The 72,089-nt window shown below is 35.2% G+C and overlaps 5 protein-coding genes and 1 long non-coding RNA gene across 6 annotated transcripts in view; 5 read left to right on the forward strand and 1 right to left on the reverse strand.

Moving 5' to 3' along the window:
• Positions 1 to 7,038: 7,038 nt before the first annotated feature.
• LOC148845627 (putative aquaporin SIP2-1) lies at positions 7,039 to 9,489 on the forward strand. Its single transcript, XM_088955275.1, has 3 exons — positions 7,039 to 7,523; positions 8,815 to 9,075; positions 9,195 to 9,489. Exons 1-3 carry the CDS (start codon positions 7,209 to 7,211, stop codon positions 9,348 to 9,350), a joined length of 732 nt encoding a protein of 243 aa, XP_088811401.1. The 5' UTR covers positions 7,039 to 7,208; the 3' UTR covers positions 9,351 to 9,489.
• A 6,829-nt stretch (positions 9,490 to 16,318) lies between these two features.
• On the reverse strand, positions 16,319 to 20,037 carry LOC148845628 (uncharacterized). Its single transcript, XR_016101724.1, has 6 exons — positions 19,863 to 20,037; positions 19,683 to 19,755; positions 19,469 to 19,578; positions 17,410 to 17,488; positions 17,236 to 17,305; positions 16,319 to 16,620 (listed from the first exon to the last, which is right to left on the reverse strand). It is a non-coding gene; the product is annotated as an uncharacterized LOC148845628 (long non-coding RNA).
• A 3,731-nt stretch (positions 20,038 to 23,768) lies between these two features.
• Positions 23,769 to 29,014, forward strand: LOC148845629 (putative aquaporin SIP2-1). The gene is made up of 3 exons (XM_088952687.1): positions 23,769 to 24,153; positions 28,279 to 28,539; positions 28,666 to 29,014. Exons 1-3 carry the CDS (start codon positions 23,866 to 23,868, stop codon positions 28,816 to 28,818), a joined length of 702 nt encoding a protein of 233 aa, XP_088808813.1. The 5' UTR covers positions 23,769 to 23,865; the 3' UTR covers positions 28,819 to 29,014.
• Positions 29,015 to 39,427: 10,413 nt separating this feature from the next.
• On the forward strand, positions 39,428 to 45,341 carry LOC148845630 (putative aquaporin SIP2-1). The gene is made up of 3 exons (XM_088955384.1): positions 39,428 to 39,840; positions 44,138 to 44,398; positions 44,827 to 45,341. The coding sequence occupies exons 1-3, from the start codon at positions 39,556 to 39,558 to the stop codon at positions 44,995 to 44,997; spliced, it is 717 nt and encodes a 238-aa protein (XP_088811510.1). The 5' UTR covers positions 39,428 to 39,555; the 3' UTR covers positions 44,998 to 45,341.
• A 9,470-nt stretch (positions 45,342 to 54,811) lies between these two features.
• Positions 54,812 to 56,912, forward strand: LOC148845631 (putative aquaporin SIP2-1). Its single transcript, XM_088953506.1, has 3 exons — positions 54,812 to 55,099; positions 56,295 to 56,555; positions 56,662 to 56,912. Exons 1-3 carry the CDS (start codon positions 54,812 to 54,814, stop codon positions 56,830 to 56,832), a joined length of 720 nt encoding a protein of 239 aa, XP_088809632.1. The 3' UTR covers positions 56,833 to 56,912.
• Positions 56,913 to 70,077: 13,165 nt separating this feature from the next.
• The window catches only part of LOC148845632 (putative aquaporin SIP2-1), a 6,237-nt gene continuing 4,225 nt past the window's right edge, over positions 70,078 to 72,089 (forward strand). The window contains exon 1 of the mRNA XM_088954202.1: positions 70,078 to 71,600. Coding sequence (XP_088810328.1) covers positions 71,262 to 71,600 — 339 coding nt within the window. The 5' untranslated portion in view covers positions 70,078 to 71,261. The remainder of the gene's footprint in view (positions 71,601 to 72,089) is intronic.

A 72,089-nucleotide genomic window follows, 5' to 3' on the forward strand; every position in this document is an offset into this window, starting at 1 on the left:
AACCTTTTTATAGAGGTGGGTTGAGAAAGTCTTAATTGGTCTCAACCTTCAACTTGGGGCCCATGTGATTAGAAAATAAGGTTTTCTCCTTATCTATAGACTTAGGGCTCTAATAACCATTTTGAATAGGGTTTACTTAGCCTTGTATTTTTATCCATGTTTTCTTTCTATATTATTCGGGAAGTTTATGGACTTTTTAGTGGGTCCTATTTGAATCCATTGAATTGGGACTTTGATTTGTAAAATTGGGCGTGGCCAAGGCCCATTTAATTTCGACTTGAGTTATTTGTAAGCTTGGGCTTCTATCTTGAACTTGTAAATCCAACCCATTTGTAATGTGGACACGTGGCATACAAATTTATGTGCCTACAAATGCTCCGTTGAGGCTTGTTTGTATGCATATCTTGAATGTGCAAGAAGTGGGCAAGACCCGAAAATGAATAAGAGTGAATTTCAAAGTTAGAAGTTTGAATAATGAAGTTGTTACATGCACTTGCCCTATAAATTTTGCTTGAAACAAGTCTGTACAATCATACTTGTATACATAGTAAAAATGACTTAGCTCTGCTATGTAGCCATCCTACTAATAGTCAATAGGGGACAGATTTCCAATGGGGTCATCCTGCTGCAATGAAGAAAGAAATGTGAGACTCGTTGAAGCTGACTGATATTGCTATGCACACAATAAGAGGTGAAGGTGCAGTTTGTGGAGGTGTTGGGAGTGCAGCGGGAGAAGTTCAAGATCAGTGTCATGGATGGGTATTGAGGCTTGAGAGCCATGTTTTAGGACATGGGGATTTGTGGCATTTGAACGGGAGAAGTGCAAGGGAGTTTTTCCGTTGAGGCATTTTGATCAATGGCATCACCATTACATTGGGGATGTTTGGTATCGATAGCATTTATTTGATGAATTTTTTGTACGATTTTATCTTAAAAATCGAGACAATATTTGCTTAAATGTTTTTTTTTTACAAATTCAACACCATTGGGCACCAAATCTATGACTATTAAAAGTGTAAATGAGAGTGCAGAACTTTTGTTTGATTAAAATACCCTAATTTTTGAATTTAGTCCATCTTGAATTGTATGGACAAAAATGTAATTTGAACAATTGCTTTTCTATTCATTCAAATCCCTCCCATTAAGTATACATTCATTGAATCCTATTTTTGTTTAGAATATCCCTATTTCTGAATTTGGTTTATCCCTAATTTTGAAGGCACAAAATGTAATTTTAATTACTACATTTCTCCTCATTTAATTCCTACATTAAGTCTTATAGTAGGGCATTAACTCCCATTTTTCATTTAATCCTATATTAATTAACTAAATTAAAGAAAAATAAATGTAACAAAGAATAATCATTTTTTTATGATAAAAATAAAATACAAATATAAAACCAACCCAAAAATGGATTATTTTTTTTCTTATATGATAGCTAGTCAACAATGTAATTAACCTTTTGGGTCAAAATGCGTTGACCCTTGATGTCATAGTAAATAATAATAAAATTAAGAAAAGATGAAAACACACAAAAGTATACAAAAATACAAAAAGAAATTGTACAAAAAATTTGGACACATTTCTAATAATAATAATAATAATAAATATCGTGTTTCTAAACTTGTAGTAGTATTGTTATTGCTGCTGTTGTTATGATCATCACCATAAATTGATTTTTTTTTTATAAACATTTCTCAGTAAACCAGAGAAACTTTTATCATTTAAACAACCCAACAAACAACTAATTGGGCATTTTTTATTAAATGCCTACATGATGCTGAACTAGCACCATTGCTCTGAAAAATGCCATCGATAGTTCGATACATACCAAGTACCATCTTAAAAATGCCAAGGATACCATCGTAGAGAAAGGAGAAAAGATTTTTTGCGAGCCACGTTTTAGTTTACAATAATTAGTTTAGTTTTATGAAAATAATATACATATTTGTTTTTTTTTTATTTTTATAAATTTAATTATAAGGGTAAAAGACTTAAAAAATACCCCTGAGGTATGAGAAACACACCCTAATGTTTTTGGATGGACTTAAACATAACTTGTGAAAGTTAGATTTTATTGAATCAATGAAAAGACTATTTTGCCCTTCATAATACTTCAAAATTTCAAAGAAAACCAGTGATAAAACAAAACTAAAAAAAAAAAAAAACCCAAAACCACACTTTCAACTCCATCCACCCCCTCCTACCTCCTCTCTTAGCCAACAGAATGCATATAAATGTAAATTTTAAGTAAATAACTAAACACAACAAAAGAGAGCTTAGAATGCAATGAAATCGAAACCAAATGTAGTCAAAACTTGAAATAAAGAAAAGAGATAAAAAACAAACTATCCCCCCCTCCCTTCCCCCAATTGCTACTTAAATACTGTCATGCATATTACTAACAATTTTCAGCTATATCTCAAGTGAGAGTTCATATTTTGTATGCACAAATTCACAACTCCCCACGACAACATAATAACCAAATATTCCAGTCACACTTAGTGTTCACACAACAGACTTGTTCCCCTCTCTCTCTCTCTCTCTCTCTCTCATTTTTTTTGCTTCGGCATAGTCCACATCCTAAATAGTTATTTTGTAGTCACGCTCTAAAGTTTGTATATCCAAAATGATGTCTTCACTGCTCAGGCTGCATTTAGAAACAATGCAAATGAAGTATAAATGCCAATTCAGGCTAAATTTGCACTTGGGTTCACTTTTGTTTTTGTTTGGCAACATTACATTTATGAATTGACAAATGACAGACCAATGCATATTTACATTGATAATAAGATGTGAAAGTACATCAATAAAAAAAAAAGTAAATTTGTGTTCAAGTGGGCTTTTGATGAAAAAAAAAATGCATATGCTTTATGAAATTCATGTTTGCATCCATTATAGCTAGCTAAAAGTCTGTTTGGTAAGAAGGTAAATTTGTCAATGCAAAACTAATCCAGTTTTATAATTTATATAAACCGTTTTACACTCTACATATTTGCATTCACACTTATTTGCATCGTTTCCAAACGCAAACTTAGGCTCAATTTGAAAAGAATATAAATACAAATATGCACAGTAGAAATATATACAAAATAATACAAAATGCAAAGTTTTGCACTCTACGTATTTATATTTGTTCATTCCAAATGGAGCCTAAATGACAATAAAATTGGGCTTTCTGATCCTTTTTTTTTTATAAATAAGTATTGGACTTTCTAAGTTTATTACCAAACATCTTATACTTTGTTTGGGAAAGCTTTCTTGAACGGGTACTTAAAAGCAACGTTTTTGAACCATCGTTGACCCGGATGGTCAGACTGTTCGGCCTGTAAATCGTCTAAGCAACCGGTTCTGTTTTTTTATAAACAAACCGTTGACCCGGGTGGTCAAACTATTGACCCTTTGACCCGCTCAATGATTTTTGACCATTTATTATTTTTAATTATTTTTTAATTTTACTGTCAGAATGAATTGTTCATTCAAACCTAACGATCGGACCATTAACCCAAAAACCAGTGGTCTGAATGATTTCATTTCTGGATCGTTTTTTAAAACATTGCTTAAAAGTTAAAACAGCTGGTCTTCCTTATTATTCTAGAATTGAATGCTTTTGGATTTGTAACATGTCATTATTATTGATTAGGTGATACCTCCCATCACTCTCTTATACAGTCATTCTCTTCATTCTCTTCTTTCATTTTTAAACAATGTTTCTATATATCTTAATTCTTGGTTTTCTTCTATCCTTTGACAGTGAACTTGATTGATGCTTTTGGAGCAATTTGTTTTCTAAATTAATAATTATAAAACTGCGTTTGCTGCTTTCTCTGATCTTATAAAACTCTGAGAGCCATATCCATCCTGAGGTTCTGAGCTGTAGTGCTGATGGAGGAGGTTAGGCGATGACCCAAATGGGTTAGAGAAGACTCAGATGTAAACTTACGTGTCTATCATATAAGATATAATATACTAGATAATTAGGTATTTGGTAGATGTATTACACTATTTGATATTGAATGGGACAGAGACCCTTTTCTCATAATTAAGCCTTGTTAATTTGGTGCAGATGCCATAATACTCAAGTTGCTAATTTATAATCTACATAAAAAATTAAAAAGCATGTAAGCTTGCAAATCAAGAAGGTTCTGAGCAAATTCCCAGGGAATTGTCGTGTAAACAACCTTGATGGATGCTTCTAATTAGTAATTAATGGTCCCATATGTTAGCTAATTAGTAAACTTGATTTTGTAAATTAAATCAGTGGGAGGAAAGAAAATAGAGTTGTTAGGAAGTATAACTTACCAAATTTTATTATTAAAATAAGGCACTCTCATTGTTAATTTTGATGGCTCTCTAATTGTTAAGGCAAAAAACAAAATATGGACTATCATTTTTCACTTCATCCAATTTCCTCTTGTCCATTCATGTCAACATCCCCTTTCCTTCATTCTCTAGTATTTCTCCAATTTTAATTTATTTGTATTTTTAACAAAATCTCTAAAACATCTCCCATCCTAAAAATTTTCATAAACCATGTCAAATTTATTTACAAAAAAAAAACCTATCTCACATTCCCAATAACACCATCTAACATTTTGTTCTAACTCTCTCTCTCTCCACCTTCCAAATACATGCATTTAGTTTTCCATCAAGAAAGTGTATTAAAAAATATTAATGTTTAAGTTAAAACATAAATATTAAAATAAGATAAATAAAAAAATATAGAAAATTATTAAGAGAAAAGTAACAAATAATAAAATAATATAATTAATAATAGTAAAATAATAATAATAATAATAATTAATTATAAAATATTATTATAATTATAACTAATTATATAATCTTCTAATAATTATTAATTGTTATTCTAATAAGAACTTATAATTTTAAGCACATCTAAATTCTATTGAAAATAATTAAAATTAATATATATTAATAAAATTAATTTTACTAATAAAAATTATTAATTATTATTTTTAAAATAATTACATTAATAAAATTTTAAATATTTATTAATAAAAATTAATAAAACTAAATATTATATAAAGTAATTAATAACAATTACTAAAAATGCATTAATTTACTTGTACTAATAGGAAGCCCATTTAAATTACATTATAAATAAAAACTATTGAAAATTTTGGCCACTCCACTCTCAATAAGGTTCCATCCCGAAAACCTAGCCTACCCTACCCTAGCCTAAGGCCTAATACTTCAAACCTAGCCTACCCTAACCTAAGGCGATCACGACATGCAATATATTGATATATAATGTATAGCATACTTCATATATACATATATATGTTTTATATTATATTATATATTATATATATGAATATTATATATATAATATTCAATGACACATAATACGTATTATATCATATAATTTATTCATATATTATATGTAACGTAATATACAATTTTATATATTAAAAACATTCTATTTAAAAATGTAGGCCTAAAGTTTGAGTGAACCTGGTCTCGTTTAGCATAGACCTGGCCTAGTTGAGGTATAATCCTTATTGTGGGTGCTTAGCCCATGATCACCCTAGTTGAGAGTGTCATAGGGCTCCTGTTTCAATTTTCTCTTAACAAAGTCTATATTTTTATTAATAATGAAAATAGAATAAAAAATTAGAACCAACCTAGAGGAGAAACCGCTTTCTCATCGAAGTGGTAGGTTTAGTGGTTCAACCATTTGAGTTAAATGGGTTAATCCATGATGTCATAATAAAAAATAGACAAAAATATAAAAATTACAGAAAATACTTAAAATTTATAGAAAAATTTTGCAGACGTCTCTAATATTATATGTCCATCATATTAAATAGGAAGTATAATGAACAAGAACTATTTTTATAAATGATGTAAATGAAACACAAAATTTAAAATTAATCCAAAGATTAAATATTTTTTTGTATGGTTGTTAGTAAATAGTTCAATTATCTGAGCCAAATGGAACAACCCCATGATGTGATAATTAAATAAAAAATAAAAAATAGATTAAAATGCAAAAATTATAGAAAAATGTTGAAAGTTTATAGGAAAATTTAGAGACATTTTAATATTATATTCTTTACATTACGAAAAATAAGTGTAAAAAATAATAGATATCTTTATTAATGAAATAATATTATGTATTTCTCAACATTTTTTTAGATTAAAAGAAAATAAATCGATCAATACGCCACACTTCGATTACTTGCCTTTGTTACATGAGTTCTATATTATCCCACCTAAGTTATACCTCCTGGTTTTAATTAATGAGTTCAAATATAGGGGTGCAAGTTGGGTGGGCTGCCTGGGGTTTATCTCAACCCAGGCCCCTAAGAATTGGGCCTACAGCTTGAGCTTAGCCCAAGCCCCTAGGTCAAGCCTCAACTATTCAATCCAAGTCCAGCCCACACTAAAATTTGATGCACTCAGATTAGGCCCGAGCCCATGCAAATGTGCCCATATATGCATATATACTAACCCAGATTTCCTACTTTCTCTACCCACGCCCTATCCACAATACACTGCAGCTGCACATCTCACAATACAAGACAGTGATGTGTGGCTGGAATTCAAAAAGGGTAGAGAATTGTGAATATAATGAGACCAGGTTTAGGGTATTTAAAGGTTAGACCTGAGCCCAACCCCAAAATTTTAAAGCCTGAACATCTGGGGCCAGGCCTAGTCTGAGGACCAAAACTAAAAGCCTGGCCCATGAAAAATTTGGTCGCTTCAATTTTGGGTTGGGTCTGCCCAAGTTGTACCCCTAATTAAATAGGAATTCCACGAGTCACAAAGGGCATGGATTCTAGGGTACGGGCCCACAATTCTTTCGTCTTTCTTTCCTTTTTTTTTTCCTTTTTGTTTGGGTTTGGAAAAGCTGGTCCTCGGGATGACCAACGTTAACTACCTCCATGATTATTTTTGGGTAAGCAAGAATCTGAAAAAATTGCCAAATGCTGAAGCATCTAGCTGTTTTCTATAGAAAAATTAAAGAGTCCGGAATTATAATATATTTACTAATAACATCAACAAGATAAAAGTGAGAGACGGAGACCAGGTCAGATACCAACCTCAACAAAAAATAAGAAAAGAAAAAAGAGAGAAATCAAATAACTAGTCAAAAGTACTCTCCCCTCTTCATTATCTTCTTTTTCTTTCTTCTTCTTCTTCATCTTCTTACTTTACATGGCCATTAACAAACAAAAATTTCAATGACAAGAGACAAATTTACATGCTTAATGGCCAGAGTTCAATTGATATTGTCGGATCTCATCATTTCCTTCATGTGGGTATGGTCATGTGGTCTCACCAAGATCCTTCTGTACAATTATCTGGCGTTTGGGCAACCCATAGGAGAAATCATGGAGGGCTCTCTGTACGTTTTGAGTATATTCTTTTTCTCGTGGCTGGGGAATAATTGCAGTGGTGGATCTTACAATCCTTTCTCAGTTTCAGTCCTGTCTGATGCAATTTCTGGAGACAACGCAAGGTATTGGTTTGCGGTTGGAGTAAGAGTTCCCACCCAGGTTAGCTCTTCTCTATCTTCAGTTAAATCGATTTTAGGTGTTTGAATTGGTTTTGTTTGATTAAAATATGCATTAGCCAGGTTTGTTTCACTTGGGTTTATCTGAATTCCGTGGTTTGTGGACTATTTTCTTGTTTGTATTAAGCAGTTTTGTTAGAAGATGAGTTTTTGCTCTGTTTTGTATTAAGCAGTTCTGTTTTCTGAATCTGGTTTGGTTTGTGGGGTGTAGAATTGATTCGCTTTTACTGATTTTGGTCTTGGATTTCTTGGTTTGTCCTAGAAATTTGTTATAATCAAATATTGTTTTTTTTTTTTTTTTATGGAATTGAATTTGTCAATTGAGAATCAATATGGGATCCGTGACATCTGGTTGGGTTTAGTTTGTTGGTCTGCACTAAAATCGGCTTTTGTTTCTTGTAGTTTGACTCAAGTGTATTTTAAACATCAAATTTTAAGTTTCTTAGTAGTGGGGACCAACGTGATCCACATGATTGGTTAAGTGAAAGTTAAACAATATAAACACATAAGAATATACAATTGTTTTATATTTTTAATTTTTTAAATAATTAATAATTATTTATATTTTATATATATACTACTTTTAATAATTTTTTTTTACAATACAAAAATGATAGTAGTTAATTTCATCTAGGGTGGTCCATCAAATTAATGGAATCGACAAACCCGATCAAGTCAGCTTTCTAGTATTTTCAAACGGCTTTGGTTCGACAATTTCCCAACTCGACCAAGTTGAAACAATTTAGCTTTAGCCATTTGTAAACTGACCAAAATCGAATGACCTAACCATAAATATATTTTTCCTGGTCTTTTTTCAGATTTATGTAGGTTCTATGGAAAGTATATTTTCATTGGGTATTACTTACCCGGCTAAGTGATACCCAACTCCGGGGTGGGTAAGTAATTTTCCCTCATAGAAAAATTATCAACACTTGGATGGGATAAAATTGTCCCTTTTAGTATGGCTTTTTATAGCTAAAATGATCATTGTTTTTTTTATATAAAAAAAGCATGGATAAGTAACTTCCCAAAAAGCAAATGGGGCCTTGAGGGTAAAGCCTCAAAAGTTCATCAAAATAATGAGAAAAAAAAAACATTTGAGGGTAAAGCCTGATTGTTGATGCTCTATGATTTGGGCCAATTCAAAGTTTAACAAATGCTTAATCCAACCCAACCCAAATTGCATAGGGATGCATATTATAAATACTTTAATTTAAATATCCTGTCAATTTAGAGGTGAATGTTTCACTAAATGGATCTTTCCACAATTACAGGCAATAGGATCTACTATTGCAGTTAAATTTATCATTTGGGCCTTTCCTGAAATATGCCATGATGCCATCCTGAATGTTGACATTTTTCGAGGTGCATTGGTTGAAGGAGCTCTCACATACTTGATTGTGGTCATCTCCCTTGAGGCTTCAGAAAACCACAACAACAATTTCTTTCTAGAGACATGGATATCAAGTGTTTGTGAACTAGCTCTTCATATACTAGGTGATGATCTAACTGGTGGATGCATGAACTCTGCCTACGTGAGTACTTTGATCAAACATTAAGTGTGCACTTCCTATATGTTTCTTTCTGCAATTCTACTTGTTAGATTTAACATGCAACTTAGTTCAATTCTGCTTATTATGCTTTGTTTGACCAGGCCATGGGATGGGCTTATGCTCGATCTGATCATATCACAATGAATCATATATTTGTTTATTGGCTTGCCCCAGTCAAGGCAACTTTCTTGGGGGTATGGACTTTTAGGTTGTTCATTCGGCCCAAGGAACTAGACAGGAAGGTCAAAATAGAATGATGAAAATCTATGTATAGGATCCAAGTTCTTTTCTTGGGCCTGCTAAATTTGTAATCACTCTCAAGTCTCAAAATGTGTTGACATTTCATTGTTTTTTTTTCTTTTGAAATGCAACAATAGCACAAAATCATTTCATTCATCTTGGTCTAAATCATCTTATATAATGGTAAATATAAAGTTAGGGCAGCAAGACCATGTACAAGATCTGCTACTACATGTTCGCAAATCGGATTTCCTGCCCACTACTCTCTAGTCTCTACGCACACTCTACTGGCCGTGAAAAAGTGAGTAGGAAATCTAGGTTCGTTGATCTTCTGCATTCAACAATCACTGTGTGAATGCACCACGGTGGTTAAGAGGAGTTCATATCTCCACCCCACAATGCCCCACAACACATCCCCGTCATGTATTGGGCATATCTCTTGATGATAGTACTAGTCATGATGATGTCATCATCGGGAGATGTTCCCAATATGGGGCGGGGATGTTCTATGGGGTGGAGATGTGATCTTGGTTGAGAGGTATCCATTGTGTAAAAATCAAAAGTTTCCACTTCCATGCCTTGAGTGCAGGACTAGTAGTGCTCTTGGGAACAAGTGATTTTCCAAATGATCCCTAACTACATCGGCACCCCATAGAGCACACCCCACAATACATCCCAACCGTGTATTGGAAACATATTCCCATGACAAGTATAGGAGATGTTCCCAATGCACGGTCATGAGATGCCCGTGTGAGGCACCAATCTGAACCCCTGTACCACTACCATCCACGGTGACCTTAATGACACCCACACTTGCGGTTCCCTGTTGTCCATTGTCATTAATCAACCAATCCTCCACCGACACCCCTAAACTTCTTGTAAAATTGGAATCCACCCTCAACTGTAATGCCAATTCAAGCCAAATGGATATTGCACAAAGACACTGAAAAAAATGTGTTCAACAGATTCAAGTTCACCCTCACAAAAAACACGCTTTTGATCCCAAGTCACATGATGTTTACTTAGTTTGACTTGGGTAGGGAGTGCATCATGTACTAGTCTCCAGAAAAATAGCTTCAGACATGGAATTAAGCCCTTAAATTGCCAAGTTTTTTCCAAGTTAGTCTTCCTGCAACTAAGAATGTTGAAGATGAACATGGGTCTTGAGATGCTTAGCTCTTCCAATCCTGACAAAGTCAGTGTATCTTCCATGAAGTGTATATCAGCCATACAAACTTATTTCTCACATGAGCTATTGGCTTCAAAAGAGGAATATTGGTGTAGTCGATAATCCTTTAAGGGGCTAAGTCGATAATAAAATTCCCTCAATTTTTTTGTTTTTTTTTCTCTTATTTTCTATCAAATCAAATATAAGTCCAAATTAACTGAACTTAATTGCCCAGCACTAATATCCCACATCAGCAGTAAAGTGTATATATCTAACAACCACTCAATACATGGCCGGGGAGAACTGAGATCTGCTTATCATAGAGCGCACCTCACATCAACCTCATAGGCACATTCTACTATACTATATATTAGGAAAATCTCCCATGAATAATAAGACATGTGCAGGAGATGTTCCCGATACATGGTGAGATGTGCCTATGAGGTCGGTGTGAGAAGCAAATTCGGTCTCAACCGGGGGCATTATTATTGGTTACACAGCCCCTAACACAGCTATCAAATTCAATTAATATCTATACTCACACACAACCTTGGAGAACTCTAAGAGACTCTTCGTTATATTATTAGCTTATTTTATGAACCAATAGAAACCCAAGGTTTTCGAACTGCCGTTGACCCGGATGGTCAGACTGTTCGATTTAAGAACCGTTCAGGCAACCGGTTCCATTTTATGCAAACCCGATCTTTGGCTAAAAACCATTGAAAAAATCAACAACCCGTTGACCCAAGTGGTCCAACCATCAACCTGTTCAAAGTTGTTTGACCATTTTTTATTTTTTTAATTTATTTGTCAGAACGCACCGTTCATTTGAACCGGATGGTCGGACTACCAACCTGAAAACCGGTGGCCAGAATAATTCCATTTCCAAGTCGTTTTTTAAAACATTGTAGAAACCCATCAAAATTTGTTAATCTGGATGATTTTGTATCAAACCGGGCACTTGAAAAAGAAAGGCTCTAAGAACTATAGCGAGCAATAATAAGTGAGAGTAGAAGAGCCAGAATCATCCGGATAAGGATAACTTGAACCAGTCCAAATAAGCCTTGGTCATTTATCTTTTCTTGGGGTTTCTTTCCTAGCAATAATGAGCATTAAAAAAAATCAATATTCTAATATTAACTTGACTAAAAAGATGAGTTTGTCTTAGAAAAAAAAGACAATGAACTTATAAGCGGGTGGCCAGGAATTTTATATATAAAGATGAGGTGACCTTGTTAGGGTTCCTGGGAGAGTCAACGTAATTACATTAACCACCCCCTTAAGAAAGAGAGAGAGAATGGTAGTGTGGTAATTATATAGATAATTAATATAAAAAAAGACCTATATACCTACTTTCTCATTACTTTCTTCACAGTTTTGCTTCCCTCTAAGCTCTCCTATGCTAGAAGGACAAGTAAGGTCTTAGGCTAATTACAACAGGGAGCTGGGAGTTGAGTCCACTTTCACCAGTAAGTGGGATTATTTGATCCCAAGTGTCTGAATACAACCAAGGTTTTAAAAGGCTAAAGGCGTAGTTAAGGTGTAATGGCATAAAAAGGTGAGGCGTAAGCCTCAAAGCTTAAGAAAAAGATTAATTAAAGTTTGCAAATTCATAAAAATAGCATATAATATACTAAATTAAAATGATAGAAGGTACACATGTCTAAACTAGAAGTTTATAAGCAATAAGCTTTGGTGTTTAAGCATTAAATAAAATAATAACTAATCACCTAACAATAATAAACATTTTATATTTCATGTAAAAAATAATTTAGATAAAAGGAAACAACTTAATTGATATAATCTATGCAAATAAATAATAATAATAATAATAATAATAATAATAATAAAATATGTAAAAAATAATCAAATAAATAATAATAATAATAATAATAATAATAATAATAATAATAATAATAATAATAATAATAATAATAATAATAATAATAATAATAATATTATTATTATTATTATTATTATTATTATTATTATTATTATTATTATTATTATTATTGTTGTTGTTGTTGTTGTTATAAGAAAAAATCAATTTGGAGAAGAATGATAAAAATAACAAACTTGGGACATTACATTTAGAATAATAAGAAAAAAACTGATTTAATTTATCCAAAAGAAACTAAGAACTTGATTAGTCCTTTTTGTATTGAACTATCCTAAAACACTAAGAAAAACTAATAGATTGATTTGCCTTATTAGTTTTTCATTTTTACTTTTTAATTATTTGCCCCATAATTATTGAAGTGCTTTTTTTTTATATGTTTTAAATTATAAATGTACATTTTTTTGTATTAAATCACTAATTATTCATTGATATTTGAGGCTTACGCCTTTTTATGCCTCACGCCTCATTCTGTCAAAGGCTTAAGCCTCACATCAAAGTTTTGAGGCTTAAGCCTTGAGGCAAAATATGTGCACCTCGCCTCAATGCGTACACCTCACACCTTAAGGCTTAAGCCTTTGAAAACAATGAGTACAACCAACTAGAGACCTTACCAACCAGCCAATTGGACTGGGTTGGATTTTAAATGTTACACCGGTTGAATAATAGGATTGGACATGGATCTGACCCCATATGATCTGAAAATAAGATCAGAATTTGATTAATTGCTTATGGAGTTGTCAAGGTTTGTCACCTAGCCTTATTGATTTGCATTGATAATAGATGAGTTGACTAAATATATTCAGGAGGAGATTGTTGGCTGGCCCGGGTAGTCTAACCCAAGAGGGGGGTGAATTGAGTTCTATGATTTCCTATCCAAGAAGTGCCTTTTCAAAAATTAAGTGCCAAATAAATGTTGTGAAGAGCAATAATACTAAGAGCAGTATGTCTAGGATAATAGTGTCTAGAATAAATTCAAAAAACAATAGACAAAATAAAGCACACACAAGTTTTATAAATGTTCGACCAAACCTAGCTACATCCTCTCCTTAGGCACACTACTTGAGAATTTCCACTATACCTGTTGGACTTCTTAGGTGCTAGCAAAACCTTTCCAAACAACTAGATTTCCCATGTGTCAACAAGACCTTTCATTGGATAAATTTATGGGTTATCTCAACCCTACAACATACCTTTGCCTTCTAACCTAGAAAAATTAATGCCTTTGGATAGTTTTCATGAGTCCTATTGAAACCCTTTATAGGATAGTTTTATATGTCCTATTCAAACCATTCATTGTGTTTGATCTTAGAACACACAACTAACAAACCACTAGCTATACAATCCCAAATATGATATGGCAATGTAAGCACAAAGAAATATAATGCCTATCACTAGACTAATATAACGATACAAATAAAACTATCTCAGTATGCAAGAAGATACATTGTATGCTTGGGCTCAAAGGTTTTTCTCTCTTTTCATCTCATGGGAAGCTTAATAGATCCATTCTTTTGTTTTCCTATGTTTATCTCTTGTTTTTCTTGCTAAACCCTTTGAATCTTACATTTATTGCCAATGTTCTTTCTCATTCTCATGAATTTTTATATCTAGAACAATATAACCATTTGTAATTCATTGCAGATTAATAAAAAACTATATTAGAAAGTCAGAGATATTTTCCAAAGGGAAAGAGCCTTTGTAGTTTAAACAGTCAAAAAAGAAATCATGTGATAGAGTTTTCTACACAAGGTAGTGAACTACTAAGCTCTAGTAATTGATTTTTTACCTTCCTAAACACTACTATCACAATAGCCGACTAGTGCCTCATGGGTAATTGACTATTGGACCACACTAGTCTCAACCTATCAAGGGTAGTCGACTATTACTTCATGGGTGATCAACTAATGACAACATCCAACCTTAGAATTCTTAAGTAGATGGATCTTAGGATCTAGGAATTGACACATTGGGCTTCTAAACTTAGAATTTTCAAAAGTAAGTCTAATGTTGAGTTTGGGAAGTGCCTAAGAATCTTTTTCTAAGTTAACCATTGTTCTCTGGAGCTTGATGTCTTTATCTTCTTCTTCTTGTTTATGGTAGCATTTTTTCTTGCTTAGAGAGTGGCCAGTTCATCAAACAATTGACCATTTTGCATTTCAAATCATTAGAAATCTTCACAAGAATTTATCAATGTTTTAACTCAATTGATGAAGTCATTTGGTACAACTGCACACTTGAGCTTAAACTATTAATACTCTCAATGAATTTGTTATCATCATCACACATAGGGTCATCAGATATCTCACAATGTATGTTGTCTAGTGAAACCATTATTTTAATTGATGAAACTAATGAAGTATTAAATGCAAGGTTAAGTTTTTATTTTTGAGAATGTAAGGTATAAAATTTGTCAAACAAAATAGAACAAAGTATACGAGGGGCTCCACACCAAACAACCTATCTTGGCATAACATACTAAAATATCATGCAAAATTGACACCTAGTATTAAATATCCAATAAAACCAACAAAACCAAAAAAAAAACCTAAACAAACCGAAAATAACCCAGGTTGGGAGATCTCGCCCAAACCTAACAGGTCAAAGAAATAACAAATCCAACATAGCTTTAAGACACTAAACTAATGCATTTCTACCCTTGCCACCTCCACCCATTCATAGGGTGCTTCATGACTTTTCTGTATCTTATAAGTTTGACAAGTTTTTCACTTTTCTGTAGCTTGGGAGATAATCTGTCATATTAAACCAATATTACTATTCATAAATTATAGGTCATCCCCTTGAACTAACCAACTTTTCTTTGAACATGCATGGGCTTATCATCTACCCCATTCAAAGCATTTGGTTCATTGGTGGTATCACCTACGCTTGTTGGAACTTCGTGCATCTAAAACTTTACCTTTTTCTTTGTTTGTCACCCTCCAAGAGCCATTCATTGCAAATGGAAGGGAATAGGATAGCTAGTGGCCTAATAGATGATTTTCTACATGATAAACTCATAATGCTTAGAAGTCCCCCATTGAATGGACCGAGACTTCTAAGTTGTATAACAAGGATTTTTTGCTTTACCCTTTAGCCTTGGATCCCTTTTAAGACATTTTCATATTGAGTTAATTGAGACACTTTGACTAATTTGGGCCATAGGCTGCCTAAGGTAAGAAATCAACTCATGCTCTATAACATCCCCACTTATAAAGGTGCAACTTGGCCATGGGCTTATGTCAAATTTTGAATAGGCCTGGCCTTAAGGACTAAGCAAGAAGTAGTGTAAAATGTTAACTCAAGCCAACCCGAGTTACACCCTTACCCATTAACACTAGCTAGGCTTGGGTAGGATCAAGGTGATTTTCAAAAATAAAATTTGATTTTGCATTTTCTTTACTAACAATGCCTTCAACATCCCTCTGCACTACAAGAAAAAAGGTCGAAGCCGGTGGTCCTTTGACTGCTGGCCTTAAGACCGTCGTCTTATGTCTAAGGCAACGGTCATGCATCCGCCCCCTAAAAAGTTGCCGCCTTAGATAAGGACCGCCGACTTAGGTTAAAATGATCGCCGCCTTTGATGTTGCTTTGAGGCGGCGATCTATTAGAGCCGCCGGGTTATCGTTAATAAGGTAGCACTTGTGACTGCCGGCGTAGGTCCTAAAAGACCGCCACTTTAGTTTTTTCTCAAAAATCCTCCCGTGTTTAGGTGGCTGTTCAAACCGCCGTCTTAGATGTTTCTGACCGCCGCCTTAGATTCCGACTTGGATTTTTTTTTTCTTTTTAATGGTCGTTTACCATATTTTTGTTTATACCTTTTGTACCGTATTTTGTATTGTTTTATGAGTCATGCTTAATGAAAATCCAATCCATCAAAACTTAAATTTATATAAAAATGCAATTTGAAACAATATCCATTAATTAGAAGATTAATTATTATATTATCTAAAATTTGTTCAAATACAAAATGCAATTGTTCAAATACAAAAATTAAAAAAAATCAAATTCTCAACTAATGTATTGCATTTCCGAATGCATGTTCATTTTTAAATCGAACAAGCTCTCCCTTTGACTATCTCTACAGAAGCTCCAAGTCTTTCAGTGTCTCTACAGAAATTCTAAGTCTTTCAGTGTCTCTACAGAAACTCTAAGTATTTCAGCTTCTCCGGTTGAAGGTTGCATCCATCTTTGCAATTTTAGAAGACTCAGTTACCAAAACCTAATAAAACAAATTCACCATAAGTTAGGTCAGCTCATAATTAAGATATTGGTACAGGAATTTGAAGAATCCATATTTACTGCTGAGACTACAATATGAAATATAAGAAGCATATGAATAAATGTGTTTAATTAAGATAACCTTGTATCCATCATACCATGATACTTTGTAAATGCACCATGATTTGCACTTCCAGCTACCATTCTATAACACTTGCAGATTGTTCATTTTTTTTTTCCAGAGAATTAATTTTAACATGGGGAATGATCTACTAATCAACAATTCAAATCTACTACAGAACATAAATTCCTCTGCCCCTTCCTCTAAGCACCTGCTCATTTCAGACAAAATAGAACATAAACCAGTTGCTAACATCTCCAAGTGTCCCCTTCTAACTGTCAAAGCTAATAAACTAAATGAATTCTTCACTCAGAATGTTTTAAATAGAAATTAGTGATTGTCCCAGCAAATAATCCAGTGACCATACCCACTCAGATGCATCTTGAACACTTTTTGTTTTATAAATGGACTTGACAGTGTTTCAAGCATGTTTCTATTCATGTACTTCAATTTTGATTACTGGAAAAAGTGTAATGACATATTTAATTAATATACCTGTCAATCCAAGACAAGATATTTTCGGATGACATAATCACCACAGGTATCTCTTTAAAGGTCGAAGATTCTTGCATAGAAAGATTAAGGAAATAAGTAATTACCGTATTCAGTATTTTTCGAATTAATCTGTTGAAATGCTATAAGAATATATATGAATTGAATCTAATTAACCTTGATTTTCTTGAGCAACTCATATCCAGTCATCCCAGGCATACAGTAATCAGTGATTATCATTATTCACCTTCAAACCCTGCAATTAGTATCGGATGAAAAGAATAAATCACTAAAATAATAATTCCAATGAATCATTTATATTGCCTATAGCTTACTAAATTCTCTTACACCCATGCCGACTGCAGACTTTTCTTCCCCATCCAAACCCTGAAATTTTAGAGCACTCCTTCCGCTATCCACAGCAGTAACTAATATTTCAACAATATTTATTTAGATAACAAAAAAAAGTTCAAAATAGAACACTACAAAAACGAGAAGAACAAGATGAGAACCAAATGCAATGAAGAAAGCAATGATTTAATGATAACCCAAAAGAGAACAAGATGAGAACCAAGTGCAACCAAAAAATGGACAAGAAAACAATGCCAAATGCATGATAACCCAAAAGAGAAGAAAGCTACTGAACTTGAACCAAGACAAATAATATTGAAAACTGTAAAGTAGATACATGAGTCCCAATTATATGATAGTTGCACAATGATTTAATGATACAAATTAGTCCCAAATTAGATCTCAGAATGATATTCTAGAACCAACATCTGTAGCAACAAAGTAGCCAAGGCCAAAACTTGGGAAAAGATAATGTGGAGTTACTTGTAAGGTTCTGGTAGCATCAAAGTCACAGAGAAATGGAATGTCAAACTTCGAATCTTCATTAAGTACCTTAAAGCAAAAATGTAGCAATTATTTTAATATTACTAAAGACATATTACAACTTTACGGATCAAGGGCTCTAAAGTAGAAAGGATTGTCTGAATGGCTTGCATCTTCACCACTTTCAATACCACATTGATGTCATAATAAGACATCAAAAAAGAAAAAAAAAAAACAGAGTTAGAAAAATCAACAAATAATTAACAAAATGGCAAGTACAAGCAAAGTGAAAGACAATAACTAAGATTCAAGGTTAAGACTTGGAAAGTGGAAACTAGAAGCAAGCCGGTTATCATTATATGATGGCTGATTGGAAATTGTGTTTCGTTCTTTCCAAGCTCCAAAACAAATTGCTATGTTCTTAAACATAGTCCCTCATGAGTCCCAAAAGATTTAAAACATATAGAGTCTGGTGTGGGACTAGATTTGATTTGTGATTGGGTCAGAGCTGATAGTCCTAATTAATAACTAGATCGGTTCTGGATCTGTCACTACGGATCCTATAGGCTTGTATTTGTCTTGTGATATGCTAGGAGAGGCAAATAGCTTTGTTCTCTGCTACCCAGACTACTAAGGCTTGTATTTCTCATTCAAAATTTTACTACTCATTCTTCCTATTTTGGTAATCTCAGAGTATATTATTCATACTGCAAGTTGAAGATCTTGCACGCTTGTCTTTTCAAATAACTCCTATATATGTTGGGGTTGAAGATCTCTGTCCACTCCTTGCCAAAGCATCTATCAATCTGCTATCTTATCTATAAACCCAAGTTGCATATACAATTCTGTTTCTTTTAAGCTCATTATCTCCCTCATAATGTTTCTATATTGTCAAGGAGTTCTTTCCTCATCCTGCATCTAGCCCACCACCAATTTGGGTTCTCCCTTAATTTACAATTTTGTATAGTTTAAGTCTTTTGCTAGTCTAAACCTTTGTAGCACTATTAAAATCTCTGCCCCTGTTGAATCCCATGGCCTACTGTTTCAAAATGAGGATCCATTCTACTCTGTATATGGACAAAGCATGTATGGACCAATAGTACAATCAATCAAATCAGGAATATCTATGGAAGTTGTCCTGGTTAGATATTCTTTCACACGAGCCTGAACCATCTTCACAGTATAATCAATCAAATGAGGAATATCTATGAAAGTGTTTTAAAAAATGAGGATCATTTTTATGGAGCCGACAAATTTGTTACTCGATAGTTTTGTTACTCAAAAGGTAAATAACATAACACATAGATCGTTACCAAGAAAGCACATGGATTCCATAATAAGATAACATCCCAAGTTTAAAGTATATAGTTGATGAGAGAGAGAGAGAGAGAGAGAGAGAGACCTAGATGTGATTAGAATAGAAGGTACACATGGAGGAGAAGGCACATTATCTCAGTCAACTCAGTCTCGGATTTGAAGTTGAGATCTTCTATGATTAGAAATGGTGGTACCCTATGATCATTTTGCGGTTAGAGAAGTTGGATGAAGACAAAGAAATATTTTATAGAATAGATTAAAGATTCAATGAAGCGAAAATGAAGGAAGATCATACATACCTCTCTGGAAATAAAGGCAGATTGATGGATTTGCAAAATAATGTCGGATCTCTCTTCCGACGAGGGAAGCGACCTAAAATCGAAAAGAAAATAAAATGAGAGTTCAACTTCAATGATTGAATTGAAATGAGAATATATTTGCCTCTCTCATTTCCAGAGACCGAATGCAGAAATTGTTACCTCTATCGCAGAACCGTTCTCTTCTCTATCGAACGCTCGAAGAGAACTTTGGAGAAAATAGTCGAAACCGAATGGAGAATGAAGATTTTTACCTCCCCGCGCGTGTTTGAACGGATAATGAAGATTTTTTCCTCCCGCGCACGTTCGAACAGAGAATGAAGAGTTTTGCCTCCCCGCGCGCGTTTATCCTATACCTGTCTATTAGACTGGTTTAAATTTGGTCTCTTGTAAAATCTGCCGAATATATTCTTATGGACCACCGCCTTAATTTCTAAAATTGAGATATTACTCTAGCGACAGTTTTAAAGAAACTGCCACCTTTGGTTGAATTTCATGTTTTGTCATGATTGGAAAGATGGAGAGATCGTGTTTCAAATAGTAGCTAGAATCGAATTGTCCACCTTGATATATAGTTTGATCTCCTCCCTTCCTTAACCATTCTCTTTTTGTCATTTGACCATGTTGTAAATGCCAATTAACACCTACTATTTGAGGGTTTGTTTGGATCACCGGAATAGGGGTCCATAATTGGAGTCAGAGTAGACCATTCCGATTCCAACCATTTGATTGGGCAGAATCAGAACCCCATTGCCATTCCCAATGGAATGGTATTCCCCCATTTGAGTAAATAGTCATTAATTCCCTAATCCCTCTCCGTCCTTTGGGAATGAGTAGGAGTGTTTACAGGTCGGGTTGGGTCAGTTTATTGGGGTTTTTCCAACCGACCCGACCTGGTCGGGTTACTTGAGGTGGAAACCAAAACCGACCCACTGATAGGCCAAACCGACTTGGTCGGTTTGAGTCGGGTTGGGTCGGTTTGGGTCAGTTTCGGTTTTGCTCCTGTACAAAAGGACACCTAATTGAATTCTAATTGTAATTGCCTAATGGGTTGCCTAATTAGTGTAAAAGATTATAGAAAATTAGAAACTATGATATGTTGCCTACTCTAATTGTAATTGCCTAATGAGCCTTCTAGTTCTAATAGAAGACTAGTTATAGTTAAGTAGGAAACTACTCAAACTAGGAACTACCGAACTAGTAGAAGATTAGTTCGGTTCGGGTTGGGTTGGTTTCGGTTTTCATACAAGAAAACGAACCGACCTGATATATCGGTTTATATATTTTTCCAACCCGAAACCGATCAGTACTGATGAAAACCCAACCGACTCGGGTTGGATCGGTCCGGGTTGGTCGGTTTGGTCTTCTTATGAACAGCCCTAGGAATGAGAATCCATTCCAGCTGATTCCAATTCTCATTTCAACCATACAGGCAAGGGGAATAGACCATTCCAATTCCGATGAATTTCGATTCTGATTTTGACTACAAACCAAATGGATCTTGAATCCCTAACCGACGATTCCCATCAATGTTTTCTATAACTTCTGACCCCTTGCTTCAAAACAAATTTCTACTCCTAAGGTTTAGTCATCAAAATAACAACCTTCCCTTGCTGGTTGGGTACTACAAACTATCAATGCCTAACATCATCTTTAACCATTTTTGGCTCTTTGACATCCAATTTGACCATGAATGTCTTTCCTATCACATCCATTAACATGGTGATTGAGAGAAATGTTAGCAAGCCTATACTAAAATCCGTCCACCATCTAAATCAGTCGGGACCCCGAAACACCCCGATGTATTGGGAAGTTCCCGATACGATACGTATCAGTTAATACGGACTGATACATGTCGATACTTTGAACCTTGCCTAAAAGAATCAAGAAAACTCTATTCCACGTTCTTAGGGTATGTTTAGAAGCCCAAAAAACCATAGCTACCACTTCTCTATCTTCATCAATTGCAAAAATTTTGGGTATATTTGGTACCATTGCCGTTTCCATCTGAATCCCTGCCAATCAGCGCCACCTAGGCGGTTGGGATTGCATTGGGAATTTTTTATTTGATTGAGACTTCTAACTCAAAATATATATATATATATATATATATAGTCTGAAAATAGCAACAAGGGGGTGTTGGAGGAAACGTCAAATTGTGGTTTCCCCCAACAACCATTGCGTCTCACAATGTTTTAATTGATATGGAACTTTCCTGTCATTTGGTGTGGCATGGTGATGAATTGATACAATGCATCACATATCATACAACATTTCAATGTGATTGGTGTTACGTTGGAGAAAAATTAAGGGTCCGTTTGGTTTATAGTTGGAAACGGAATTAAAATCCTTCAGAATCGGAAACAGAATGATCCATTCCCAGAGTCTGTTTGGTTTAGACAGGAATAGGAATGGAAATTAAAATCAATAGGAATGGGATTTCATTCCCAAGGGAGGGGCAGGGAATGACCATTGGGGAATGCCATTCCAGCAGGAATGGGAATGGGATTCCGATTCCACCCAACCAAACAGTTGGAATCAGAATAGCCAATTCCGATTCCGATTCCAGACCCCTATTCCAACAAACCAAATGGACCCTAAATCTAATGAAATTTTCGATTTAAAAATTTCTTGTCAATTAGATTGGCATGACAGTAATTGGAAGTGTGATTGGTGTTACATAAAATTAAAATGTTTACTTTAAACACTTCAACGTGAAATTGGACATACCAAACACATATCTACTATACATTCCTAGTCAACATTGCTATTGAGACTATAAACATTAAGTGTTAACCAAACAAGTTTCTCCTCTAACCATTGAAACTTGCACCACCCACACTATTCAAAACATTTTAGCCTGAAATGGCAATGATAGTATGATACCAAATACAACCTTTGTTGATTGAAGATGAACATTGTCTAAGATCAAGTTATCATCTCCTAAAATGACTTGGATTATAAACTTGAGCTTGGAAGGCACTGACTTCTGAGTTGAGAAGAAAAGTACTCTCCCCCTAATGCGTTGTTGAATTGAAGGTTTTGAGTGGTAGTGCCAAACTTTCTCTGCCCATTCCTCATCATCCTTCAAATCTAGGAGCATATCGTCCAAATCTCTAACAAATTAGCTGTGGAAAGCCTCCCACTTAGTTGACCCACAATTAGGGGTGCAACTCGGGTTGGCCCGAGTTAACAGTTTATACTGTTTTAAGCTCGGGCTTTGGGTTGGGCCCATTGAAATTTTGCCAAAATTCCAACCCTAACTCGGAAAAGTTGCACTCCTACTCACAATCCTCAAGGTTTGGGTGTTCCGTTAACCATACTTACCACACCCTAGGTTTGATAATTCATAATAAGGGAGAGATTGAGGAGGATGTCACCCATAGGATTAGCATAAGATAGGCAAAATGGGAAGGGTTTATCTAGAGTCTTATGTGATAGGTGAATACCACCTAGATTAAAAATAAATTTCTAAAACTAAGGCTATGTTGTATATAGTGTGGGAAATTAATAAACATGTCCAAAAATGAGCATAAGAGAAGTGCGGATTTTTATATGGATGAGTGGAAAATTAGAAAGGATAGGATTAGAAATGAAATCATTTGAAGGAACCTATAAATAACTCGGATAAATGATAAAATAAGAGAAAGTAGATTAAGATGGTCTAATGATGTGCATAAAAAACCACTTACAACACCCTTAAGAAGTAGTCTGTTGCGAGTTAAAAAATGACATGGCCGCCAAGTAGTAACAAATGATTTAAATATTCAAAATTTAATAATAGATATGACATTAAACAATAGAACAAAATGGCAAATAGGGTTCATGTGGTTAACCCTATATATGATCATTTTTTTGGCCAGTCAAACCTTTATAATCACGATATGCACTAACGTATCAGATCTGGCAAATAGGGTTCCGATTAACTTATCAGATCAAACTCCTTTACAAATTAAAGACTTTTTATTAGTAAATTAAGCAAACAACCTCTTAATTTATTGATTTTCCTTGACGTCAATATGAACTATATAGAATTATATTTTCCCAAAAAGATAACAGGAAAGAACTAAGATGCCTGAGGAGTTGTGCTGCTGCTGCTACTGCTATATATATTTGAGTAGCCAAGAGAAGAACAATCTGAACAAGAGGAAGCAAAAACCAACTAATGGCCAAAAATCAAGTCATTTTATCGGATTTCATCATTTCATTCGCGTGGCTATGGTCTGGATCTCTCAACAAATTCTTTGTGTGTAAGTTTCTGGGTTTAGGGTCTAAACCCAGCGGAGAAGTTATCGAGAATATTCTTGATCTCTTGAGCATGTACTGTTTTGCATGGTTGTGTAAGACTTACAGTGGAGAATACAATCCTCTCTCAGAGTCAGTATTATCTGGAGCCATTTCTGGGAACAACACTCGGATTTTATACAGTGTTGGTTCAAGAATTCCTGCCCAGGTTAGTAGCTTCTCGTTCAGATACTTCTTCATAGAGAATAAATTGGATTTTGCTCTTCAAATTTGAACATGTTTTGGGTTCGTTTCAAAATGAATTTATCAGTTGAATTCGTTCTGGTTTTCTGATTGGTATTTGGATTTGGTGCAATGTAAAAGTATATATATATATATATATATATATATATATATATATATATATGTCTAAGAAAGTTCAACTAAGACGAATGGTCTCAAATGAATTCGTTCTGGTTTTAATTGGTTTTTGTATTGATTTGTTGTTCGATCCTTGAAGAAGTTATGATTGGTTTGAATAAAAACATCGATCGGGTTTCTTTTAGTTGGTTGTTATCTGAAGTTCTGAACTCGTTTTGGTTTGTAGAGCGTGGATATCAATCACTTGCTGATTTTGGCTTTTGGTTTTCTTGCTTCTTTTTCATTAATTAATTAATTGGTTGTTGATGAATTGGCCTATATGAGACTTGATATTTCATGTGTGTTCTCTTGTTATCCTTTAAATTGCGCTTCTATTTTCTAAGAAAATAGTGCAATTAATGAATCACACTACACAGTAACACAGAGAAGAAAACAAAATTAATAAATAAATCAAAGAAAAAACTTGAATTCGGACTGGAGTCATTTTTGATGCCCAGATCCTTTATGTATAGGTCTATTCTCTTTATTTTTCATAGATGCCACTGTATTTAGGTGATGTTTGGCTGGCAATGATGCTGATTTCCCAGAAATGGGTGCCACGTTGTACCCACATCAGACATTGAAGAATCAGTGATATTTTCTTTGTTTTGTTGGCAGATTATGCCGATTTCTGGGAAATCAGCAAAAAATCGCTCCCTGAAATCGGCTTGGGCGAGGGGTCATCACATTCATCAGTGATTCCCTGATTTTCAGGTGATTCTAATTTTTGTTGGATGAGGTGGCATCCTATGTGGCAGGGGTGGAAAGGTGTTCTAAAAAATTGGAATGTCAAAACTCAAAGGTGATTTTTCTAAAAAAATTGACTGACATGAAAGAAGTGAAACCAAGTAACCCAAAAAGAGTAATTTTTGGAAAATCACTAATTTCAGTAATCACCATTTTCACAAAATTAGATGTAACCGTGTAAGGAATCATTATCAATGCCAAACATCACCTTATTTCCACTGACTTGAAATTTCAGTCAATTAAAGAAATTATCTGAATCTATATATGCAATGGTTCAAATGAAATTGCATCCTAATCCAAATGGCCAACTTCAAAGACAAAAGTTTAAAAGTTAGGGAAAATATGATGTGAAAAAGATACCGTATTGAAAGAATTTTGATCAATCAAAACCCACTAATGAATTTTGATAAATAACACTTGATTGGCTATAATGTTTATGAATTCTCCTGACGGTCAAAAATCTTTCCATATCATATTCTTTCCGATATCACAATTAAATCTGGCCAAGGCTGGAGGTTGGTCATCAATCACTTGACTAGTAGTTGGGTCAAGTTTGGCTAGATAAGTTTTTCTTATATATTTAATTCATGCTATCAAGGTGGCATATTCTTTTTTTTTTTTCCTGTTTTCAATCTCAGTTTAGACCGGTTTTATAGTAACTAGGGGCTAGGGCGTAGGTGGTATTTATTTTTTTTCCTTTTTATATGAGAACAAAAAAGCATTTGCTGCGAAAGTAGTACAAGACCCTGAATAATAATTGGCTCGAGACCCTTTCTTTCTGCTCCGAACTGATTCAGACCTGTATATAGATTATACAGGTGATAATATATAATGATTTCCTGATTTTTTATACGTAGTTATATTTTATATTTAAAAGGATAAATTTATATATATATTGTCAACATGAAAACCATTAGTATTTTACTTGAGATTTTATATATTAAGGTTTTATATATTATCATTGATAACTTTTTGGCTAATTTATTATCATTGATAATTAAGATACCAAGTATATTCGGGTTTAATTGGGTCAGACTTGATGGACCCGGTTAACAAGTAGTTTGGTTTTGGTACGCCCTATTGTCCCAAATCAGACTCGATCCATTAACAGCCCTATCCAATGATGGTCTTTTTCGGCTTGAATTTAACATATAGGTTCACTCTGGGCAGAATACTAGCCTCTATAGTGGTACCTGAGGATATGCCATATTGAATAGTAAGGATGGCAATTTTCCCTATGTTCGGCAAATACCTGATTCTCCTGACCCGATGGGGTCATTTGGGTCAGGGATGGGGATTGCTTTGGTGGGGTGGGGATGGGGATGGAGATTAGTAGGGATCTATGGCTGGGGTTCTGGTCGGGGATGGGGAATGAGGTTCCCGTCCCACCCCAACCCCGGTTATATATATTATATATTTAACATTTATATTATTTATATATCAATATGTATTTAAAAGATTATTTATATTTTAAAATTTATATTTATTTTAAAATAAAATTATTTTTCAAAAAATACTATTAACTAAAAAATTTTAAACATTTGGGTCCCTGTTGGGGATCAGGAATGGAGAACAACTTTTATCCCTAATGGGGATTAAAGTTAGGGATAGGAATTTATTCCAAAATCAGGGTCGGAGATGGAGAATATGATCGGTGCCTCGTTGCTAGGGGTGGATTCAAGCCAAGCCGAGCCGAATAGTACGAGGCTTGAGCTCGAGCTTGGTTTGAGCTAGAACATTGAGCTCGAGCTCAATTTGAGAAATAAGGTTTTATAAAAATAAGAAATTATATATAAAAATATTTTTATTTGATATTTAAATATTAAGAATTATAATATTTTAATTATATATATTATTTTCTATATATATATATATATATTTGAGCTTGGGTAGCTCGTAAAGAGTTCGACTCGTTGCCACCCCTACCCGTTGCTATTCCTACTTGTTTACAGCATGTTTTCATATTTATATTATAAAGAAGATCCGTTAGTTGGGGGGAAGGGGGCAGTGAATACAGTCGTGAATTGACACAATGCTGTGGTGTGCGCTCTGTAGGGAGCCAGTTAAACTCCTATACCAACAAAAAATAGTTACATTTAGTCAAAATAAACTTAAGGTTATGTTTGATTTGAAGGAAAAGGTAGGGAAAGGAAGGGAAGACAGGAAAACCAATACAAGATTTGTAAAGGTTTCCCTACCTTTTTCTTCCTTTCCCTACATTTTCCTTCAAACTAAATATAACCTAAAAGTAAAACGCATAAAACCCAAAACATGCATGAATATAGTTTATTTTGAACCATAAATAGTCAATAATACCTACTCCAATATGAGGGAAACTTGATCAAAATGAAATAACAGAGATTCAACTTGCTTAGCATTTTTTTTGGGCAAACTATGAATATTTCATTACTTTGAAACTGGATCACTAGAACCATGCATCCTCAAAAAGAGTACACTGCAACCCGATGATCAGACCATTCGGCCTAGAAACTGTTCAGGCAATTGGTTTCATTTTACCCTTAACCTGGTCCTTGGCCAAAAACTATTGATTTGGTCAGTGAGCCATTGACCCAGATAGTCAAACTGTTGGCCCATTTGATTGATTTAGCGGTTTTAATCATTTTTTTATTTTAATATTAATTAATTTTATTTTTTAAGTTAAAACAAACCATCCATTTGAGCCAAACGGTCAACCATCGACCCAAAAACCGATGGCCAGAACTGTTCTAATTCCAAGTTGATTTTTAAAACCTTGCTGCAACCAGGGAGGAATAGGAATATAATGTTTTCTTATTGCCAACAACAGCTAGCTCTATTGAAGAATCTTTTATGAGAGAAAATCTGACACCATCAAAATAAAAATTCTAGCTCAGCTAGTAATTCAGCCACCACAAACCAATTATCCTTTGGAGTAGTATGGTGCTGCTTAGTTAAGGTCAGGATAAGAGTTAATCAGTCACCATCTAAAAGAATCTGTTTTAAGCCCATGTCTGTGTATGTGTAAGAGCTTGTTTGGGAGGATCGAAACTTTGATTGAGCTAAAGAGAGGAAAAAGCGATACACCTAATGAATGACAATCTGTAACCTTTTGTTCATGGTCTGAAGCATTTAAATCATCTCCCTCACTATGGCTTTCTTGTTTAGATGATTAGATTTTGATTTCCTTAACATTTGGACTAACTTTCAGGCACTGGGATCTATTATTGCTGTTAGACTCATCACCGAGTTCCTTCCTGAAATAGGCTATGAACCCCTCCTTAGTGTGGGAATCCTTCAAGGTGCATTAACTGAAGGAGCTCTGACATTCTCTATCATTGTCATCTCACTAGAAGCTGCTCAGAGTCACCCCAATAATTTCTTCTTGAAAACATGGATATGTAGTGTCTCTAAAATTGGTCTACATATACTAGGTTCTAATGTTACTGGTGGATACATGAACCCTGCTTCTGTAAGTACTTGGCCAAGATTTAATTATGTGTACTAACACTGTTTTTTTCCTGATATTCAACAAGTTTCAAGCTAAAATCCACTGATGCAAGGATTGGTTTTGTTATGTTATGCTTGAATTGTGTAGGCCATTGGATGGGCTTATGTTCAAGGGAGTCATATAAATAAGGGGCACATATTTGTGCACTGGCTCGCACCCATTGGGGCGGCTCTTTTGGGTGTCTGGACATTCAGGTTATTTATTCAGCCCAAGGAAAAAGCAGGAGGAAAAACAGCATAGAAAAACCTAATTCAGAATGAAGAGGCAGCCCTGATTTCTTCTCGTAATTCAATTTTAGGTTCCTTTTGTAATCGTCTGAAATTGTACAAATCTCTCTCTCTCTGATGTTTGTGTAAAGTTTTTGGATAAGCCAGTACACATTGGGTAGGTAACTTTGAAATAAGCCCTAGGCTCCGGTCCAATTCTTTAAAACCCATACGGAGTCTTTTGATAGATCTAGGCTCTGATCCAATTCACAGTAGATTCATACGATAATTAGGGGTGCAAGTCGGGTGGATTGGGCTGTGTTTATGGTCAATCTGGGCCTGATTCTAAAATTAATTTAGGCTTAAGGCTCGAGCCCGGACTAAGCTTAATACCCGAGCCTAGCCTGCACTACTTTGATGAATTCGGGTTGGGCTCGGACCCGGGCTGGGCTTGGGTTGGTCAATAAACTCATTCTAAAATTATACTATATATATATATATATATATATATATATATATATATATATATATATATATATATATATATATATATACGTATGTATGTATGTATTTATACAAATATGTATATATGCATGCAAAATATGTATATAAATAGGTAAATATGTATATAAATGTATATATATACAAATATATACAAACATATATGTATATATGTAAATATATATGCATAATTAACACATATATACATGTGTATAATTGGATCAGCTTCTGACTACCTAAAGGCTAGACCCAGGCCCGAACCCAACCCATATAAAATTTCGGGCTGGGCTGATTTGGATTCGGGTTGGGCCCACCTAAGTTGCACCCCTAACGATAATTAGGTTGGACTAGAACTTGGGCGGCCCAACCTGAGATGTTCCACGATTCGGGTTGACTTTGTTTTAGGCTTCGAGCTACACCCCAACCACATTGATTGGGCCTGACTCAAACTTGATTTGGGGCTTGGGTTAAAGTCTCATGTAGCCCACGCCCAACCCAACCCAACCTAGAATCTCAGATTGCTTGAATGATACATGCATTCTTCCTTTGGTTCACATGAATAGGGATCTGAAATTGAAATTGGAATGGTGCATTCCGATTTCAACCATTTGGCTGAACAGATTTGGAATCTGATTTTCATTTTTGATGGAGTGACATTCCCTTATTTTAGGGAATAGCCAATTTTCTCTTCCCTTTCTTGGAAATGAGAATCCATTTCAGCTGACTCTGATTTTGATTCTAATTCTTGTTTGACCCAAACAAGTGGGATAATAGACCATTCTGATTCTGATTCCAATAAATTTTAATTCCAATTCCCATTGTAAATCAAATAGACCCTTAAATATTTACAATATGCATATGATTAACTTAAACTCACATCCATGCACAAACATGCACAAACTAAGGTTTAAAGTATCAAACACTGTATCATATCGTATTTTTGGGTGCTGATACACCTGTTTACTGGTGTTTTCAGGAACCCTTTTTATTAAATAATAATATATATAATTATACTTAAAACTGAAATTTAAAAATAAATAAAAAGCGCATCAATTAGTACCAATACACAAAGTTATATCGATACTTTGATCTATGATATAAACACACATGTATTATGCATTTTATTTATATAATTTTTTAATTATATATATATATATATATATAATTAATTAATTTAACTCTTATATTCAGGTATAAAGCCCAATAAAAGATGAGTGTATATAACATATTAAAAAAATACCTTCAAACCCAACCAATATCCACATGAACCTGGCTCGAGTTCACCCCTATTGATATATAGGATACCAGTCTAGGTATATACATAGCCAATGTTACATGGATATGGACTCTGAAAAAAATTAAAATCCGATGCATATGCAAGAGTCTGGCCTGGCAATACCAAAAAAAACATAAGAATTTGCATCATGGTTTTTAAAAATAAACCGGTGACCGAACAGGTTACGGGTTCAGTTATCGGTTTGAACGGTTTGACTACTCATCTTGAACGGTCGCCTGTTTTGACAAAAAAATAAAAAATTAGAAAATGGTCAAAATTGTTCGAACGGTTAACCGGCCGGTTCAATAGTTTGCTGACCCAAATCAATAGTTTTAGGGAAAAAGTAGTTTTGGAGGAAAATGGAACGGGTCAGGTGACTGATTCCCGATTTTTCCGGTCCGACCGTCTGATCCAGTCCGGTTTTAAAAACAACGACTTACATTATAAACTAGTATAAAGTATTAGAAAATACTCCACAATTCATTGAATTTTAACGTTATATATAACCTTTAGAAATCATGTTCAAAATATTTATGTTCACTTGATAAAGAAACATTGAAAGTGTATAATAAATTATTAACCGTTCATTCAGCAATGACATAGAGAAAAAAATATCATATAAAACTAAAAGAGTCCTCCTATGAACTACACCACTTGAAGATGGTTTGTATCTGATATGGTATGTGTTTGGTATAACTTTTGTTTATTCACTAAATATTTGTATTTGATTTGTTTACAAAATCGAGAAAAGTAATAATGAAATCATTTATTGACAATTAGGCACCACATTAGCAAAACAATGAATAAACGTTTACCCATTGGGGAAAGCGCTCAAGTGAAGCTTCCCCCAACGGTAGGCATGAACATAAATCGATGTCTACCTTTGTAAGTCACTATGCATACGGATCGGCATGATGGGCTAAATGCTGAAGTGGCGCCTATACGGCAGCGTTTATTGAATAAACGCCCATGGTTCCAAACACCACCATGGGCACTCTATTTGTTTAAGAGAGTGCATGCAACGGTGGTTGAAGCCAAACCCATTGACACCCTATGAGCAGTATGAAAGTGTATAGGCCTTTTAATTCGCCTTTTATCATATAAACGATAAATCTAGCTAGGGGTGCAAATGGATCAGATCATGATTCAATCCGATTATATATATATATATATAAAATTTATTTATAAATATGTTATTTATATTGTAATTTTTTATATTAATTATTTTTTTTATAAAAAGCATGCATATATATGATGAAAATAATTGGAAAATATTTTTATATTTTGTTTTTCATTATTTAAACTGTTATATTTCCTTTTCTTTTAATAATTTATTATTTTTAAAAAAATTAAATATGATTGGATCATATTTGGATATCCAACATTTATCGAATTCAAATCCAAATCAGTATGAGTGAGATCTGATCGGATCGGATTTGGATATACCTTGATTTGGATTAATCTGACCATTTTGCATCCATAGATAAATCCATATAGGCATGCACTACATAATGGAGATTTACTCACCAGAAGATAATAAGCTTAAAATATGATTTCGTTACTCTATTGTTTACTTACAGTAAAGGTTTGGTTCATAGCTAGAATGAAAATCGGAATTAGAATCACAATTTTTTTGAAATCAGATTCCCATAATCTATTTGGTTCAGACAAGATTTGGAATGGAAATTGGAATAAGCCACAATGAGATTTCATTCCCCAAGGGAGGGGAGGGAATGACCATTCCCCCATTCCAACCAAACAGTTGGAATTGGAATATCCCATTCCCATTCCAATTTAGAACTCTTGGCTCAAAAATGATGCAGTCAGTCTCGATTGTCTATGTGCGAAAGGGATTTTCCTTGAAGCCACACCTGATGGAGCAACGTCAAAAGTGGTTTACTGGTTACTGTATCTCTCTTTTTCTTCCTACGACTAAACCCTATGAAACCTATCAATGAAGAAATACCCTATTTTTAGTCAAAACGCCTTTGTCAAAGATGTCGACAATGAAATTTAAGGGTGAGCAAACGATTAAATTGATTAAAAATTGAAAATTTAAATGAAAAATTGAATTAAAACCAAAATATTGAAAAACCAAAAATTTTTATGTGATTTTTGGTTATTTCGGTTAAAACCGAATTTCAACACTATGTATATTTTAATATATATTATATATTAAAAAATATATTTTATACATATTATATATGTATTATATGTTATATATATATATATATATATATATATATTATAGACAATAAAGTTCGATTAATTCAGTTTTTTTTAGTTAACCGGATTTTTAAACCTGAAAACCAAAACCAAAACCGGAATTTTACAAAGCTGAAATAACTAAACCAAAATAATCAAAAACTAAAAAAATCAAAACCAAAAATTTTGATTTAATTTTTCGATTTTAACTAAATAATGCTCACCCCTAATTAAATTCATTGTTTGTAAATCTCCAAATACAATCAGAGTTGAGTACATCTTCCATGAAACTGGAACCACTGACCAAGTGTATATATGAGAAATGACTCAATAAGTATTACATGTTAGAAGAGTTAAAAAAAAGAGCAGTTGAGAATTTGAGCCATTCTTCACCTACATTCGCTTATGATCTTTCTTATCCGCGAACGAGGGTGAGTACTTGAGCATAACTGCACAAAGGTTTTAAAAACTGATCAGGAATCGGAGCTGTTCTGTCCACCGGTTACTGGGTTGACGGTTTGACCTTTTAGTTGAAATTGAATAGTTTATCTATTTAATTGAAAAAAATAAAATATTAAAAAAATAGTTAAAATAAAAATGACCTAAAATCGTTAAACGGGTTGAACAGGTTGATGGTTCGATCACCTGGGCCAGAGGGTCATTGACCAAATCAACGGTTTTTGGCCAAGGACCAAGTTGATGGTGAAACGGAATCAGTTGAGTTGCTTGGATGATTCCGGGGCCGACTGTCTAGGTCAACAGCAGTTTAAAAACATTGGGTGAGCATTTTCCTCTATGGCTTTTGAACCGTCATGGATGGTTAGACCATTTGGCCCGGGAATCATTTAGGCAACTAGTTCTATTTCACCCTTAACCTGTTTCTTGACCAAAAACCATTGACTTTGTTAGCAACCCGATGATCTGGGCAGTTGAACTGCCAGCCCGTTTGACCCAAACAATGGTTATTGGCTGTTTTTCTTTTATTTTAACTATTTTTTAATTTTGGATAAATTTCTGAAACCTCCCCTATAGTTTGACAATTACAATTACCTCTCATGAACTTTCTGACGCAATTGCAAGTAGACCCCCTATGTTAGAATCCTCTAACAAGAGGCACCAAAATGTCCAAAATACCCATGCAATTACTGTTGAGGTCGGTTTCTACAAAAGAAAAACAATAATACAAACTTTATAAACAACAATAAAATAAAGAATTTAAAGTTACAACTTTATCTTTGAGCGATTGATATCAAGGGCAAATTTGAAAAATAAATCTAATTCACAAAAGAGATTGGAAGGGTTTGAACTATCAATTCATATGAAAAGAAAATTTTGAAAAATAAACATTTTGGTCAAAAGCAACTGCATGAGTATTTTGAATATTTTCATGCCTCTTCTTAGAGAGTTATAACAAAGAGATCTAATTGCAACTATGTCTGAAAGAATGAAAGATAATGGAAGGTTTCAGCAATTTACCTTTAATTTAACTGACCACTCATTCAAAATCAACGTTGACCCGAAACCTAGAATCTGGTAATCAGTTTATTTTTACCCAAAACCTAGAATCTGGTAAAAAACCGTTGACCCGTTCAATGATTTTTTACCACATTTTTTATTTTTCTAATTTTACTGTCAGAATAGGCTGTCTATTCAAACTGGACGGTCGGACCGTTGACCCAGAAACTGGTGCCTATAACGGTTCAATTTCTAAGTCATTTTTTTAAAATGTTGTTCAAAATAGACAATTGAAATATTGACACAAAAATCGGTGGCCAAAGCTTCTCCGGTACTGAGTCGATTTTTAAAACATTGCTTTTCCAACAATGAATTAATAACATTAAGTGCATCCCCATCAGACACCAGAATACCAGATCAATTTAATTATTTCTATAGGTGCTGAGCTTTCAATTTCGATCGGCAAAGAATTTTATTTTAGGCATCAATAAAGTAAAATACAATTGTTTCGTTGTCAATTGAGGCCCATTTGCAGGAATAGGGGTCTGGAATCAGAATTGAAATGGGCTATTCCGATTTCAACTGTTTGTTTGGACAAAATTGGAATCTCATTCTCATTCTTGCTAAAATGATATTCTCTCATTTGAAAGAATAACCATTCTCTGCCCTTCCCTTGAGAATGAAATTCTATTTTTATATGAATCAAACAAAATATAAAAATGGATTTTTCCAATTCCGACTCCAATTATAAATCAAACGGACCCTGAGTAAAGTATATTAGTGTGATAAGCATTACAAGTCAAGCCATTTAGCTAATTAAAAGAAAATTGGAATACCTCAAACAAAAACAGAACAATCGTATACTGTGAAAACAAAAACAAATCTGCAATTGCCAAGAATCTAGTGTTCCATAGGTTATTGCCATAAAGCATCATTTCATTAGGAAAGCTGGTGAGAGTACTTGGAGTTTTGTAAAATGACCAAATTGCTCCCATCTTCATAAAGGCGTTGACAAATAAGTTCTTTCATTTGATTATAACACAATTAATGTAAATCATGATTAACCATCTTATATAGATGACGACATGGCCTCCATATTCCAAATCACCAAGATTGCAATTATATTTACTGAAGAGGAGCAAGTCGGGTACCCGAATTTGAATTTGAAGAATTCACATATGTATCGGGCCCGGGCTTTCGAGCCATCCAATATTGACAAGTTCTCAATCCAAGCCCACCCAAATTGACCCACGCTCCCTCGGTAGTCCCATTGCCACAAATTATCCCAAAATTTATGGCATACTATCAATCAATTCCTTTGATCATCTCTACAAACGTTATATGGGTTTTGATACTTTTCTCTTCCTTTCCCTACTTTTTTCTTCAAACCAAACATAGTCTTATGTTATGTTTGGTTTGAAGGAAAAAATAGGGAAATGATGGGAAAGAGAGAAATTATAAAGGTTTTTCTTCTTTTCCTTAGTTTTTCCTTCAAATCAAACACAATCTTAATGACAGAACCATATATACCAATGTTTTTAAAATCAACCCAAAGGATGACCCGGTTTTTTCAATGGGTCGTGGGTCACCAGTTCGACTGAGCGGGTCAAATGGTCCAGTCCAGTGATATCATAATTAAAATACTAAAAAATGATATATTATATACACATATGTGTATATATATATATATATATATATATATATAACCTGTATAAATATCTAGAAAATGATATAAAATTATAAATAGCTAAATAAATGTCTGAAATATCTTAAAACTTATAAAAAATGCTTAATATTTACGAAAAATATATATCCAAAAATGCAAAAAAAAAGAGAAAAACTGAAAACATGTAAAAAGAGAAGGGGGGGGGGGCTCGAGTTGGAACTTTTGGGGAATTTTTTTATTTTTAAACCTAAAAAATGGACTAAAAAGTATAGATCGACAGTTGAACCGTTGCCCACTTACCAAATTGCCGGTTTGACAGTTCAACCATCTGGGTCATCCAATTCGTTGACTTGTCAATGGTTTTTTAACAAATTCCAGGTTTTATGAAAACTAGACCCAAAAAATTAAACGAGTAACAGTTCGAACAGTTCAAGCATCCGAGTCAACGGTGGGTTAAAAACCTTGATATATATTTTAAACTTCTAACCCTAATTGTATGGTTAAAGTAAGATGAGACCTACATCGTGGGACAAAATTGAATTACCAGAGAGCTACATATACGAAATAGAGTGAACTTGTAGAGCCAGTGGCAGGTGACAGGAGAAGACCAAGACAGATTTTGATAGACTTTTTACGTGAGAAATGTAATAAATTCGTTATGTACGAGACATTAGGCATGAATATCATTTTGGATGTATTCTTGGCTTCATCATTTAATAACCATGTGTTTTCAAAAGGCAGTTTCAGAACAGCTGAAGTGGTTGAATTGAATGAATTATTTCTTTTTATTTAAGAGGTTGTATAAGTCACTTAATGGCCGAAGCTGAAATTGAATCGATTACTATATGCTTGAATACTCTATTAATTTTTTAATTTTATCTATTAAAAGATGAAGCAATAAGTTATTCAGTTCTGCCCCTATATATGAAAAAGTACGAATAAGCTTAATGCAGATTTTTGAATTTTACTTCAGACCTATAAACATTCAAAATGTCAAATACCCCTATTTTATACTAAGCTTTTGAGTTGATCCAGTGATCTCTATGTATACTAAGCTTGTTTGCCAGGGTTGAAAACCAATTGAACTAAAAATAGTTAGTCTCAAAAAGATCATCCATGGACATAATCACAAAAACACTGAACCATAACTTTTGGGTGTTTTTTGTGTTTACATCCTGTTCTTTCATTTTCTTTTGGGGAAAATTGCTTAAACTTCCCCGTGTTTTCTGATAAATGCTGAAATCTCTTCTATACTTTGACCTTTGCAAAAATCTCTCTTTACTTTTCAAATAAATATGCAAGCACATATTCAAATTATTAGTATATATGGTCATGTTGTAAATGTGCATACATAGTAAACCTTAGTTGTTCTCTATTCAGATTGCCTGAGCATATATAGGGTGGGTTTCTACTAATAATGGAGGTTCAAGTTCAACTACAACTTAACCTTTGTTATTCATTCATTGAAGTGAGTAATGAAACCCATTTAAATTAGAGATGGCAATCTGACTCGGGGCTCCTATTTGCCCTGCCCCAGTCGAGGCAGATTTTTTTACTACTGATCGGGTTCGGGATGGGTTCTGTTTAAAAAACCCGAAACTTTGGTGACCCGGGTCCACCTCACCCGGAGGCTGCCCAAATAGATAATGTTATGATATGTGTATAATATAATGTGAAATTTTAATTTATTTTATTTATAAATATTATAATATGACACCTATAACATTATATAATATTTTATTCACTTGAATGGGGTTGGGGTGGGATGGGGCGGGGCAGGATAAATTTGGGGATCCCTATTTCTCGTGGGGTATGGGTAAGGGTGTCAATGGACCGGTTTTGGATTGGACCCTGTTCAGCCCAAAATCAATTTAGACGGATTGAACGGGCCAATAAAACATTGGATTTGACCAATCTGGTCCAAAATACTTTTTAGATTGGATTAGGTCTGTTCCATCTGTAACAAATTTATATTGGATTGGGTTGGATTAAACCAATATTTGATCCATTGATATAAGATAAGATATATGTGCAAATGGACTGGGTTTGGGTTGAAACCAATCTAAATCATAATGAATTTGAACAGATTGAATGATCCAAATATTGAATTAGACCAGTCCAAATTGTTTCAAAACCTTCATTGGATTGGATTTGATCTGATCCATTTATAATGGACTCAAATTGGACTGGATCGGATTGGACCAAAGTATGGGGCAGAGATGAGGGTAGGCAAAAACTGGCCCCGGCTCACCCTGCGCCATTCCTATAAAGGATAATTTCCTTGAACAAGAATAGGATTTTAAAATCTTAGATATACTATGTTCAATTATTTGTAAAAAAAGGGAAAGTTTAAGTGATTATCCCATTCTTATAGTTCTCCTTTCACAACAAGGTAAGAAATACTATTTCTACCTGCATATAGCCTTTACAATGTCCCCTAACATGACAACTTTCTCAAGAGAAGATAGGTGTTACAGGGTTAGGTTATATGTCTCTTTACATACATAGAATTTTCTACAAATGGTCGATGCATTAAATAAACAATTGGAAATCTTCATCCATTTTCTCTTTTGCATAATTTAATAGGGGTTGTAATCAGGTCGGCCATTGTAGAGCACAAAGGGCAAAACTTTTATATATTTTCTCTTCAAACTTCAGCCTCATAGGTGGTTGGAGGAGGTACTTTTGTTGGATGCAGGATTCTTTTGTTTGGTGATCAAATAGCTTTCTTTTCACACAAAGAGCACAGGATAATCAAACCCAATTGAGTAAAGAGAAAGGGCCCACCATAGAGCAGATCTTATAGATTGTTTGCACCCACATTCAGTAGGATTGGATGATCTCAGCCATACCTTTCCAAAGCAAAGACCAGATTCTATTAGGTTATGTTTGGTTGGATGGAAAAAAAGTAGAGAAATGAAGGAAAAGGGAGAGAAACTTATATATGATTTCTAAAGCTTTCTTTACCTTTCCTTACTTTTTCCTTTAAATCAAACACAGAGTTAATAGACCACCTAACTAGCTTAGACATCTGATGGCTAGATTAAAGTAGTGTTTGGTATGGTTTATTTATCAAATAAATGGTGGTATATCATCACCAAATCAGCATTTGTTCTATTATAGGGTTTCGTATGCTTAATTATAGATAACTTTTTGCTCTTGATTTACGTGCATGTGAAAGTTTCATATAAATGCTTAATTGTTTTGATGAGATGGCACCTAATAGTGCTTAATTGTTAATAAATTATAGCAAAATGTTTATCAACTATTTTTCGGTTTTGAAGACAAATCAAATACTAATAAGCGGAAGCCAAAACTCATCTCATCTTGACAGTGTTTGTGATGATTTCTTAGGCGAGACCTATTGGATAATGGGTCCAGACAGATTATCATAGGGTACCCTCATTGTAACATTTCCCAGTCCTAATATCACATGCATACGACTAAACAATCAACGACGTGGCCCTTGTTGACAACTGGCAAGCTTGCTTATAACCAGTCAATTGGAGCTCTGTCTCCCACTGGTCAACAAGTCTGAAAACCAAAGCAAGAAGGATTAGAAAAAGGCATAAAATGGCAGATTCAACGTCAAGGAACTCTTCTTCTTTGGCTATTTATGCAGCCAAAGAAAGAAAAGTCTTGGTGAGGAAAGACAACAAACATCAACAATGGCCGGAAATCAAGTGATCTTCTCGGATTTTCTCATGTCTTTCATCTGTGTATGGTCAAGAACTCTCAGCAGCCTGTTTGTAAACAATTTTCTAGGGTTTAAGTCGGATCCCAGAGGAGAAATAATCAAGGGCATTCTATACGTGTTGAGGTTGTTCTTTTATGGATGGTTGAGTAAGATATTGAGAGGTGCGTCTTATAATCCTCTCACAGTGTTGTCTCAGGCCATTTCTGGGAAGCACAGTAGGCTCTTGTTCACTCTTGGTGCAAGAATTCCTGCTCAGGTTAGCTGCATGTTTCTATGTTTTTTTATAGATTAATTAAATTCATTGGGTTTCTGTTGATTCTTGCATGGATTTGATATGATTAACTTGTTGAATGAATGAATGATGGTTAACTTGTTGCTCAATTTGAGTCTTGTTTTTATTGGTTTAATTTCTTTCAGTAATTCGTTTTCTGAATTGGGTTTTGTTTGTTGAGTGTGGACATTAATGGCTTATATATGCCAATTCTGGCTTTTGTTTTCTTGGATGATCCCAGCAGATATGGTTGATCATTTATTATTCTCATGTTTTCTCAATAAGCTCTGAACTCTGAAGTTTGGTGTTCCTTAACCCAGAGCTTTTAGCTTCTGGGAGAGAAGAGAAAGCCTTAAGAGGCTGTAAATGATGCACTGTGTATGTTTGTGGCCTTGTGGGTTGCAACATTAAGAGCCTGAGTGTGCAAGATTTACATTCCTATGGCTACCATAGAACTACTGGTAGTGGTACCCAGAAAATGTTTAATTATGTGACGAAGAATTATTGCTCATTATTAAATTTTATTGAACTTGTCAAAATGTCAAAATGGAATACTTTTTTGCTCAAGCCATAAGTCACAAACTAAGAGTATAGAAAGGTCTTTTTAAAGAAAAAAAATGTAATAATAAAATAACTATTCAATTATTCGTAAAAAAATTCCTATTCAAGTTAAAACTTAGGTGCGCTACTTGTTTGGTGCATGCAAATAGGGTACCAGTTTTGAAAATAAAAGAGAAACAAATAGAAGTTGAGTGAAATTTCTTAATTAACAAATAGGGAAAGTTGTCAAGGAAATTAAGGCCCCGTTACTAGGGGTTAGGAATCAGAATTGGAATGGGCTATTCCGGTTCTAACTGTTTAGTTGAGCAGAATCGGAATCCTATTCCCATTCTGGGTGGATTGGCATTTTCCCATTTGAGGGTATGACCATTCCCTGCCCCTCCCTTGGGTCGAATGAAATTCCATTCCTGTTGGTTCCAATTTTCATTCCTATTCCTGTATGAATCAAACAGATTATGGGAATAGACTATCCCGGCTGATTCTAATTCCAAAAGATTTTGATTCGGATTCCAGCAAAGGAGGGAGCATGACTCCCATGGTTCCCCCTAGCTCTGCTCCTAGTTGGTGGCTCAATTCATAGGATCTTTGACTCGTTGGAATAGAGACCGGGGATCAAATCCTGCTACCCCACCAGGGTTGGGGGATTAAGTGAGGGGGATGGGCAACCCCTCCTTGTGTAGCCTCCATGAAGCAAAAAAAAAGATTGCTAAATCAATCCCACCCAAGATCCACTCTTATTAAGGAATTTCAGATAATTCCTTTCACATTTTTCCTCGACTTTCTATTTTTCTCTTATTATTTTCTATCAATCTAAGCATATATAGCTTTAATGATCTTGTCTTAATTGTATTTGTTTATTAACTTAGACCTTGCAAGGATGGAGACAATATATATACCTGATTTACTTTCATCTCATTTGGTTTGCTTCTTACTTTTTTTTAAGTAGTTTTCTTTTTAATTAATCTTCATTTATTTCTATGTCAATGGGAATTACACCCATTCACATGAATAAAGCCCAAATATTAAAATGGAAGAATGACTGTTCAACACACCATAAGAATTCTTAGCCCCATTGTACAATTGGGGTAGATGCCAGATTGGAATTGATGTCAATTCACAGGCGGGTATTGGTGTTTTAGGGTGTGAGTATTTATCATTTTGAATTATATAGAATTCCAATGGAATTTAGAATTCTACAGTTGGCTGTAATGTACTTTTCATTAAATATATCAAACGCACAAGTTTGACAAACTTGTACGCTGTTCCCAGCACTCCAATGCATGTTCAATCAACTAACAACTATGATAAATGGAAAAAAGATATATTTTAATATGGAAGAAAGCAACTCTGAACTGTACACCCCAGGAGGACCATTTGGATTGGCTAGATGTTCAAATCAGTTCTAAGTCCCACTTTGTAATCCAAGTCTTCCCCGACAAATACCAGTCATGAAAATAATAATTATTTTTCTGATGGAGAATTTGATAAGAAAGAAGAGATTATTATTTGGCAGGTAGCAAGGAGTTTACCTCTGCTGTGACTGTCCTTGTGACCTTTCAATAAAATATGAACACGCTAGCATTTGCATGTGACCATTGTCACAGCAAGAAAGAGAAGACAAATAAGTTAAACCCTTAAGCTGTGTTTGATTTGAAAGAAAAGGATAGGGAAACCCATACAAGGTTTGTATAGGTTTTCTTATGGTTTTAAAAATTGAACTGGACTGAATGGTTGGACCAGTTGACCTGGGAATCAGTCAGGTAATCAGTTTTGCTTCACCCTAAACTAAAACTGCTCTTGGGCCAAAAGCTGTTTTTAGCCGAAAGGTCAAACTGTTGATCCATATGTCCGGTCCGGTTTTTAAAACCTTAGGTTTCCTTACCCTCTCTTCTTTCTCCTACCTTTTCTTTCAAACCAAACACAGCATTAGGGATCATTTGGAGAATCTCTATAAAAGACTCAGGTTAAAGGTCATTCACCACAAGATACTATAATTGTACACCAAAAACATCTTCTGTACTTGTATGTTGTCATTCATGGAAGATACTTTTAGATGTATGGCTAAACTGCCTTATGGTAGGGTGTGAGTAGCAGCCCCGGGCTCAAGTAGCTAGCTTTTCTACACGAATTAATCTATTTTTTCCTTGTGGAGGGTTCTTATGACCAATCTAGACTATACATCAAATAGAAAACCATTCGATTGATCACATGTTCAATCCCAATGTCCATGTTTCTATATCTTACTTTGCATTGGTTGTTTTGATCGTGTTGAATACCTCTTGGTTATGGTTGGTTTGAAGGAAAATGTAAGGAAAGAAAGAGAAATATAGGGAACCACAAACATTGTATAGATTTCCCTTCCTTTCCCTACTTTTTCCTTCAAACCAAATACGACCCTAGTGGATGGTTGCAGCATGACAAAGTCTTTTGGGAGAGATTTTTTTTCCATGAATAAAGGGTTGGGAGAGGAATTTAGAGATTTCTCTTGAGCTCTAGACTACTTTTCCATGTGGAAGAAAATCAAATCCATTTGAATTTGGAAAACATTAAGATTAATTACAAGGAAACAAAGTCAAATAAGAAAAAGGAGGGGGAGAAATAACATAACTTGCTCGGTTTTGACCCATTCAAAGACAGAGACAATAAAAATAATTACTTTCTAAGTTTATAGAATGAATGGCACAAAATGACATATTTGAACTAATAGCAGCAAAAAACAATTTATTTAAGGATCAGATAATAGGGACTGATAGTAAGAGATGGCCGTTCTATGGTGGGTCTCTTGGAAGTAGAAGATGCTTTTATTTCTCTTCATATATTCTTTTGAATTGGGATGATAAAGCATGTAGGAAAGATGGATTTTTCCCTTCTTCTTTTACAATTAGTATTGTTTTATCGAGTCAATTTCAAGTAAATAAAGATTAATATGGAATTTTACAAAAGGGAACGAAAAGTATGTTTCTTATTAATCTTATTTCTACATATTTTAATAATTTAATTATATGGGACCCAAATATAACAACTATAGAGTATTAAGTAATATGAACAACCTCTCACAAACCTTAACCCCCTTTACACCTAAAACCCTTCTCTTTAAATTTGTTTTCTCTCGTATAGAACTCTAGAAACAGGTGCAATATATATGGGAATGGGACCCAAATATATAAAAACGGATTGGGTCATGGACCAAAATACCTAACAGACCAAGGATTAGGTCATGGAGCCGGCCTCAACCAGGAATTCAAGGAACGTACGTAACAACTTCATTAAAGAAGAACCAAACTTCATAGACTTAACATCACACTTAATTAATTGTCTAATTAATAGTATTTTGTTTTAAGAAATAATTTACTTGAAGAACAGCTGGTGGTGTTTTTTATTAATAAAATCCTCAATCTCACTAGAGATTATTTAGTTCCCATATAACCATCCAATTCCCCAAGACAAAATAAATAAACAAATATCTAAATAAATAACATGAAACAATTATGGAAAGGCTGCTTTTGATGCAAGAGGAAATACGCTGTATTCTCTTCATAAATGGATATGTGTTTTCTTAAAATTAAGTTACATAGAAATTATACAACAGCTTACACACTAAAGAAGTAAAGATTGATATTTGAAAAAAAAAAAAAACTTCTTCCAAAGATGTTGAATCATTTGGTCTACTAAATTTTGAAATAGTGGATTCGATTTTACTAAGTTTTGGACTTAATTTCAGGTAATGGGAGCTATTATTGCATCAAATCTTATCCTTCAGATTTTTCCTCATATAGGCTATGAACCACTCCTGAAGGTTGACATGATCCGAGGTGTATTAATTGAAGGAATTCTGGCATTCGCAGTTATAGTAATTAGACTTGAAGCTACTCAGAATCACCCTAACAATTTCTTTCTAAGAACATGGATATATAGCATCTGCAGGCTAGCTTTTCACATACTTGGTTCTGGTCTGACCGGTGGATGCATGAACCCTATTTCTGTAAGTAATTTGAAAGAATCTAAGGTTTTTAAAACCGAACTGGATAGGGAATCATTCAGGGGATCGGTTTTTTTTGGTCAAATGTCCAACTGTCCGGTTTGAATGGATGGTCTATATTGACAAAAAAAATAATGATAAATAAATAAATAATGGCCAAAAATCATTGTCTAGGTCAACGATTCAACAATTCGATCAATCGATCAACGATTTGTTAACCAAATCAATGTTTTTTGGCGAAAATACAGTTTTAGGGTGAAACGGAACTGATCGAATGACCGGTTCCCGATTTTTCTGGTCTGACCGTCTGGTCTGATCCAGTTTTGAAAACCATGGAAAGATCAATGGTTATGAGGCAGCATTTTTCCATTTTCTAGATTTCGATATTACAAGTTTCAATATTGTTAATTAATTATATTTTACTTATGCAGGCTATAGGAAGGGCTTATGCTCGAGGAGATCATACAACTAAGGAGCTTATATTTGTTTATTGGCTAGCCCCAATTGAAGCAACTGTTGTAGGGGTGTGGACATTCAGGTTGTTTATTCAGATCAAGGAAAAGAAAGAGGAAAAACTAGATAGAAAAATTAAATCAGAATAAGGAGATTCATTTTCTTGCATTGGAATTTCATTTTTGCCTAACTCATTTATAGGAGTCCAAATCTGTTGTAGCCTTAGTTGTAATCCCTTTAATTGTTGTAGCTCTAAGAACTGAAATTTGTTGTGTCAATGATTGTTGAAGAAACTGGAATGACCTGGGAAGTGTATAATATCCTATCACAATGGGAGGGAAGTTGGATTGGGCCCAACCCAAGCCTAACGGTATAGGGATTTTAGGTAGGGTTAAGGTTAGGGTTGATTAGGGGGGGTAAAGCTGACCAACATTTCTCCATTTTCTTTTCAATAAAGGTGGGTCTCGTGATAAATAAAGTTCCCATTCCTATCTGTCAGGCGAAGTTATCTCAAGATTCTATCACGTAATATTTCTCTTTTGGTTTGTCATATTTCTCTCACTAGAGACTATACATTTAATCATGGTTTTCAAAACCGGACTGGACCTGGCGGTCGGATCAGAAAAATCGGGAACCAGTCCGTCCTGTCTCTCTCAATCCAAGTTTCATCAATTAATTATTTAAGGAGCGTGAATCAAACATTTGAACACATAAGTTTCGAAAATCACTCTTGTCTCTCTCAATCCAATTACAGAAGGTTTCTTTAGCTTCAACTTTGTTGGTTGCAGATTCTTGCCCAATGCTATGTTGTGTCCTGAGAACAGATTTGCCTATAACTCAATAACAAATTCAGTGAAACTGAGTGATGGTAAATAACGTTCTAAAGACAGTGTCTTCAGACATGCCTCAGAGCTTCTTCTCTAAGTTTCAATGACCCCAATTCCCAACAGAGGCGATAGTTGCTACTTTTGAACTTAGCTATCGAAAATGCAAAATGGTGGCATGGTGCGGTTTCTTTTTTATTTGGGTTCCTCTCAAGCTGTTGCAGTTGTGTCATCTTCGGAATTGTTCCAATCGGAGTCAAATAAGGGAGAGAGCAATACCAACTTGGAATCGAAGCCCTTGACTGAATAATCAGAAAATTGGGATTCAATTAAGTTGAGAGAGCGTGAAACAACAATAAAAGCATGAGCACAAGATATATTATTGTTTTGAGCATCATGCATTGCTAGAACTGAAACGGAAAATAGAGATAGAGGTAGAGATGGAGGCAGGAACGGAGGTAAAAACAAAAACAGAAAATGGAGAGGGAAGCAGAGCCAGAGCCGGAGACGAGATGGAAAACTAAGATAGAGACGAAGATGGAGATGGAAACGAAGATAGAGACGAAAAACGGTGACAGAGACAGAACAACAATTTGCTTCCTATCTTCTTGAAAGTTTTCATCTGTTAGGTTTTATTTAAAAAAAATAAAAAATAGTAGAAAACAAATTTAACATTTCGTTCTTTCCATTAACACTTGATAGTGATGTCAATTATCAGAAACAGTAAATGTGGTGCAAGTAAATTGTTAAAATATAAAGATAGAGTTAGGCAATTATCTAAACCACAAAACAATAATGCAAGACAATAATTACAGCCATGTGAGGCTGCAATGCACTGTGGGCAGAGAGAAAGTGAGTAGGAAAACTGGGCTCTGCAAGAATGGAGACAATTTGATGTCTGATTTACTTTCATCTCATTTAGTTTTCTTCTTACATTTTTTTTGTTAAAATAATTTTCTTTTTTATAATCTTCATTTATTTCTATATCATTGGGGTCTACATCCATGAAATAAAAGCCCAAATATTTAGATATATCAAATGTACAAGTTTGACAAATTTGTACGTTATACCCAGCAGTACTATAATGCATGTTCTATCAATTAACAACTATTGTAGGTTGATGCAATTTGATAAATGGAAATAGATATTTTAATATGGAAGAGTAGTTAAACTTGTACATCTGATATAATTATTATTTTAAAGAAGGTTGATGCAATAAAATAAATATTAAGGTTGATGCATTATATACTATCCTTGGAGGACCATTTGGATAGGCTAGATGCTCAATGATTTATTCCCAGTCTCTCTCCGACAAATATTTAGTCATTGAATATAATAAATTTTCTGACGGAGAACTTGCTAAGAAAGAAGAGATTATTATTTGTCAAGTGGCAGGGAGGTTACGTCTGTTCGGTCACAGCACGCACTTGTGAGCTTATTGGTGTTCACGGTTTGGTTAATCAAATCGTGGGTTTCTTTGAAAAATCGGTAATGGAAATTAAATCAAAGCCAATCAGTTAATAAGTTGATCGGTTCGGTTAATTGTCGGTTTGGTTTGTTAATTTTTTGATATTTTAAATTTTACAATATATTATAAAAATATATATAAGTATATTAAAATATTATATTTTAAAGAATAAATTATATATCATATATTATAAATATATAATGCATATTTATTAATTTATAATATATATAATATACATAAATATATATATAATATAGAAATATATATATCAGTCGGTTCTGATTTTCTATATTGATTAGCCAAAACCGAATTTACCAATCTAATTAACCGATTTTTTTATTCGGTTTCAATCAATTCAGTTTTATTTATTCACCCCTATTTTTTCCTTCCTTCCCCTACCTTTTTTTTTGTTTTTTTTTTTAACCAAACACAGCATTAAGGATCATTTGGAGAGTCTCTATAGAAGACTCGGGCTAAAGGTCGCCAACTTCACTCAAGTGAACTCGGCTATGCTATCTGCAACACGTTATGTATGGACACCCTACCACACATGATACTATAATAATTGTACACGAAGAACATCTCTGTACTTATTTGTTGTCATTCATAAAAGATATTCCAGATATACGGTTGTAATGCCTTGCGGTAGGGTGTGGGTAAAGGCCCAAGACTCAACACAATTGAGACAAGTAGCTACCTTGGTTGCAGCATGACAAAGTCTTTTGGGAGGAATTTAGAGATTTCTTTTCAAATTTGAGCTCCAGGCTACATTTCCATGTGGAAGAAAATCAATCCATTTCAATTTTAAAAAAACATTAAAATTGATTACAAGGAAACAGTTAAAGGGAACCCAACGTATATTTCCACATATTTTATAACTACTATTATTTTATGGAGTAAATTTCAAGTAAATAAAGATTAATATGGCATTTTAAAAAATTAAAGGGAACTCAACGTATATTTCTACATATTTTAGTAACGTACTTTCTTTGAGAGAGAGGAATGTGAATAGAGGATTGGGATACCTTGATACCAAGGAAGTAATGAATGTCAGATCTTTGATAGAAAACACAATTGATGCCCATAGCTGAGATGAGATTGGAAATGGCTAAAGGAGAGAACTCATCACGATAATATCAGATAGTCTCATGGCTAGAAAGATGGATAAAAAGAGATGAATCCACAATAGAAGAATGAAATCAAATGTGAATAAGGAAGCTAGTGAGCTTATAATACCAAGCTCGATGAGCTTATTTAAGGCCATACAAGACTTTGTGCAAGATCCAAAACATGACGGGGCTTCTGAAGATCAACAAAACCAGGCATTGAGTCATATAGACCTCCTCCTGGAGGATGGTTTTCAAAATCGGACCGGATCAGACGGTCGGATTGGAAAAATCGGGAACCATTCAGGTGATTGGTTCTGTTTTTCCTAAAAATTGGATTTTCCCTCAAAATCGTTGATTTTGGTCAGTGAACTGCTGAACTGGGTGGTTAACGTTTGAATGGTTTTAACCATTTTTTATTTTTTATTTTTTTTTAATATTTATATTTTTTAGAACGGGCCAAGCGTTCAATTCGAACGATTGTACCGTTCGACCCGATAACCGGACCCCTAACCGGTCCAGTCTCCAAGTCGGTTCTAAAAAGCATGTCCTAGAGTCCTCCATGTAGAAAAGTTGTAGTAACATCCAATTGTCATAAAACCCATCCACGAGAAAGAGCAATACGTAACATCACTCGAAGAATAACAGGTTTCATAACCAAACTAAAGGTGTTTGTGTAATCAACTCCTTCACACTAATACTGTGTTTGGTTTGAAGGAAAGAATAGGGAAAGGAAGGGAAAATTTTAGAAACCTTGTATAGAAAACCTTTACAAACCTTGTATAAATTTTCCTACATTTTCCTTCCTTTCTCTACCTTTTCCTTCAAACCTAACATAACGTAAGCATAGACCTTAGCTATAAGATGAACTTTGAAACACTTCCATTTGGATTATGCTTTATGCGAAAAATCCATTTTCATCCAACTACTTTAGCATGTGGAGGGAAAGAGCAAAGGAGTCGAGTGCCATTGCTTTGAAGTGCATTGATTTCACCTAGCAGAGTCGCATGCTACCAAGAATGATGAGAGAGAGAGAGCCTACTTAACATTTTTTCCGTTCAATTTGATCAAGGGACAGTACATATTTGGTGGTAAGAAAGAGTTTGGATTTTCGGGACCATCCAATGAACGAGTGATCATAGTGTGACTACAGAACTACAAACGACCTGTGACACATGCATTTTTAACACCCTCTAAACTGACATCAGATGCACGTAGAAACAAGTCAAATACTAGATTGGAATAGTAAGAGATAAAATAAAATTTTTAAAGGGTGCAAATCCATTTTGCAACATTGAGGATGGGTCCGTCGTCTCAATTAGAGGTGTAAATCGGATTGTGCCACCCATGGTCCGATACAAATTTGGACCGGTTCAGTACGATCATGCGGGCCGTAATGGGCTTGGGGTTTTAGGTCCACGGGCTGACACGGCATGGCACGATTAAGCGGATAATAATATATACTATATAATATATTAATAAAATAAATATTTTTTAATTTTATTATACTAATTTATTTAACTATTGTATATATAAGCAATTTTATACACAAAATTCATATAAAATTAAAATTTTAAGTTATTTGTTAATTTTTTTAAATAAATAGCTTTAGCCTGATGCACGACCCGACTTAACCCAAGGCTCGGCCCACAAGGTTAAAAATTTCATGATAGAGTATGGGGCCCATGAATTCATGGTCTATCCTTGTTGTCATGGGGGTTGCCTACATTTGGTTAAGTGAAAACCATAGAAATATTGTAAGTGAAAACCATAATGCCTACATGGTCTATCCTTGTAGCAAAATCCTTATTAGATGACCCCAATTGTAAATTCTTCACATCGGGGATATAAATATTGTAATTGTATGTCAAAGATCAACTCACACGTAGAGGGTAAATAACTAAATATTATGAATACAAGGTATAACATTTATACTCCTGTTGTGCAACATTTAATTAATTGAATTTGTGGCTAATTTAGTTTTAGTTTTTCTGTTATTTATTTATATTTGTTTTATTTCTTTGAGGGAATAATTGTTACTTCATTATGCTATTGCCTAATCCCTTCTTCGTAAATCAAGGGGGTGAAATGAAATTTTCAAAATGATGAAAATGGGCAAATTCATTTTTCTTTTTGCCTATTTCTTGTTTATTTTCTAATTTTCTCTTAAACCCCAATCTAGAAAATATATCGTCAAGAACAATTTGATAAAAACTCTACATCAACGTTTTTAAAACCGATCTAGAGAACAAATCAGTCAAGGGTCTAGTTCCTGGTTCAAATGGTCCGATCATTCAAACTGAACAGTCAGCCCGTTCTAATAAAATCAACGGTTTTTTGGAAAAAATTCAATTTTGGAGAAAAACGGAACCAATCACCTAACCGATTCTCGGACCGTTCAGTCCGGTCCAGTTTTGAAAACCATGCTTTGCATCACCCTTTGTTGGAAGTTGTTGTCACTATCTAACTAGCGAAAAGTTGTCTACTATATTGTTGTTAGATAGAGAAGAATCTTTGATGATACCAAAAAAAACATCATTTGCATCCTTTAAAACATCGGCAGAAATTAAAGAAGGTATGGGGATGTTGGGTTCCGTTTACGTTTATCAGATAAATGCTGCCGCCTCAATGCCAGTTCTTTTGGCGCAATAAACATTTATTGGCGCCGGAATCACTATTTGGTGGCAGTGTTTAATAAAAAAACGGCAATAAACGTTTCCCATTTTTCTTCATCGACTTTCGTAAAAATAACCGTTGGAGGAATGGCTGTGCGTTTCATGAAACGCATAGCTGACATGGAGCTTACATGTCGTATGATGTGGCACCCGCAAGTTTTGATCCAGTGCAACCCGGATTTACTGTCCAATGATTTTCTTCTTTTTGTTTCTCCATTCATTGAAACCCTGACCACGAGCAAACTTGACGCCGCCTGAATAGATGATCGGAGGAGTGACACCGGAGCCCGGATGAGCAGTGGACGTCATTCTTTGTCGGCAAGGTAATGGATCTATCGTTTTCTATTCTTTCAATTTTTCCCTCTATTTTTTCCTAAGTTCTCTATCTATCATTTTCTTCTTTGAGCCCGCAGACAGATCTATCATTTTCTATCGTTTTCACCCTTTACTCTTCACCATATATTTCTTCTTTGATTTTGAGCCTGAAAAGATGCTCATTAATTGCATCTATCACACTGCCATCTTGCATTTCCTGATCGTGATACTCATTAATTGCATCTATCACACTGCCATCTTGCATTTCCTGATCGTTGTTAGAGTTGGACTGAGAAGCATATCCGTTTTGGCTATAGTTGATTTCACTTGTTATACTGCCACAACTTTAGATTGTGTTTGTTTTGAATGGTCAAGTCATCGAAAAATCTTAGTGCTTCCTTTTGGCCTTCAATTTTGGGCATAACCTGTGACAGTTGCCGCCCATGCCACCATGTCTTTCTCAGGCAAATCATCAAACAATTCTGCAACTTGTAGATATATACATTTTGTTGCATCAAATAATCAGCAGCCACATTCTAGATATATACATTTTGTTGCATCAATTAAGATCTTACTCAAACTTACCAACCAAAATAGTTTGGCAATGTATTTGCCACCCAGGGTTGACATCAAGGGCTGCAGCATAAGCCTTAAAGAGTGCTAAGAAAGTGAAAAATACAGGGCTTGTACCTCCCCTTTTCATGCACTTGTATAGCAAATGCCGACTCAGTGAAGGGACTGTAGAGCAAAACCGTCTAAAGAAATGGATTCAAGTGCTGGACCTGATCAAAAAGGATATGGGGGGTAAGGGTCCATGGATAAATAAAATTTAGTAAAGCATCCAGATGAGCTTGGCCAAGTAAGAATTGAGTATTTCATATGGAATGGTGTTTTATAAAACTCTGTTAATTTATAATACACTTCCTTATATAAAACTCTGTTAATTTATAATACATTTCCTTATTTTCTTTTAGCAAGAAAAAGGAATTCCTCCTAACCCAATTAACAAAATATTAATGAAATAACAAAATAGAAAAGAGAGAGAGAGAGGAGGAAAAGTCGGTCTTTAAATACAAGCACATGTAATTTGGACCGTTGGATTGACTAATGGATACTAAACACCAAAGTGAAAGTCTCACACTGAAACATCCATATGATTGTTTCTTGAAACGCCCCACCAAACAACATGAAATGAAAAAATGTTTATTGTGTTGAGTTGTAAAGGGGTGTTTCTTGAAACACCTTAACCAAACAACAAAATAAAAGATGTTTAAAGTGGGTGTTTATCAGATAAATGTTCTTCTAATAAAAGCTCATCCAATAAACATAAACGGAACCAAACACATACATTATCGTCATCCTCAGAGAAGAACCTATGTACACATATATGTTATGGCTATTTTAACTATACGAGAACCAATATTTTTAGGAATTATTGGGTTATCAAAGTATAAGTGAAAGGGTAAAATTATTTAAACAAATAATAAAAGGGTCGTTTTGAGATTTAAAAGGTTTTAAACAGCCAAATAAAAATCTTTTCTGAAAGTTCAGTTGGTCTTTGTTGCAAATGAAAATATAGGGGTCGGGGTATTTATCACTGACCCTAATACAGGGGGTCTTTGCAATTTTTCCATTAAAAATATAATAGTTACAAATTATATTTTTAAAGTTATCTTATTCAACATAACCTCAATGTATTAAATATCTATTTGTTTTGGTAAATCAATAAATATTAGAAGTTAAAACTTATTAACATATGTGAATTTGATCATGCCTCCCTTACAGTTGTTGTAGTTTGTTGAAGGTTTTAACGACTGATCTAAAATTGGAGTCACATTGTCAACCAGTTTGTAGGTCAAATGGTTCAATTGTTCAATCCAAATGATTTATCTGTGATGTTTTTACAATTCCAAAAAATAAAAAATAATCAGAATTAAAAGTGACTTAAAAAACCATTGCCCAGATCAAACAACTTAGCGGTTCAAATGTCCATGTAGTGCTTCACTCAGTGATTCAGTGTTTTTTTTTTTGGGCCTAATGCCACTTTAGTCATTGAACTTTAAAATATATCAATACCCAAACTTTCAAAATGTGTCAATTTAATACCTACTATATTAACCAATCATTAAATAGCATTTGAAAAGACACAAATTCCCTTCCAATATCATCTAATTTTCATTATTAAACCATCCAAACGTGGATAAAAAATAAATATTTGGGACTGTTCAGTTTTTGTCATCGTATGGATAGTTGGTAAAGAGAAATAGATGACATTTGAAGAGCATTTGTGTCTTTTCAAATGCCATTTAATGACTGATTAACAGATTGATTGACGGTAGATACCGGGTTGACCCATTTTGAAAGTTCAGACTAAATTATCACGTTTTAAAGTTTGAGGGCTAAACTGGCACTAGACCCAAAGTACATGATATTAATAGAGAATTTTCCTTTTTTTTAATTTCCACACAAGATGCAAAACGGAACTGGATCGATAAATGACCGATTCTCGAGTCAAACAGTTCAACCACCTAATCAATGATGGCTTTATAATCATAGTTGGTGGTATATATCCCCCTATGTTTTTTTTTTTCTTTTTCATCCCCTCCTCTAATTTTTTTTTTTTAATTAAAAAACACAAAAATCCATTTTAACTCGATTGCTACGGCCTAACCCAATCCGAGTAAGACATCCCCTTGGTTAGACCCGTTCATGGGCCAGGCCGGGCTGGCCTCGGGCCAGGCTTTCACTTGTCACTAATGAAAATATACTAGGCCCGAGCCCAAGCCCGGCCCGACAACGGGCCTATAACTTGGACCCAAGCCCGGCTCTGGTAAAAAGCCCAAAACCCGAGCCCAAGCCCGAAGCCCGACCTAATTGAAAAAAAAAACAATTTTCCCTATTCAAATTAGAATTAAAAATTCAGATAATATTTTTTTCTATTTAAATGAACAATTGGACTACAAGATAGTATTTTTCCCTTTCTTTTATATTTTAAAACACAATTTTACATTCTTAAATCAAAAAATTTATTCAAATGGACATAATCACACAACTAATTTTAAGTTTAATATTAGGTCGGGCCGAACTATTTTGACAAAACCCGAACTCAGCTCGAATTTATTGTGGACCGGGCTTTTTAGCCCGAATTTAAACCCGTGGGCCTATAAGCATGTTCAAGCCCGTCTGGGAGTCGGACCGGCCCGTCGGGCCACCCAGCCCATGAACAGGTCTACCCTTGGTAGACGCGTGTGGGGTCATAGACCGAACTGCTGATGCAGTATTCGCAGGCTCGCAGCGGCGCTCGTAACTCTTCTCTCCCTCCATATTTTATGTTAGTCGCGGAGAATCTAAGAGCCATGAACTGTGGAAACAATAAACAATCTCTCTTTGTTTATCGTCTGAACAACAACATCAATACCAACTAGGAAAAGAAAAAGGCACAAAATGTCAGATTCCTCGTCATGGCAAACTCATCCTTCTCACACATATATATATATGTATGCAATGCAACCAAAACAAGAAAAAAATCTCAGTGAGTGAGAGATAAAGAAAGAGAGACAAAACCCAGATCGTTAATGGCCAGAAATAGAGTCTTTTTGTCGGATTTCATCATTGCTCTCACGTCTGTATGGTTAAGAACTCTCAGCATGCTCTTTGTGCACAAGTTTCTAGGGGTAGAATCTGATGAATTCAGAGGAGAAATCATCAAAGGTATTCTATACGTTTCGAGGATGTTCTTTACTGAGTGGTTGGGTATGAGACTGGGAGGTGGGCGTTACAATCCCCTCACAGTTTTATATACTTCCATTTCTGGGAAATCCAGTAGGGCTTTATCGAGCATCAGTGCAAGAATTCCTGCACAGGTTAGCTTTTGATAATTTCTATCGGGCCGGTAAATTTGGTTTCTGTTCTTTCCTATTGAAGTTTCTCTGTTAGAGTTGTTCTTATATTCGGTTCTTTTTGGTATTGGGTTGTCTTTGTTTTATGATTGAAGCAGTTTTGATTGGCTTCAATAATACACCGCTTTTCTTTTAGTTGTTTGTTAATTATGTGAAGTGGGTTTGTTTTGTGGAGTGTGGATATATTATTGGATTATATGGACTCTGGTTTTGGTTTTTTCGGTTAACCTTGGATGTATATATTTTAATTTGATATCACACCGTCCCAATATCATATATATTTATAGGAGATATTTCCAATGCAAGGTTGTAAAGACTGTTCAAACTAACAAAAAACATGATATGGTGTTTTCGAATTTCTGTATCAAAGAACATGTTTTCTGGTTATCATATAATTTCTATTCTATAAAATTTGTTTTTATTTTAAAACCCTTTTATTAATGGTTTAAAAAACATGTATTGTTTATACAAATAAAACTACTTGTTTTTGCTTTGAAATGCAAAAACAAAGTATAAGAATGTATTTTTGTTTTTAATTTTTGCTGAAGTGGTAATTTGAAAGCAAATTGAAACAAGAAGCATTTATTTCATTGGTTCCTTCTGATTATTATTATTATTATTATTATTATTATTATTATTATTATTATTATTATTATTATTATTTTGATTTCATAGACTATACAACATAGGGTAGCCTTTCTTTCTCTCTGTCTCTCTCTGTGATTTCATTTGAAAGGGCTACGCAATAGAGGTAGACCATCCCCCAACCCAGGTGCAGCGGGATTTAATCCCAAGTCTCCATTACGACCAATAGAAGGCATTACCGACCCGTTGGTTAGCACCTTGCAAGGGTAGCCCAACTGAAGCGCCATCGGTTGGGTGTCTAGGTATTCTTAATTAATTCAAAAATACTAGTTCTCAACCATTCATATATGTTTTCAAAGTTAGGCAAAACAAAAAAAAAATTAGGGAAATGATTTATTTTCCTGAAGAACTCCATTTTCCAAAGAAATCATTCGTTTTCCTATATTTTCAGTACAATTGATGCATAAGACCACCTTTTTCCTAACTATTTCTTTTCTTTTGAAGCACACACCATCTGATATCATCTTTGTCATTCCACAAACAATTTGACCCTCAATTTTGCACTTAATTTCAGGTAATTGGATCTGTTACTGGGGCTAGACTTATCACCAAGATTTTTCCTGAAATAGAAAATGAACCTCTCTTGAAAGTTGACATCCTTCGAGGTGCATTAATTGAAGGAGTTCTCACTTATGCAATTGTTGTAATCTCACTTGAAGCTGCCCAGAACCATTCCAGCAATTTCCTTTTAGAAACCTGGACATCTAGCATTTGCAGGTTAGCTCTTCATTTACTAGGTTCTGATCTAACTGGTGGTTGCATGAACCCAGCTTTTGTAAGTATTTGATGAAATATCCATTATTAGTTTCTTCTTTTTCATGTTTCAGTCCATCGAAATGATCTATATTTTTGCTTTTTTTTTTTTTTTTTTACTTGTGCAGGCCATAGGGCAAGCATTTGCTCAACGGGGTTACATAAACAAGGATCATATATTTGTTTACTGGCTTGCCCCAATCGAGGCAACTCTTTTAGGGGTATGGACATTCAAGTCATTTATTCAGACCAAGGACAAGCAAGAAGAAAAACAAATTTGGAAGACTAAATTTGGGTGAAGAGATATTTGTGTCCTCTCTCTCTGGCTAGCAAGCATAATAACAGAGGCTCAAGTCTGAGAGCAGCCACTTTGTGAAAAAAAATGCCTGAGAGTGTAATCCAGTCTCTCTGCTGGGACCAACATTGGGCAGTGGCCCTTTTATTCTAGTTTGGATCCGTTAAGCATTTGATTGTTGAAGGAGATGGAAAGTTACAATCAAATTTGATTAAAATCATAACATTTTTCCAGCTTTGCCCATTATAAAAGAGAATTTTTACTCAATAGATTTTATTGAAACAAAATTTGAAGCGAAGAAATGAATGGTTTCAAAGAACCCAAAAGTATGATTTCATAAAACAAATGCTTGTCTCCACTCAAATGATTCTGTTGTGTAGCGAAGTCATTATGTCATACTAGTATGTGGAAATCATTGTCTTTCTTTCATAAGGATGACAAGTGAGAAACCAGCCTCTTCTACTTCGTGGAATCTAGTGGAACCCTGTGTCATACTAAGAATACATACCAATACAAGGGGATTGTATTGTCATAATTGTTTTACCAAAAAAAAAAAGTATGGTCATAATTCATTCTCATATCATAAAGGTTTTTCATAAAAATTTGAAAAAAAATGAGGCTATATTCAGTTTAATAAAAATTAAAAGAGAATCAATAGTTCTTCAGGAATTTTATATATAAGGTTGAGTTTCATTTAATTCCTTAAGTAAGTTTTTCTCAACTTTCTTTTTCATATTTTTTATCATACAAAACATAGCCTAAATGACCCAACCAATTAAGTCAAAGGAGAATGCAACTCACAAACACTAATCCATAGTATTGTTAATTGTGCAATAACTATAATTTCTAGGAAGTGCGTTTAAAAGGTAAAATTCATTCACTTCACAACCACTCCCAATCATCTTCAATTCTTTGGTTCTATATCCTACAAGAACACAATAGTAAAAAAAAAAGGTCATTGAATAATTTAAATTCTTAGTTAAAATTATTCACAAAAAGAAGATTAATATGCAACTCAAGAACATGCAATATAAAAGGTACTGTTATCTTTCCTTCCTTTCCCTACCTTTTCCTTCAAACCAAACACAGCTTTTTGCCAACTATGGAAACATGGAACCCATCAGCAATAAAAACTTATCCATACCAAATCATATGCTAAAGCACCTGATTTATTTTCACTTCCTATAAGTGATACCTTAGGTGAGTAAATAACTTTCCCACCTAGGGGGAAAGTTTCCAACACGTGAATGGGACAAAAAACCCCTTTTAATAATGGATTTTTGTGTCTACAATAGTCATTTCCTTTTTTTTACTTGGGAAATAAATGAATATGGGTAAATACACTCATTTGGATAAGTGTTTTCCATGAAAAACTTACCTAAGTAATTGCATTTACTAGGATAAGTAACTAGCCAAAAAACAAACGGGGCCTTGGTGTTTTCTTCTACATTTATATGAATATCCACTTTAACCATTATGCATATTTTGCTCATTCATTTTCGATTTCAAAGTTTTTCTAACCAAAGATTTCTCTAAGTGGAGGGGCAGCCATCTTAAAATTTTGTTAATCAACTAACATCAAGGCTATGTTCGTTTTTCATAAAGTGGAGGGGGAAAAGTTTTGTCAATGAAGGGCAAACAAATAAAAAGTAATATCTCAAAATTGCTCCCACAAGATAAGAGTCTCTTCGACATTTTTCTCAAATCTCGGCTCTGCGTTTCTCCTCTCACTTCTAGGCTCTCCATTTCTTCTCCTCCATTCAGATTTTCTCCTCTCACCTCTCGACTCTGCATTTCTTCTCCTCCATTCCGTTTTTCTCCTCTCATACTACAACTCTCCCACCTCTCCTGTCTCCCTTCAACTATCTTTTCTGCTCCCTCTCTCTCTCTCTCTCTCTCTCTCTCTCTCTCTCTCTCTCTCTCTCATCAGTCAGCACCGCTGCTGAGTTCAAAACGGCAACCAGTCGTAGTGATGCCTCTCAAGCCCTAACATAACCCGTCGAAGAGCCAATCTTTCCCTTTCATCACCGCCAAACAGAGGACTTCCTTGAGTCGTCTTCAAGAGACAGGTATTCTTCCATAAAGGCATCAAGGCATCCAGCAGGTTGTATTCCACTCAGACATTTGAGCTTAGTAACTTATAGCAGAAAACAAAAACATGTTTGACGCAGCGTGAGGCGTTCAACAGAGCTCTATCGAACGCCTCATGCTGCATCAGGTGGTATCAGAGCGGGAGTTCACCCAGTCAGATGGCCAATGAAGATAGTAGCAGTCGCAACCAACCCCATGACGAAGATTAGGGGCTACAAGCTGTTTGGAGAGCAATCGAAGAGCAGCGAACAGCCACTCATAACATTGAGCAACAGTTGGCAAATATCACTGGAAAACTACGGACTTTGTTGCGAGATGATGTTCCAAGGAATAGGGATAATGCATTGCATCAAGCCGGAGGAGACGACCACAGTAGGCTAATCATTGATCTTATACTTCAATTACCCAGGAACCCTATTATTGATGATGATAGCGACGATGAACTAGAGTTCGACGTTGCTCCAGTTAATCCCTGTGATGGTAGGACTGGTAGGAATTGGTGATATCATGGCAATTTTAATCGCCGTCGGAATGATGATGAGTTTAAACTAAATGTGGATATCCCTACTTTTAGTGGAGATCTGGATATAGAGGGTCTTCTAGATTGGATCACCGAGGTAGACTATTTCTTTGAGTACATGGAGATCCCAGAAGAGAGAAGGGTGAAACTAGTAGCTTTTTGATTGAAGGGAGGAGCATTTGTCTGGTGGGAACGAATGAGGGAGACTCGGATCAGAGAAGGAAGAGGTCCAGTTTAAACATGGAGATGTATGAAACAATTAATAAGAGGAAGATTTTTGCCTCCTGATTATGAACAATATATGTTTGAATCATATCAAAGATGCGCATAGGGAACGAGGAGTGTGAACGAGTACACCTCAGAATTTCTGAGATTGGCTGAGAGGAACCAACTGTCAGAAAGTGACAATTAACAAGCAGCCCGTTATTTAAGTGGTTTGAAGCCTGCTATTCGAGATAAGATTAGAGTCTAGATGGTTATGAGTGTGCAGGAAGCGAGGAACCTAGCTTTGAAGGCTAAGTTGATGTTTCAAGAGAGGACTCGAGCTGATAATTATCGGCGATAAAGCGGGAATGACAATAGGCCAACAGCGGTTGATAAGGGCAAACCAACTCAAGGGGTGCAACCCTCCAACTCGCCTAATGCAGATAACACCAATAAGGTTGCAACAGGGAGGAAACACTCGAGGTAACACCTCAAACCCTCCTAAAAATATTAATCCGTATGCAAAACCTGTTCTTTTTAAGTGTTTCAAGTGTAATGAGGTTGGGCATAGGTCTAGTGATTATCCTAGGAGAAAGGCAGTTCACATAGTAGAAAGGAAGGAGGAAGAAGTTTGTGATGATGAAGTGTATTGTGTGCCCGATGGAGAGGATGAAGGAGGTAATTATGAACATGAAGAGTACACGTGTGTTGTGAGGAAACTCATGTTATCTCAGAAAAGTAAAGATGACACACAACGACATAGGCCATTTCGCACTAGGTGTACGGTGCAAGGTCAATTATTTGAATTGATTATTGACAGTGGCAGCTAGGAGAATATTATTGGCAGAGATGTGGTAAAAAAAAACTGTAACTAATTCATGAGAAACACTTGAACCCTTACACGATTGGTTGGATCAAAGAAGTTGGGGCGTGCGTGTGGAGGAGCGCTGCAAGGTTCCATTCTCTATTGGTAAGTATACTGATGATGTTTATTGTTGATATTGTGGATATGGATGCTTGCCATATTTTGCTTGGTAGGCCTTGGCAGTTTGATGTAGATGCCAAACACTTGGGTAGGAAGAACACATACCAGCTTGAAAAAGAGGGTGTGCGTTATACACTGTTGCCTATAGCGGAAAAGAACCAAACCAAGGCTTCAAATGTGGAGGAGAGGTATTTTCTTACCATAACACATCGCCACTCTGAGTTTGTAAGGGAGTGTAAAGATACCCGTGAGGTCCACTTATAGTTATAAAAAAGGAGAGTGTGAGTGAGCCACTAGGGGTGAATAAAATTCCAGTGGAAGTGCAGGGATTGCTCATCAATTTTCATGATGTAGTTTCTGACGATTTACCTGATGAGCTACCACCCATGTGAGGCGTTCAACACCACATTGATTTTGTTCCTGGTGCTAGCCTACCTAATCTGCCACACTACAGAATGAGTCCTAAGGAGAATGATATCTTACGGGAGAAGGTAGAAGAGTTGTTGAAAAAGGGGCACATCCAAGTTAGCATGATTCCTTGTGTGGTACCGGCATTATTGACACCGAAAAAAGATGGGAGTTGGAGGATGTGTGTTGACAGTAGAGCAATCAACAAAATCACTATTGGCTACAAGTTTCCCATTCCTAGGCTAGATGACATGCTTGATAAACTTGATGGAGTTGTGGTCTTTACCAAGATGATCTCAGAAGTGGTTATGATCAAATTAGAATCCGCCCTAGAGACAAATGAAAGACAGCTTTCAAGACAAGGGATGGATTGTTTGAGTGGTTAGTCATGCCTTTTGGACTAACTAATGCACCAAGCACTTTCATGAGACTGATGAATCAGGTACTACGTCATTTCATTGGTAAATCTGTTGTGGTATATTTTGATGATATTTTGATTTATAGTAAATCTGTTGATGAGAACATAGGACATATCTGAGGGGTATTGAGTGCGTTGAGAGAAAATAAACTATATGCTAATTTAAAAAAAAAATGCACTTTTATGAGTGATAGTTTATTGTTCTTGTGTTTTGTTGTAAGTAAGGATGGGATTAAAGTGGATGAGGAGAAAGTGCGAGCTATTAGGGAGTGGCCAACCCCAATGAACGTAACCGACGTAAGGTGTTTTCATGGGTTAGCAACTTTCTATAGGCGGTTTATCAAAAACTTTAGTAGTATTGTAGCTCCTATCACTGAATGTTTGAAGAAATGTAAGTTCTAGTGGGGAGAGGAATAAGAGCAATGTTTTGCTCTAATAAAAGAGAAGTTATGTACTGCTCCTATCTTAGCTCTGCCAATCTTTGACAAGTTATTTGAGGTTGAGTGTGATGCTGGTGGAGTGGGCATTGGGGTTGTGTTATCACAAGAAAAGAGACCAATTGTTTTCTTTAATGAGAAACTATGTGAAGCTAGAAAGAAGTGGTCTACTTATGATAAAGAGTTTTATGTTGTTGTGAGGGCATTGAAGACATGGGGACACTATTTGATTGCTAAAGAGTTTTGTCCTTTACACCGACCATCAAGCCCTTAAGTATTTAAGTAAGCAAAAATAGTTTAGGAGTGATCTGCATGCTAGGTGATCTGCTTTTGTTGATAAATTCCCATACAAAATTGTATATAAGGCTGAACAACAGAATATTGTGGCAGATGCTTTGAGCAGGTGTGTGGCTCTGATTAAGACCCTTAGCATTGAGATCGTGGGTTTTGGGTGTTTGAGAGATTTGTACGCCCAAGATGAAGACTTCAAGCAAGTTTGGGAGAAGTGCACGTCCAAGCAACTAGCGGGTGACTTTCACATACATTATGGGTTTCTTATGAAGGAGACCAATTGTGTATTCCTTGCACATCCCTTTGCGAGAAAGTCATTACGGATTTGCATGGGGGCGGCTTAGCAGGACACATTGGGAGGGACAATATGATTAAGGCTGTCAAGGGGCATTACTACTGGCCTAAGCTAAGGAGAGATGGGGCTACTATCGTAAATAGGTGTTATATATGTCAGACAGCTAAGGGACAATCCCTAAATAATGGTTTTTACATGCCTTTACCAGTTCCTACTGCTATTTGGGAAGATTTGTCTATGGATTTCATGTTGGGCTTGCCGAAGACTCCACGAAACATGGCCTCCGTGTTTGTGATTGTTGACCGGTTTTCCAAGATGGCACATTTCCTCCCATGTAAGAAGACCGCGGATGCGACAACAACAACCAAACTATTCTTCAGGGAGATTGTTCGTTTACACAGGGTGCCTAAGACCATTACGTCAGACAGAGATACAAGGTTCCTAAGTCACTTATGGATGACCTTGTGGAGGCTATTTGACTCGTCAGTGAATTTCAATAATACAGCTCATCCGCAGACTGATGAACAGACATAAGTGGTGAATCGAGCTCTCGGTAACCCGATCCATAGTATTTGCAGAGAGAGGCCGAAGTAGTGGGACTTTGTCGTAGCTCAAGCAGAATTTGCCAACAACAATGGAGTTCATAGCTCTACAAGTAGATCGCCATTTTCTATTGTTTATATAAAAGTACCTAACCATGCTTTGGATTTGATGAAGCTACCCAGGGTACCAAGTCTTATTACTACAGCGGAGCAGTTGGTAGGTCAGATTCAGTCAATACAAGAGGAAGTACAATAGAAACTTCACAGGGCCAATGAGAAGTGTAAACTTGCAGCTGACAAACATCGAAGGTACCAGGTGTTTGAAGTCGGTGATAAAGTCATGGTGTTCTTAAGGAATGAGCGATTACCCGTTGGGAAGCATAGTAAGTTAAAGCCTCAGAAGTATGGTCCGTACAAGATTATTAAGAAGATCAATGACAATGCTTACGTAGTGGATTTGCCAAATCACATGGGTATTTCCAAAACGTTTAATATTGCTGATTTTCGTCATTATTTGCCTGAAGTGACACTTGCATACCCTCATCATGACTCAAGGTCGAGTTCTTTCCAAGAGGGGGTGAATGATGGAGTGCCAATGCATAACCACCCGAACCAACCGGCGCCAGCTCCGCCTTAGAGAGGAGTCCCCATGCTAGAGGATTCCTTATGCTACCCGGCGTCAGATGAGGGCATCAAACGGCGGACATCGAAGGCATGCTGAAGACAAGTTCGAGTTACCTAGTTGTCTTACTTTACAAGTTTGCCAATGTTTTGATACGTTATAAATACCTCTGTTTTAAGCTTTAATAACACAAGAATTTCTTTCATCAATTCTCTCTGCTGTTCAGGCTATACGCCTAGTATTTTACGTGAGTCTCGAGTCCATAATCAAACTCGATCGAACGGGTGTTCGTAGAGTCATCTCTGTCGAATGCCTCACGCTGCGTCACTGTTTCTGTCGTGTCTGCCGGTTTTCTCTTGCTTGTATGGTAGGAGAGCCGCTAGCTGTGTGATGGCTGCGGCAGCTCCATCAATTGCTGGGTTCACGGTGTCTGTCAAGTATGGTGTTTCGCTATCGCCAGTTCCAAGCCGCCACTCCCTTGCCTCAGCTCGTTATGTGAGTATGCCTTCTGAATTCTGAATTTATCCACCTTATTTCATTCTTCTTTGAATATGAAAAGGAAAGGAAAAAAAGTTGGTTACATAAATCATAAATTATGTTATCGTGGAAAAGGGGTACCGGATTTGCTCGCTGTCGATGAATGGATGCCGAGGAGACCCAAAAATCCCAATCAGAACTGTTGAGACCAGGACGTTTCCGGTGGTTGGAACACTAGCGATGGCTATGGACAGTCTCAAGTTCAAACTGATTGTTTGTATGCTTGATCGGTACTGTTGTTTATGATACTATTTTTATTGTTTTCCAGATTTTGTTACCAAGACTATGGAGATTATGGTGGGTATGGTACTCCTGGAGTCACTATCTGCCCTCATCAGGGTACTTTTCTTGCAGAGAGCACGAAATGCTATAGATGTATCAGTTGCAGCACCTTCTAAAGGAGCCAAGGGGCAGAAAGGCCTCACAGAGAGCCAACTGGGACTTCTGAGTGCAAAGCCAAAGCCAGATTAATGCAGAGGTATGTTTTTATTGGGTCCGTAGCTATCTGCTTATATACTCTGACCCTATAGTTAGAGGTATCCTATAGTTAGTTCAACTCCATTTTTATTGAGTCCAAGCTTCTTTAGTTAGAGGTATCCTTTTAGTTAGTGAAACCTGAAGTTTCTAGCCTTACCATAATGCAGAAATTTATTTGATTCATTGTTCTGCTTCTGTATGTTTTTATTGATTATTATTTTTTTCTATCAAAATAGGTGATTAAGGGACTTTGAGCATGAAAATTGGTGGGAAACGTCGACCTACATGCATTGTTGGAATGCCATGATCTCTGGACTTGCACTTCATTGTTATGGCCAAGCTGCTCTAGGACTATTCGATGGTATGAAAGACAGACACATAAGGCCTGATGATATCACCTGTGTTGCCCTTCTAAGTGCGTGTAGCCATGCAGGTTTGGTTGAGGAGGTCTATTAGATATTTGAGTCTATGGAGGACTTTGGGGTCCTACCCAAGATGGAACATTATGCGTGTATGGTTGATCTTCTGGGTCGATCTGGTCTCCTTGACCTTGCATACAGTTTCATGAAAGCCATGTCGTTTGAACCTGGTGCAACTGTGTTAGGTGCTTTGCTTAGCTCTTGTCTGGTTCATGGGGATGCTGAATTAGCAGAAACTGTACCAAAGCATATCATCGACAAGGCCGGTTGTCTGAGCGATGGGGAATACATGATGCTGTCTAACATGTTTGCATTGCATGCTAGATATAAAGAAGCAGATAACTGGAGAAGCATGATGAAAGAAGCAGGGATTAGTAAAGTTGCCGGTTGTAGTACTATAGAGGTCAATGGTAGAATGTACAAATTTCTGGCCGGAGACAGAGAAGGTGGTTAAGCCTAGCTTGACGACATCAGGACCTCAAGAATACTTGATTAGAAAAGCTGGGTTGTATGAGTTCGCTTGATAGTTGATACTTGATATCAGCATGTTAGCATCAATCATAAACATGTTTGATCCAGCTTCCAACATCTTTCAGCCCGTCTAATCAGCAAATCAACATCTTCAACAGTTTCTGTTAAAACAAAACAATGGTGACACCAATAAACAAGTTATAGGTTTTGGATATCTGAGGCTAACTGTATTGCGAAACAAAGAGCACTTTCTTCAATGTCATTATTTAGGCTGAAGTATCCATTATACAGTTTACTAAAATAGCATACATGCAGGATATCTGAGGCTAACAGTCCAGTCATTTGTTGCCTTGGCTTTTCTAAATCAGAGCCTTACTAAATGCTTTGATTTTAGATCATCTGATAGCTTTTCCAATTATCTATTCAGTTGTCAATTAATTGTTATTTCTTTTTTCTATTTTCAAGTTTTAACAGTCTTAAATGCCCAAAATAATGGTAGATGGTGTTTATTTCTATTGTTCTAGAGGAAAATTTTGAATTAGGCTCAAATTGGGTTTAAAAGAAGAGGCAGCATGGTTTATTTCCAAAAAAAAAATAGGGGCATTTAAGACTTTGTGACATGGTTTTCAAACCTATGTCCAAAGGGTAAAATTGGAAAAAATTTACCCAGGAAAGTGGGTGTTGCCGAAAAGATTAAGCGTTTACCCAGGTAAATGTGTTGCCGAAAAAAAACATGGCCCAAAAGGAAAGTGTGAAACAATACAGGGGAAGATGTATCCCGTCTTGCGCAAAATCCAAAATAGAAGCACACCTCCTTACCCTCTCAACCCTGCCCAAAAGATTAATCAAAAACATAGCAATGGAAAATAAACAACAAAAGTACACGTTATTGGTCAATTTGCAAAACAGGGATCTTCGTATAGTGTTCTGTATTCGTCAATTTGAAAATCTTGAGTTGAACCCGAAATCTCTTTCAAGTATGTCAATATTGACCAAGAATATCTATTACCCTCATGAAGTGTGTGAGCAAATTTTACTCTCATGGACCATGAAATCAAAACCTAACACTTCATGACGAGGGGATAGTCTTTATCAAACCATGGTTGTTTTCTCTACCACTTCCTTGATGTTCCTTTCTCTTTCGAAATTAATCTGAAATATATCTCCTGCTTGGATATAAGGGTGTAACTCGGGTTGAAGGTCAACCTAGGCCTAATTCTAAAGGTGTAAACCTTGGGCTTGGGCCTGGCCCAAGTTTATCAATCTAAGCCCAATCCGAGCTTAACCTAACACAACTCAGGTTGGGATCGGGGTCGGGCTCTGGTTAATTGGGTGGGATGGTGTAATCATCTTTTATTGAGATTTATGGCCTAACTTAAGAGTATAATTAATTAAAAATATGTACAAATTTCATTTATTAAATGTACATATACATGATTACATGATTAGAAAAAATATATATTTTTACATAACTATAATACACATGTATAAATGTTTTCAGACGGGCTCAGGTTGGATTAGGCTTGGGTTGGGTTGGCCTGAGGCCTCAACCCAAGCCCTATCCAAGTTTAGGTTGGCCCCGAGTTTTCTGACTCAGGCCCAACCCGTGGAAAATTTCGGGTGGGGTCGAGTTGGGCTTAGGTTGGACCCGCCTAAGTTGCACTCCTACCAGGATATATCTGGCATCGTAATCTTGTATATTTTTCTAGAGATTGTTGACAATTTCTGTGACCCCATCACAATTTAACAATTTATTACATATCATTTTGCCATTAAAAAAAAACCTACCCTGCCTCCCTTAACCATCTTGCTTTCACCTTATGCTTGTTTTTCAATCTGCTTATTAGCGATAGCACCACCTTCGAGCTCAAAGAAAACAAGCACTAACAGACCCACTCGAATAACAACACACAACCAAGACAAAGAAAACCGAAGGAGAATAGAGAAACCAGTTAAAGCAAAAGGAAAATGAAAGGTACAAACGAAGAAAACAAAGAGAAACACAAAGGCTCAGTTTAGAAGAAGTACAAATGCAAACATGTATAGTGCAAATGCACTCTACATATTTGCATTTGTACTCCTTCCAAACTGAGCTTAAGGAAATTCAAAATCAAAATCAAATATACGCTTAATTCCATTTAAATGTAAATCTGTTCAATTCAAATTTACAATAAATCATCCGTAAGTAACAGGAGTGATGTAGCACTAGAGAGAGATTACATATATGTTTGGCATCGATGCTGCAGTTGCAGCACCGTTTTCTGCTGATGTGTGGCTTGGAGCACCGCTTTTTCCTTTATTTTTGTTTGGAATCATTGCTACCAGGTAGTAGGACATTTCCTGGAGCAAACAACAACTTTTTATGTTTGATACTATTGCTCCAGGAAACGTTTTTAGCATTGATACGCATTATCTAATGCCACATCACTACCCTGTTGGCAGCAACGGGCTGCAGTCCCATAAAATACCAAATTTGGCGTTGCTCCAAATCATGGCTTCCCGATTTCCAAGGCGTGGCTTGGAGCACCATTTTTTTATGGAAAAACAGTTCCAAACAAGGTATAAAGGAGATGTGGAGGGGTTTTAACAAATTATAATAACCCTTTTAAGGGTTTTCACGATCCAATTATCCCAGATTTGGATGATATGTTTATATAATCAGATCAGGCTCAGATTTTACAATCTTCATCTAATTAATAATTGGATCGGATTTGGTTTTGACTCCATCCTATCTGATTAAAATCTAAATCAGATTATACTATAATATTTATTGATTTTAATACATAAAATTTATATATTTTCTATTTAAAATTATAAAAACATATTCATATTATATATATATATATATATATGAATTTATATCTATAATAAAATCAGCATATTATATTTACATTAATTTATTATATATAAAAGTTGAAAATAATATACTTTTGCGGCCCACGTGTATCACTTTTATTTTTATATGACAAAATTAACATTAACCAACTAATCTCAATTTGATTGAATAGATGGATGGGTTTTAATGAATTATAACAACCCTTTTAAGTGTTTTCACAATCCAATTATCCCAAATTTAGATGAAGTGTTTATATAATCGGATTGGATTCGTATTTTTGCAATCTAGATCCGGTTAATAATTGGATTGGATTCGGATTTGACTCATCCAATCCAATTAAAACCTAAATCTTATTATATTATAATATTTATTGATTTTAATATATAAAATATATATAATTATATTTAAAATTATAAAAAATGTATTTCTAAATTATATATATAATAAATTCAATATGTTTTATTTACATTAATTTATCTATAAAAGTTGAAAATAATATATTTTTATAGTCCATATGTACCATTTTTATTTTTAAATGACAAAATTAACATCCATCAACTAATCTCAATTTGATTGAATAGATGGACATACTTCAAAGTTTTTTGGTTCAAAAAAATGAAGTTGAATAAAGAGCATTATTGTAATTTTGCAAACACCATTTATCTTTTTAATTACAAATGTGGAGGATCTCTTTATGTATCAAAAGTCATTGTTAGTTTAAGAGAAAGTTGAAAAATGGAGGTATTTTAACGAATTATAATAACCCTTTTAAGGGTTTTCACAATCTGATTATCCAAGATTCATATGATGTATTTACATAATTGGATCATATTCAGATTTTGCAATTTGGATTTGACTCCGTCCAATCTGATTAAACTCTAAATTCAATTATATTTAAAATTATTAAAAATACATTATATTATATTATATTATATTATATATGAATTTATATATATATTATAAATTCAGTATGTTATAATTACAATAATTTATTATATAAAAGTGGAAAAGTAATTAACTTTTAATTTTTTGTATTTAAAAAATTAAAGTGAAATCATATTAAATCCAATTCAATTCAAGTCCTTTAGGATTCAAAATCAAATTCAATAAGATTTCGGATCAGATTGGATGCAAATTTTTAATAATTAAAACCAAATATAATCATTTGAGTCCAATCCGTTTTGCAACCCTAATTGTAGTGATACATTGGAAACATCTCACATGTCAAGTTGTGATTATGGAGAGATGTTCCCCGTGTACAATCATAACCGCTCGTTGGAACAGTGTTGGGAGTAGATCAACTCTTTTAATATTAGTGCAAGAATTGCAACAAAGCAAGCACAACTTGCCACCTGTCAAATTGCCCTGTGCCAAAACAACTAAATCAAAGCCCTTGATTTGTTGCCATGGCCCCACCTTGAATTAGATGAAGTGATTTCTTGGTGGGGCCACGTGATTTTCTTTTAGCTTGTAGACAAAAGTTAATTTATATAGTCACATGATATTGATAAAAGTTGGTCTTAATTTATGTGCCTGTCAATCATTAGGGAAGGTTTCATTTTAATATTTTTTCTAATGATTAAGCGTTTATTTAATATTCCGCTAATGTGGTGTCTAATAGTACCTAATTGTTAATAAATCCCAAAGAAAAGGTTTATCAATTACTTTTTTTCGATTTTAAAGACAAATCAATTTCAAACGTTTATTCAATAAACGAAAGCGAAAGCCATGCATAACATATACAAATTGTGCGCAACAACCAAACACCTATTGAATCTGTGAGAATGATGTAATCCAGCTCCTTGGATCGAAACATGGTAAAATGTAATTCACCTTGGTGACCTTTGTTGCTAAGCAGTTTTCTGCTCGATTCCTTCCCTATGCGTGTGATGATACTTGATTATGGCGTTCATTTCTCCCATGATTTTTATGCACTACTTCCCTTACATTTCCATGCATCTTGCGCATTCCATTCAACATATTTATCATTAGCTTGGAGTCTCCTTTGATGTCTATAGTCTAGTCGAAGATCTTTGGTCATGCGATGGATTTCTGAACACCCCTCATTTCCGCTTAATTTTTATCTGTGGGACCTGGACCTGCCGCAATTTTGAGAGTCTCTTCGGAGGGTTCCATTTCATTCCCTTTTTAAGACTATTTTCTAACTTCCTTTCTATTCTGGCGGTTTGAACTTTGAATGGACCATTGTTGAAGAATGTTTCATTCCTGTTTTTCCACGTACATAATAATTGAAAACTACATTTTTCTAAGAAGAGGGTGGAAATTTTTTTTTTTTTTCCAACCTGCCTGCGTAGAACCCTCCACCAATCTATTATTATGGTCTGATTTTCTTCAGATTTCGGTCTCGGAATAAGGTGTTCCACTTTTGGTCACAGTTATCCTTTGCTCCAGTGTGTTTCTCGTTAGTAACTATACTTGGTCTTTCAAATCAGTGGGGAGACCCTCTGTTTCTTACTAGTAGCAATTCACCGTACAGAGTCCTTGGTGCTCCGCAAAACTCTACTTGGTACGACCGTTGTGGGACCACCCAACTAACATCACCATTGCAGCTTCCCGTAAGCTTCATGGTGGGGCGGAACCGTGGAAAATGTCGTCGGCTCTCTCAGGGTCGAGAAGCACTCGCATGGAAACAACGACAAGCAACATCTTACTTCTCTAAATGACCAAGTTACCCTCTCTACTATTAACGTTCTTCTGCAATCTCAGAATCGCGTAACGTTTGACCATCTTTCCCAAATGTCAGTATCAACAAGGGAATAAATTTGTCAGCCACAAATCCCTCCGCATACAATCTTCCCCCTCCTCCTCCCCTTCTTCCTCTTCCTCTTCTTTCCTCTTCGTCTTCTTCATCTGCAAATCATGCAGCGAAATAAGGAAGAATCTCAGAAAGCAGGGACAAAACCCATATCATTCATGGCAGGAAACCCACTGATTTTGTGGGATTTCGTCCTTTCCTTCATGTGGGTATGGTCAGGAGCTCTCTTAAAGATCTTTGCATACAAGATTCTGGGGTTTGGGTCTGAACCCAGAGGAGAAATCATTAGGGGTTGCTTAGCCGTTTTGACAATGTTTGTTTTTGCATCGTTGGGGAGGATTAGTAGAGGTGCCGCTTACAATCCTCTCACAGTGTTGCCCGGTGCCATTTCTGGGAGTTTCGGCAGGTTTTTGTTATCTGTTGGTGTAAGAATTCCTACTCAGGTAAGTAGTTGGTCTTATGCTTATACTGAGTTAAATGGTTTTGTTTTCTGAATGCTTGAATACCAATTTCAACATGTTCTGAGTTTCTTTTAGTTGGTATTTATCTGAATAGGATTTGGTTAATGGATTGACATTCGAAGATTTAATAGGAAAGCAAAATTTCCTGCCACGGGCTATAAGCCCGATTATTGTTGATTCTTTCTACTATATCCTTTGCATCTGATTGGAGAAAAATGTCATCTGCCTGTGGTATTTGGCTGCTAGTAATCCTTTGTGGAGGGCTTGAATCTCTGAGTCTCTGCTTTCAATTGTTGCAATCCTGGTTCCTTCTGCCATAATGAGTTGACCTGCTTCAAAGTGAATACAATTACCAATGCCAGCTTAATTTGTATTGCTATTATATGATCCACCGCATTGGTCTTGTATTTATCAAGGAATTATCTTGCTTGTGACGGAGGAATTGAGTCTATTGGTGTATGTTCTATCATT

This window comes from Nelumbo lutea, chromosome 7 (assembly GCF_056320005.1).
Source record: "Nelumbo lutea isolate HS-2025 chromosome 7, American lotus-T2T, whole genome shotgun sequence".
Taxonomy (NCBI): Eukaryota; Viridiplantae; Streptophyta; class Magnoliopsida; order Proteales; family Nelumbonaceae; genus Nelumbo; species Nelumbo lutea.

Excerpts from the sequence above, each read along its gene's own strand:
- LOC148845627 (XM_088955275.1), top strand. The coding sequence starts at position 7,209 with ATGACAAGAGACAAATTTACATGCTTAATGGCCAGAGTTCAATTGATA. Across the intron at positions 7,524-8,814 it reads GAGTAAGAGTTCCCACCCAG|GCAATAGGATCTACTATTGC; the intron begins GTTAGCTCTTCT and ends CCACAATTACAG. Across the intron at positions 9,076-9,194 it reads GATGCATGAACTCTGCCTAC|GCCATGGGATGGGCTTATGC; the intron begins GTGAGTACTTTG and ends TTGTTTGACCAG.
- LOC148845629 (XM_088952687.1), top strand. The coding sequence starts at position 23,866 with ATGGCCAAAAATCAAGTCATTTTATCGGATTTCATCATTTCATTCGCG. Across the intron at positions 24,154-28,278 it reads GTTCAAGAATTCCTGCCCAG|GCACTGGGATCTATTATTGC; the intron begins GTTAGTAGCTTC and ends ACTAACTTTCAG. Across the intron at positions 28,540-28,665 it reads GATACATGAACCCTGCTTCT|GCCATTGGATGGGCTTATGT; the intron begins GTAAGTACTTGG and ends TGAATTGTGTAG.
- LOC148845630 (XM_088955384.1), top strand. The coding sequence starts at position 39,556 with ATGGCCGGAAATCAAGTGATCTTCTCGGATTTTCTCATGTCTTTCATC. Across the intron at positions 39,841-44,137 it reads GTGCAAGAATTCCTGCTCAG|GTAATGGGAGCTATTATTGC; the intron begins GTTAGCTGCATG and ends ACTTAATTTCAG. Across the intron at positions 44,399-44,826 it reads GATGCATGAACCCTATTTCT|GCTATAGGAAGGGCTTATGC; the intron begins GTAAGTAATTTG and ends TTACTTATGCAG.
- LOC148845631 (XM_088953506.1), top strand. The coding sequence starts at position 54,812 with ATGGCCAGAAATAGAGTCTTTTTGTCGGATTTCATCATTGCTCTCACG. Across the intron at positions 55,100-56,294 it reads GTGCAAGAATTCCTGCACAG|GTAATTGGATCTGTTACTGG; the intron begins GTTAGCTTTTGA and ends ACTTAATTTCAG. Across the intron at positions 56,556-56,661 it reads GTTGCATGAACCCAGCTTTT|GCCATAGGGCAAGCATTTGC; the intron begins GTAAGTATTTGA and ends TTACTTGTGCAG.